This window comes from Dipteris shenzhenensis, chromosome 17 (genome assembly GCF_047967505.1).
Source record: "Dipteris shenzhenensis isolate YYH24624 ecotype China chromosome 17, Dip_SZ_1.0, whole genome shotgun sequence".
In the NCBI taxonomy this organism is placed as follows: domain Eukaryota; kingdom Viridiplantae; phylum Streptophyta; class Polypodiopsida; order Gleicheniales; family Dipteridaceae; genus Dipteris; species Dipteris shenzhenensis.
In genome coordinates, this window is record NC_141612.1 from 9,238,423 (window position 1) to 9,299,370 (window position 60,948).

The window sequence follows — 60,948 nt, forward strand, 5'->3', positions numbered from 1 at the left end:
GGGTATACGGGTAATTATCGTAGATTTATCTATAATTATGCTGAGATTTCCAACCCTTTGTATAAGTTGTTGATCATTTTCCACTGGACGGAGGAGTGCCAAACCTCTTATGAGAGTCAAACTCGTTCTGGCTTCAGCCACGATCTTGCAAGTACCAAACTAGGATTTGATATTCCATGTCGATATTGATGCCTCTAAGTTTGCAATAGGGTGCATGTGGCCCAGCCAGGCGAGTATAATATGGTATAAAATTACCAACTTAATGATGCAAAATTGAATTATACAACGACAGAGAGGCAAGGACTTGCAATGGTTAACACTGTGAAGAGGCTTAGGCACTACTTGTTGCCAAACAAGTTTGTCTTCTTTATAGGCCAACGGCCCTTCTTTATTTTGTTAATAAACCATGCATGACAGGACACGTGATGTGGTGGATGCTTATTCTTCTATATTTTGATTTCACCGTAGCTATACGAAAGGGTCACACCCACTTTATGGATGTCTTGTATTTGCAATAGGAGAAAAAGATGATCTTCTAGATGCCCCACTATTCCTAGACCAGGAGATCAGACACTTATTGGTCAATAGGTTCCCTCAAGACAATGCCCTCAACAAGGATTAAGCTAGAAAACTCATCAAGGACATGGCACCATATCAACTGATAGCTGCCAACTCTATCGATTGAGGACGGATGGTATAATGCACCACTGCATCTGTGATAATGAGTTTGTAGAGTTGTTGGATGAAGCCCATTTGAGCATCACTGGCGGTCATTTTGGGTGCGAGCTTACGGCACGTAAGGTATTGCAAAAGCATGACTATGGTGGGCCTACTCTCTTGGTAGATGCGACCAAATTCATTAAATGCTACGACCCCTGCCAATGATCCTCCATTTCTCTCAAACAAGATTACATGCTCGTGACAAGAGTCCTTATAGGATCAACCATTTGAAAAATGGGGTATTGCTTTTGTGGGACCAATTAGTCCTAGCTAAAGGAACTCAGGTCTAATAAATGTCTAAGATCTTCAAGATGTGATGAGGCATAGCATACACATCTTGTGCAATGTCGAAAGGTGGGAGATTGGTTCACAAGCACTTTGGAGCAACATGGCAAAATATTGCAATGGAACTCAACACAGGCTATCACTAGTGAATAATGCTGGATAGTGCTTCCTAGTGCTGCACGAAGTCATCATTCCTTAATCACAAATGCCCAAATACACTTCCTCAGATGACTTCAAGAAGTGTAGCATAATGTTTTACGCATGCAAATAATTATGCAAGACATTGCGTTGGTGCATGTAATATGAATAGTGCACTTAAAATATCAAATACATGCTCACGGACCCATGGAGCTCTAGTAGGCATTTTTGCATCATCTCTGTGAAACACTAGAGATGGTCACTTGCCATCATGTCCAAGGTAGGTTAGCCATCTTTCCAAACGATTTCCATTCCAGAACGAAAATAGTATCATTGGATCATGGACTAGACCTATAGCTCAGATGATGCCCGGATGTACGACATCGCCCAAGCACATGGCTTCTTCCATGGCTTTGGCCTTCAATGCATCGGTGGGCACAGAAAGCTTCAGCACCTTACATGCATGAATCTTGTGCGGATCAAATGGAGTGACAAGAAGATTGCACATGTTGACTGTGTCACATGTGCTTGTTCCCACAGTCGCATTAGGTGTGAATCGAATGTCTTGTCGCTGAAGCAGTATGGGCTGCATGGCTCTTGCCACTGGTGCATGATCATGCAAGCCATGTGATGCTTGTGCAGGCAAGAATGAAGGAGATGGAAATCTATCAGCTTGTGCAAATATATTGTGCATTCTTGGTGTAGGCGAGTATGAAGGAGATGGAAACTGGTCTGCGTGTGCAGCAAGAGGCACAAACGGAGAAGCAAAAGATGTGGCAAAATGTGGGTGTGCATGTGGTGGGAGATGCGGACCAAGTGGGGTAACGGCTTGTGGGTATGGAAGAGGTTAGGGAAAAGGGATACGGGGGAAGACAAGCTGTGGTCAATGCATTGGTGCATATGCATGGTGTTGCAGGCTATGGTGGGTGCAATGCGGCATGTGACTAGGGGCATGGGTGCATTGGTGCTTGTGGCTATAGTTGTGCTTGGAGGCATGGGTGCATGGATGGAAGGGAGGACGATGTAGCTCCTTTGACTTTGAAGCCTTTCCATGCATTCTTGATGTACGTGACCCTGGCTTCTACAGCAAGACCCTCCCACTTCGTGTCATAGGAGTTGATGTCTTGATCTATTTGATTGAGGCATCGTTGACTCTCCAACGTGAAGTGGTGCAAATACTGGTCTATAAACTCTACTGTTAATACTTCTGGAAATCTATCATGCAAGGTCCTCCCTCCACGCTCTGCCATTGTCCTCCCCAATTTGAGTACACCGCTTTCACCATTGTTGAAAGCTATCTCAATGATGTCCTAATTGACATTCATTAAGTAGTGTATACTCTCATTTTTCAGCACCTTTCTCTGAATCTTAGTGAGATCAGGTTGCTGAAACTTCCTCTTCTCACCTGCGTGAGCATCTAATATGCAGTAAGCTACAACCCATAATTCAAAAAAGAATTCAGTGCCAGGTGCAATAAGAAACTCATTAAGCCATAACAATTAACAATGCCAGCAGTCTTAGAAATGACCTAGGTATAACCTCTGAACTCAAGCTCACATCATGTAACAGACTACAAAAAATCAAAACACAAAAAATAAGCGTGTAACCTACAGAAAAAATGACCTAGATAACCCTAACCATGTACTTCACCATCTAACACTAGGCTTCAACTACAACACACAACTATCAAGGGACAGTTGAGTGCTAAACTAAGTGTCTAAGAGCACATCGCATGATATCTAACTTATACTGCAACACACAACTATCAAGGGATAGTTGAGTGCCAGAATAAGTGTCTAAGAGCACATTGCATGATATCTAACTTAGACTACAACACACAACTATCAAAGGACAGTTGAGTGCCAGACTAAGTGTCTAAGAGCACATTGCTTGACATCTAACTTAGACTGCAACACACAAATATCAAGGGACAGTTGAGTGTCAGACTAAGTGTGCTTGAAAAGATCTCTAAACTTAGACTGCAACACACAACTCTCAAGGGAGAGATGAGTGCCAGAATAAGCATCCATGAAAACATCACTAAGCTTGGACTGCAACACACAACTCTCTTAAGAGAGATGAGTGCCAGCCCAAGAGTTCCTACAAACAAACATTTCTATACAAACTGAGATTGCAACACATAACTCTCTTAAGAGAGATGAGTGCCATCCTCAAGTAAAAAATAATTATTTATATTAAAATTGAAACTGCAACACACAACAAAAATAGACTCCAGCACACAACTCTCACAAGAGAGATGAGTTCTAGTCTATCCACACACTAAAATACAATTAAAAAATAAATAAATAATTTAAAAAGACTATAGCACACAACTCTCCTAAGAGAGATGAGCGCGAGTCGTAAACAAAACAAAACAAAATAAACATTAATTACTAATGAAAGACTGCAACACACATCTCTCACAAGAGAGATGAGTGTCAGTCGCTGCAAACAAGGGTCTTGAAGGTACCTATGAAGAGAGCTGGTAGGTACCGTAAGCAAGTAGGAGGTAGCAGGTAAGCAAGCAAGAGGTAGCAAGGCTAGCAAGCAAGTGGCTGATAGAACATACAATGGTATGGTATTGTAGGCTAGACTTGGTCTAAGTCATTCTAGTCTAGGCTTTTCACTTTATACTTGGGTTTCATATATATCCCAAGTCTTGTACTTCTATTGTTGAACTATTCAGTGGAGCTTTGTGTGTGGACTACACTCTCGTGTTTGTTATCCACTTCATGTCTCCTCACAGTTCCAACAATTGGTATCAGAGCTTGGCTCCCGCATTGCTTCCTGTGCTTCTACCACTCCCGGTTTCAGTTCTCTCGCGAAGAGTCACTTCTGTTGTGAAGAAATCAGTCCAGCTAGCTTGTATTTTCTTGTAGCAGCTTTCTGGAGGTCTACTGTAGTTGAACACCTTCACCAGGGTCACTACTAGACCTAGGTGACTACAAACTTGCTGCTTTTGGGATATTTCGTAGCTAGACATCCTCAAAATCAGCTCCACTTGTTGATTTATAGCATTTTTTTCCAGTCACCTATCTTAAGGACTCCATCTAGGTGACCTCATTCTAGGCACTTTTGCTGCTAATTTTGTCAATTTCCAGCCCCTACATCAGCTCCAACTGCTTCTTGGAGCATCCTGTGCTTGGACAACTTCAGATCTGGCATTTCCTTGCTCTCTTTCATTAGTTTCTAGCGTATTTTCAGTTCGCATTTCTCCAAGAGGACCATTTGGGTTGGGCGACCTCACTCCTAGTAGTTTTGTTGCTGATTTTGGACTGTTTCACCTCCCAAAGTCTAGTTGACTTCTTTCTGGAGTCATCTTGGAGCTATTTTGGATTGGGAGATCACTTTTCTTGTGATATTTTACGTGCAGAAGACAAAAATCAGAATTGGGGGCAAGTGATTGGATGCATATTGAGCCAAAGGTTGGCTAACAGTGAATGCTATCATTGGATGCCTTTTAAACAAACATTTGCTTTAGATTTTATACCTTTGGTTGATGCTTATCGAGCCTTTGTTAGGCTGAAAGTTGAGAATACTTACAGAGCAAATACTATTGCCCATTTTGCCTTGTGATTCTGGAAAGGAATTGTGCTTTGTGACAACACCTTTGGGGCAGATTTGCTATCTATATTTGCATTTTATTTTCAGGTTACTTGTGAAGTGCAATCATGTCTCTTTCTGAAAATTTTGGCACCCTGACTGAAGCGGATAAGTTGGATGGATCAAACTATGCCTTGTGGTCTTTTATGTGAGGAATATTTTGGTTGGAAAAGGAAGTTATATTCCAATCTGCAGCATCTTTATAAATACACTCTTGTTCACCAAAAACTGTAAGAATATTATTTAACTTAACACTTTCACATGTTAAGTCTAAAAAAGAAAGCAAAGAGCTCACTGGTGTACCTTGCTCCTTGATATTTTGATAAAGAAAGCTTCTCAAAGAGCGAGGTCCTATCAATGGTTTGTTGTACCCATGAAAAACTTGCAAAATTTATATTCTAGTTTGCAACATTCTGATAAACACACAATTTTGCACAAGCATAGATTAAATTCAAAGAGAGAGATTGACAAAGGAAAGAGCTCGCTCTTGTACCTTGCTCTTAGAGGTACTTCGAGTTACTGGTTTGCCATCGCCACCCAAAACTCATGGAAGGCAACCCAATCTATAGGTTGAAGGAATGCATATAAGGAAGCAACCCACAGAGAGAGAGAGAGAGAGAGAGAGAGAGAGAGAGAGAGAGAGAGAGAGAGAGAGGGAGAGGGAGAGAGAGAGCGGGAAGAGTAATTTGGGAGGGGAGAGTAATTTGGGAGGGAAAGCACATTTCAGTTGGTGATGTATTTTGAATGAGACATTGTCAAATAGTAGAATCGTGTCAGTAGTTCGACCAAAATTTTTAATTGTTATTGATAGTTGCACATGAATAAAACATTATTTCTTGCTCTGACAATCCAGATACAATTCAAAAATGTTAACATTTCCCCATGTTACGTTGGCTCTATGGCCATTGGTTGAGAGCTATTTTTCATTTTGGCCAAAAGGCCCCAAAATGAGCTCCCTTTTTTCCTAATGGCTCGATGGGTTCCGAGTGCAAGGTATTTTGGCCAAAGGGCCCCAAAATGAGCTCCCCTTTTTCCTAATGGCTCAATGGGTTCCGAGGCACCCTCCACCACAATCAACTTCAGCATCAACATCTACAAAGGAAACATATGCGGTGGATCCACAAGAACTTGTCGCTCATTCTACGACACTAACATCTAAGGCAGATGACAATGCTTTGGCCAAGAGACATGAAAGTCAATGGATTCCTCAAGTCTATGCCAAACTCCAAGTGGTGCTCTAGTCAATGGAAGCCAGTACCAGTGAATGTGCAATACCACTTCTATAGGCTTCATGCACCTCTTCACAAGCACCCTGGGCAAATACGTTGCTTGGAGGGATGCTAGGTACTTCCATACTTAACCCTTCTAGTTCACCATGCACAGGGTCTAGGTGAAAATAGCAAGTCTAAGTCTTAGGTGAGAATAGAGCAGGTCAAGTCAGCCTTTGACTTCCATAGTCTAATCCACCACTCCGTATCAATCAATCCATCTTGGTTAGGTAATTAGACTTCATGTGTCCACTTGCACTTCAATCATTAAGTTAGTCACATGCCAACACACGACTAGGGTCACATTGTTCACTTTTCTTTTGCCACGTTTTCTACACCACATCATATGTGCACTGCATGCACGGAGGTGCAGTCTAGCAGTTAACAAAATCATTTTCAAGAGCTCACTTTTGGTCATATTGAAACTCTGCCAAAATTGTCTCCGGATTCTCACCACTCCCAAAAGCTTCCAAAACCACCCCACTCAACATTCTCATTCATGTCCATCTCCACCCAACTCAGTATCTACTTGCGATCTCTTCTCTGTTGAAGAGATCACAAAGGTCACCTCCATTCTCCATTAGCCAGTTACAACTTCCTTCTCCCATACCATATCCATCCCACTGCCAAGACAAGTGGAACAAGAGCAATTCCAGGAACCAAAGTCCTCCACCTAGCAACAATTTACCACGTGGAACATTTGGAAGCAAAGGATTTAGGACACTGCAAAAGTACACAACCTCTCAGAATGTGGAGTACAGGTGACACAATATTCACCACTTGGACAAGAGTGCTGGGATTAGTCTTGCACTCACAATTCTAACACAATATCAAGAGTGCCTGCAATAGTCTTGCACTTACAGTTCTGGCTTAATATCAAGGATTACAAGTTGTATTACCACAATGTAGCAGCATAAACAACCCTACAAGACCTTGAAGTGGTGCCATATATTAATTCAATTGAGCTAAAGACAGTGGCAGTGAAGTTCCCCTGCCACCTTAATCTCCGATAAGCTGTGGAGTTCATGGCCAACTACAATAAAGTGACAAGCACCACGAGCTAGGTGCATGCAGATGGCTAGCTCCATTATTACCATTTCACATTGGAGATGATTTAGAGAGCATTCGACTTGCCTGTAATCTCCCAACCCTACCAGACCTTAAGAGCCATGGAGAAAAGGTTGGCATTAGTGGCCCCCTACAACAATAAAATCCATTGGGGAGGGGTACCACTCAATCTAATAAGGGATCCACAATTGGCAAAATCCACTCAAGTCATCATGCTACTTGCACAAATACAGATGACAAAGCGTCATTCAGTGGTCCTACCCAACGATTGTATGAGCTGGAGCCCACCAAATGGGTAGATTTCTTTTAATGGGAAATCATTAGCATTTGCCACCATGACAAAAAGATCGGCAACCCCATGTTCTTGATGCCCATCATCCATCAGTTTCCAATGATCCCATTCCGGAAGGTTATGGTGATGCAGATAGAGACGTTGGGTTACTATCAGTACCATCCACCCGATCAATGCCGACAAAGAAAAAAAAGGAAGAAGAAGTAGCCAAGAAGGTCCATGAAGATGAAGCAGCCAGAAAGCTATAGGAAGATGAGGCTTCTAGAAAGCTCCAAGTAGAGGAAGAAGCCAAGAGACAGAGAGAGGAGGTAGAGAGATGGGAGCAATATCTTCTAAGATAGCAAGAGGAACACAAAAGGCTCTAGGTAAAGGAAGAGCAAAAAAAGGCAGTAGAAGTACAAGCTAGCCAAGAGTGGGAGCACCGGCCCAAGTGATCAATCTGCCCCAACGAGCAAATAACGAACCTCACCCATGATTCTCAGGAGCCCTTAAAGCCCCGCCACCTACTCAATAGGCAGGAGCAGCTCAAGAGCAGAGATGCCTCTCCAACCCCCCTTCGTTCGAAATTTGTACCGATAGGCCATGGAGTTTTGTACATCGACTTTGTACAACTCCACTAAAGGGTACATGGATTTGATCCATCGTGATTGTAACCTTGATATAAAGGGGCTAGCCTTCATGTAGTCAATCAATGCTTTCATTGTGGCTGCATAGAATGTTCTATATCAGCGACAACTGGAGGCTTTCAGGTTGTAACACTAAGAGATCCTCCAAACCTCACACCAACTCTGACAGACAATAGCCATGCTACAAAAAGAGCATACAGATCGCCAGGTAGTGGAATCATCTAGACTATAGGTAGTTGAAATTGGCAAGAAGCTTGAGAAGGAGCTAATATAGACACGAGGCCCTAGCAATAGAAAAATCATGAACGGACAGCCTCTAAGCCAACTTCGAGGCATTATAGCAACAAACCACTCTCAATTAACAACAACATGCCCGAGTCGTAGAAGAAAAGTAGGCATTGGAGCTAAAGGTCCAACAAAAGGCCACCCTAATAGAACAACTCTATGCAACTTCCCAACAAAGAGAGTAGCAAATTCAAAGACTATAGGCAGACCTTTAGATAGCATTGGCTTCTTCCCTTGTGACATGAGACCCTAATTAAATCCATGATAGGCTACAGGAAGCATCGTCCCATTCTTCAACCCTTTGCTTCACATCACGCATGGTCCTCGACATGTACATTTACTTCCTGCACACATTCATAGCCGCACTACTCCCCCACAACATCAATTTTGATAATACACTCACACTGCACAACCTCAATGAGGCCTTCCGCCACTACACTATATACAAGCACATCCGATACTAGTTACTGCCTACTTCCATGAGGATTTGGTTTTGGATGTTGATATGGATATCTTCACCCTCTGCTATCACCCCATCATCAACAATTTTATGGCATGGTGCAGAGTGCTCTGTGACATGGCCAACTATCTTATGGCAATGCCATTACTAGAGCTACTAAAACTTGAAGCCTTGGAAGACCAACCCTACAATCTTGAAATAATCCAACAAAGTCTATAGTGGATGCATGCATACGGTCGCACTGAAGCCGAGTATAGGACCAGGAGGCACTCCAATAGCAACAACAGGCGGAACTCAAGTGGCAACAAGAGGAAGAGAACTGCAAAAAGGAGGTTGAAGCCGCAGAATAGCTTAGACTGGAGCAGGGGCCTCAAGAAGCTTGTACTGCAAGAATAACCATTTATTGACATTACTCAGGAGCAATTGCAAACCCCTTTGCAGAGCCCTATGGGTGGTAGGCAGAGAGTTTGATGCAAGAACAAGTTCGAGAGGCTATCGATGGAATGAGAGCAGAGGGATAGGCCAGACACAAACACAATAGCCTCGCCTCCCAACCTCCTTGGAAATACTACAACTCTCCACCCCAGATATCTATAACTTTGCGCAAGGCTAAGCCGAGCTAATGCACAGGGACAGAAGTGGCAACAATAGATCGTACGCCTCCAAGAAGAGCTCCAAACCACCCAAGCAGGAACTAGACGACCTCCATGAGTGACTACTGAGTGCTTCCACACGTGCCTCTTCACTAGCATTCTCTATCCACACAGTTGAAGACACCTTCAACTATTATCTCCACACCATCTCTGCCGCCGCCATAGAACGTGATATCAATTTTGAGCACCCACTCTCCGCCAATGACCTAGACACACTCCTTCGCTGCAATAACCTAATGGTCCATCCTATAATAGCTATGGCATATTTTCATGAGGACATTGTCCTCCAGGATGATGCTGATATTCTAACACTTGCACCTATTGTATACAATTTTTGGCATGGATGCAAGTTATCCAAGACTCCTCTAATGAAATCCCTATGCTCGAACTCTTAAAGCCTACTGACCTAGAGGACCTACCTTGCAACCCACAATCATTGGCTAGAAGCCTAGAGTGGCTGCAAGTGTATGGCTGAGGGGATGCCACATTGAATCTCCTTTTTGCACAAAACAACGAGCGCTATCCCCCTATCGGCATAATAGTCATGTACAACAATATCCTAGAAGCTATTGAGAACACGATTCAAACTGGCATTAGCCAATTTGATGATTCACATGTAGCATACCCTATGGCTCTACGTGAAGTAGATACCGATACTGCATGGGTTTTATTTAACTCTTTCACCCACAACCTCCACCAACTAATGCCGACACTGCACCTAATCTAGACCCCACTTCTACTGTCATTGCTGCCACTAAGCCCTCACAACCTTCCACTTCACAGCATGTTAGATATCAATGCTCCACTCTCGTGTAACTACATGGGAACCAGCTAACTCTACTTGTAAGCCCCTCATATGAGGAGAAGGCATTTGAGTAGCTCGGTTATCCGGTAGGTCCTAGTTTGGACACCAGATGGGGGCCATGTGTGGCCTGATGGCTGGACGGCTTTTGATAGAGTTGGCACACTGCCAACTAGGCGACATGCAAGTGCAGGAAGGCATCCCATGACTGACTGCACTGAGGGTAGACGGAGCATTTCCCGAGGCAGCCCACTCTTAGGTTGCGGGGCCCATTTGGAGCGCCAGATGATGATCTCGGATGGGGCTCTGGGCCGAATAGAGACCATAGGTTAGTTGCTCTATTCTGCACCACGGTTCTAATGTGTGGTCAGTGGCCTATTTTAGGACTGACCTCCAGTCAACCGTTTTGGGTCGGTCTCCCAATTGGGTCTAACCGACTACGACTGGTGGCTATATAAGAGCAAGCCCGTGAAGCCCATATTTATCACTGGCTACAGCAACCCTGATTCCTTAGCATCCAGCCTCTGTCCTCTATTATTTCCAGCATGCCATCGAAGCTTCTCACACAAGAGTGCACAGCTGGGAGGCAGCGCCATCTATTGTATCAGTTTTATAGTAATCAAATTTTTGATTCTCCATATTATCTGCTTTTCTCTCTTGAATACGAGATCCTATTATCTATTGAGCACAAACGTTGTATTGTTTTCTTACGTGGTATCAGAGCTTGGGCTCTAGCAAGAAGATTTGGTAGTGTGTTTCTGTTTGTGAGCAGATTGTGAGAGATGGCCCAGCCCGCAAGACTGCGAATCCCACCGTTTGGCAAAAGCGAAACGTTGGATGACACTAACTATCCACTTTGGAAGTTCAAGATGAAGACCATCCTAAGCGCATACGAGCTTTGGGATACTACTACTGGGGCGGACGTGAAGCCAGTTGTGAGACCGAATCCAACCAATGTAGGACAACAAATAGTACCAACTACGGATCAGATTCTCATGTAGACAAGTAGAAATGCAGATGTGCTGTGTTCTATTGTCTGCAGTGTAAGTGATTCTGTCATGGTGTTAATTCAACATGTCACCACAGCGGAGGAGGCATGGACGGCCTTGAAAAATCAATACAAGACCACGAATCAGACGCGGATTTAAAATCTGGAGACTCAACTTGCGAACGAGAAACTGTCTGAGTCTGAAACGGAAGAGAAGTTCATCACCACGGTGAAGAATCTATGCGATCAGATGACTGCGATTGGCATCACCATCACCAGCGAGAATCTAGCATGAAGGTGCATACGGATTCTCCCACCAAAGTACGACGGTCTTGTTATGACGCTAAATACGCAGAACAGAAATCCACCCCTCAACTTTCAGGATTTCAGCGCGATGCTTTTGGAGGAGGAGATGCGTCAAAAGATGAGGACTGGAGAAGATTCGGCTTTCTCGGCTAGATCAAAGAAAGGTAAGGGTAAGGACTCTGGTAATCCATCTTCTTTTGATGATAAAAAGAGAAAGAAGAAGATCAAGTGCTTCTATTGCAACAAGGCAGGGCACAAGCAGAATGAGTGCCGGAAGAAGATTGCAGATGAGAAGAACGGAGTAAAGAAAGAGTCCAGTAACAGCATGCAGGCAGTACCAGTAGAGCTGTTCGTAGCAATTGAGGAGATTTGCACGGAGGCAGTTCATGTATCTGTGGATGAACCTTGGATTATTGATAGTGGTGCATCACGCCACATGACCAGTCAGAAGGATTGGTATACCTCTCTACATCCGGTAGGGAATAACATCTTGGTAGCAGTCAATAATGATGCAAAATGTCTAGCAAAAGGAAAAGGTACGATTGCTCTCAAGTCAGATGGAGTTGTAAAATAGTTGTCCGATGTTCTTTATGTGCCAGATATCAAGAGGAACTTGTTGTCTGTTTCTACGATCACAGATCGGGACCTCAAAGTTCACTTCGATAAGAATGGCGCACATATTTTCGATCTTCAAGGGAAGGTCATTAGTAAAGGTACATGGCGCAACAACATCTACGAACTCTCAGCTTTCAGTGCTCAAGCCGATGTGAGCAACACTAAGCTGTGGCATGAGAGGTTTGGTCATCTAAACCTTAGTTCTTTAAAGGAGATGCATAAAAGTGGAATGATTGCAGACCTACCAGAAATTACAGATCTGCCTGATCTATGTGAAGCTTGCATGATGGGCAAGCAACATCGGCAACCCTTTCCTAAAGAGGCCAGCAGGGCAAAGGCTCCTCTAGAACTCGTTCACACAGACCTCTGCAGAAAGATGGAGACGGAAGCTTTGGGTGGTTCCTACTACTTCATGGTGCTGATCGATGACTACAGTAGAAGGATATGGATATACTTCCTGAAGACTAAAGATGAGGCTTTTAGTAAGTTCAAAGAATGGCATGTAATGGTCGAGAAAGAAATGGGGAGAAAGTTGAAGAAGTTGAGATCAGGCAGAGGTGGAGAGTTCACATCAAGTGAATTCGAAAGTTACTGCAAAAGTCACGAGATCAAGAGGCAGAAACACCCGCCACATACATCACAACAAAATGGAGTAGCAGAGCGCAAGATGCGTATCATCTGTGAAATGGGCAGGAGTATGATGAAAGGGAAAAATTTGCCAAAGACTTTCTGGGTTGAAGCATGTAACACGGCAGTTTACATTCTGAATCGTAGCTACACAAAGGCTGTGAACGGGATGACTTCACTACAGGCCTTTTCTGGTAAGAAACCTTCAGCTGCACATTTCAGAGTTTTTGGATGTGACTGTTTTGTGCATGTCCCTGATGCTCGTAGGACCAAATGGGAACCGAAGAGCCGGAAGCGTATTTTCTTGGGCTACAGTGAAGAGGTGAAGGGTTATCATCTCTATAATCCTATTACCAAGAAGGTAATAGTAAGTCGCGATGTGGTCTTCTCAGAATGCCGCATCAATTGGAGGAGGATGCTTCCTTCCCAGACAACTAGGACTAGGATATCCATCCAGCACAACCACCAACAGCAGACCGAACTCCCCCAACAGCGCTTGGGAGGATTCAAGATAAAGAAGAGGAAGAAGAGCTTGCAGAACCACAACGGCAACGGCCATTCCCGAAGTGGGTAAAGCAGCTTTTGGACGGCAGAGAACCTCCAGCCATTGAGGAGGAATCATCCGAACACCGCCGGTCCAAGAGATTAGAGGAGCAAAGAAGGGCGCAGGAACACTTGGTGAACTACGCTTTGATGACAGAGGTGATCCGTGCTGAAGAACCCAAGTGTCTTGAAGAAGCACAAGGTGATGATAGGTGGATGGAGGCTATGCAGTCAGAGTATGGCTCCATAATGAAGAACAACACTTGGGACCTTGTGGATCGACCACCAAAATGCAAGGTAATCAACACCAAGTGGGTGTACAAGACCAAGTACAAGTCCGACAGCACGTTGGATAAGTACAAGGCTCGGCTCGTGGCAAAAGGATTCGCACATGTACATGGTTTTAATTATCAGGATACTTTTGCTCCCACAGCTCGACTAACCACAATTTGCAGTGTTTTGGCTTTAGCAGCATAGGAAAGTTGGCCCATGTTTCAGATGGATATAAAATCTGCCTTTCTGAAAGGAGATTTCAAGGAGGAGGTATACGTGGAACAACCACCAGGTTTTATGATCCCCGGTTCAGAAGGTAAAGTCTGTAAACTGAAGAAGGCACTTTACGAGCTGAAACAGGCCCCATGAGCATGGTACCAGCGGATTGATGCCTACTTTTTGCAAAACAAGTTCAGGAGGAGCCCATCTAATGCAAATTTGTATATCTACAGAGAAGGAGACAGGTGTATGATCGTGGTCCTTTATGTGGACGACCTTGTCATAACAGGGAACCATGAGGAAAAGATCTCGCAGACAAAGCATTTGCTAGGAAGAGAGTTTGAAATGATAGACCTTGGACTGATGTATTTCTGTTTGGGGATTGAAGTTTGGCAAGAGCCTAAACAGATCTTCATTTCATAGCTGAAGTATGGTGGAGAGATACTGAAGGCATTTGGCATGGTTGAGTGTAAGACAGTTGGCACTCCTATGGAGGTTGACGTGAAGCTCTCAAACGAGGATTCATCACCACTGGTGGACGAAGCGAAGTACAGAAGGCTTGTGGGCAGTTTGATTTACTTGTGCAACACACGGCAGGACATCAATTTTGCAACTGGTGTACTAAGCAGGTTTTCCAATAAGCCCGGGGAGAACCATTGGAGGGCAGGGATGCGGGTGCTGAAATACATCAAAGGCACACTTGATTATGGCATCACCTATACCAAGGGCAACACCTTGACCGGATTCTGTGACTCGGATTGGGCGGGAGACGTGGACAGCAGGAGATCAGTGACAGGTTACTGTTTCTCACTTGGATCTGGAGTTGTGTCATGGGTCAGCAAGAAGCAACCCACAGTTGCTCTTTCTTCTACCGAGGCTGAGTACAAATCAACATGTTTTGCTTCTTGTGAGGCAGTGTGGTTAAGGAGGATTTTAGGGGACATGGGTGCAGTGCAGAACAAGCCTACGCAGTTATCATGTGACAATCAGAGTTGCATGGCAATTGCCAAGAACCCGGTGTATCACGCTCGCACAAAACACATTGAGATTCAATATCACTTTGTATGCAAGCTCATCATGGATGGAGAGGTCGATTTGGTGTACTGTCCGACTACAGAGAATGCTGCGCACATCTTCACACACACGAAGGCTCTTGGAAGAGACTTGCTGGAGAGGCATCTTCATCGACTTGGCATTGGGTCGAAAAAGTAAGTTCACTTGCAGGTGGACATTGAGGGGGGTGTTAGATATCAATGCTCCACTCTCGTGTAACTACTCGGGAACCATCTAACTCTACTTGTAAGCCCCTCATATGAGGAGAAGGCATTTGAGTAGCTCGGTTATCTGGTAGGCCCTGGTTTGGACACCAGATGGGGGCCATGTGTGGCCTGATGGCTGGACGGCTTCAGATAGAGTTGGCACACTGCCAACTAGGCTACATACAAGTGCGAGAAGGCATCCCATGGCTGACCGCACTGAGGGTAGATGGAGGATTTCCCGAGGCAGCCTACTCTCGGGTTGCGGGGCCTGTTTGGAGCCCTAGATAATCCCGGATGGCTCTAGGCCGAACGAAAACTGTAGGTAAGTTGCTCTATTCTACGCCGCGGTTCTAACGTGTGGTCGATGGCCTATTTCGGGGTCTAACCAACTACGACTGGTGGCTATATAAGAGCAAGCCCGTGAAGCCCATATTTATCACTGGCTATAGCAACCCTGATTCCTTAGCATCCAGCCTCCGTCCTCTATTGTTTCCAGCACGCCATCGAAGCTTCTCACACAGGAGCGCACGACTGGGAGGCAGCGCCATCTATTGTATCAGTTTTACAGTAATCAAAATTTTGATTCTCCATACTATCTGCTTTTCTTTCTTGCATATGAGATCCTGTTATCTGTTGAGCACAGACGTTGTATTGTTTTCTTACACAGCACACCACCACACCACCCACCACCAACACTCAGGAGCAATCGCTCGAGTCAGAGGAAATAGAAGACATGGATAACAACACTTGGTATAAAATTCTTAAGCCCATGCTCTTCTCGGATATCGAAGGTCCTTATGAGGAGGAGGATCACGAAGAAGTCAATGAGCACCCCCACACAGAAGAGGAGCAACCTCAAGAGCGCACACCCGACCACGACACTTGGTACGAGGCCATCACCTCATTCAAGGCTGTCGATGATGTGGCAGACATAAACCATTGGAAGGGTAAGGTCCATAGCTTCCACCTCAATCGAAAAGACATTATGGAAGTCTGTGCCCTGCTGACCAAGCTGATCGGGAGGAGCTTCCAAAATTGGAGGGGGGAAAATCTTAGAAGCACAAGAGGAGATACCGACAACTAGACCCCACCCAGGTGCCTATTACATGCATAACAGTAGGATTTCAGCCTCAATGGAGAGTTTCGTTTTTGAAGCACGAGGCAATTTGGCATACCTACTACCCAGTCAATGTCGACTGCTGTGTCCATCCAGTTGTGTCAAATATGGTCTTGGCTAGATTTTGAGAAGATGCAAGCATCAAATTCGAATATTGCAGACAAAGCTCAATTTTCCTGAATTGGGATCCTCTTATGCCTTGGTAGCTCAGATGGAAGAATTCAACACTACTTTTGCCTTGGTCCCGGATCCAACAGTCGTGGTCACCATGATGCACTTTTTTCGACTACTCATCATTTTGCTCATGGACATTCCCACTCACGAGCCTACGACAAACCAATGGCTTGTGATGCCACTCCTTGTAGGACACATGCCATGTCAGCCAACCATCTAGCCGTGCCGACCATCCACGATATTGACCAATCGTTGAGAAGACCAATTGCGCCATGCGACATCGCCAAAATCGTGTGCCACATCAAAGCCACACGCCATCGACGGCCGCTTGTCGGCCGCGAACACCGGTTGGGAAACAGATGAAACCGGCTCATGGGACTGGGGGGTTGAGGGGGTTTGCGGTATTCGATCTCTCGGTGGGGATTTCCTAACTCCTGAAATTCGGAAAGGAGGAGCTGGTGTAAATGTTCCGCATTTCCTCAGAGGATCTATCTTGTATACCACGTTTGTCTTTCTGATTGTGTTTGTGAGCTTCGGAAGCTTTGGCTATGGCGGACCACGATGATCTCGATGACATCCTTGACAGTGGGTTGCTCCCTCCTTTGCCCATCGCCCCGTCCCTTTCATCTTTCCGCCTTCCCTTCAATCATCCCTGACGCTCGGAACTTAATTTGGACTTCGTTTTGCCTTTTCGATCGATTTCCACTTCCTGTGAATGCCCTGTCGATTTCTGCCTTGCTACCGCCTTTGATTTGCTTCGTTTTCTGAATCGTGCGGGCTGTAATATCGTCACAATGGCCTTTCAGGTGCTTTAGACGACTTCCGCAACGTTGACGGGCTTCATCCCAATCAAAGGTGCGCTCCTATCCGCCAGATTATACGTTCTCCTTTGCGTCGACATTTTTGATCAACTTTTGCTATCTTTTTCCAGGGTAGCAGAGACAGCTCCTTCCCAGGAATTTCTGGCGAACTCGAATGCTACGTCTACTTCTTCTGGGAAGGCCACTGTGGGACAGGGTCTAGGCCTTGGCCTCCCTGCGTTAGCGCCGGGCAGAAGAAAAACAAATTCCACTAAAGGAAAGGCGGTGAATGCCGGGAACACTCCCTCTACCGACGGCACGCATTTGTCAGATACACTGGACGAGCTCGCGCAGCAAACGAGGCAGACCTTGGAAGGATTGGACACACCTCAGGACGATGAGGCTATGGCTGAAAAGCTCGTTGAAAGCCTAGTTAAGCAATTTGAGGATCTCGGGGGCTCTCAGGTATCTCTCCTTCCGATAAATAATGCCTGTGGATCCTTTTTTCAGTGCTACAAGCGATAGTTGTCCTTAATTTCGCTTTGGGAGTTGGAGGCAGCAGGATGTTTCTTCGTAGGCCAGCACGCTAACTAGTAAAATAATGTCTCGGAGGCTTTAATCCTTCATAAGTTTTCTTTCTTCTCCGTGGCTCTTCTTTTCGCGTTGTTGGTTATGTGTGAAGGATATAGGCGATTCGCTGCAATTGAACACGTAATCCTTTTGATCTACTTGTGCGAAGGGCTTGGTCTTTTGGGAACATCCTCCGAGGGTAAAAGCTTATATTGAGGGTTCTCGACTCTCGAGAAGCATGAGCCAAGGATGCCATATACATGAGATGCTTCGTGGGTGTAAGTGCCTCACACGACAAAGCCTGCTCTCAGAACCAAAAAAAACTTGAAGAAGGAACAGAGTTTGGTTTATGTTCCCAAAAGACATACCCTTATTTATACTAGGCTACAAAATATAAATTCTAGACTGGAATAGAGTTTGGTTTATGTTCCCAAAAGACATACCCTTATTTATACTAGGCTACAAAATATAAATTCTAGACTGGTAAATAATCAAAGCTGTGCCTTGTGCTTCAGCAGCAATACATGTGAGAAGTTATATCAACAGAGGAATGAGTAAGGTGACCTCAGCACCTTATGAGCTAGCTATTGGTCGAGTTAGCAACTGAGCTGTCTTTGAGGTAACAACATAAGTGTTGTTTCACGTGCAATAACGTTATGGGGAGGATGGAGTGACAAAGGGAGTGGAAGCAAGGAGGGGAGAGTGAGAAGCAGAAAGAGCTTGAACTATATTACGGAATAGGACTCCCATCAGATTGGGTTGTCTTGCAGAGCTCCTTTTCAGTTCTCTCACATTCCAACATCCCCTAGCAAGCTAATCCTAAGTTGGCTAACTTCTCCTGTTTGCCATAGACCTCCAAAGTTTTGGCCTCAAATTTGCAATCGGTGGCTCTTTGAAACGATCAACACATCTTAGGATTGAGCGACAGAGGGAGTGGAGGGAAAGGAGAAGAAGGTATAGAGATGTGAGGCGGAAGCAGAAGAGAGCTTGAATCTCATTAAATTGGGTAGAGTTATAGGGCTCCTTTTTAGCTCTCTCACATTCCAGCACCCCCTAGAAAGCTAAAGTGGGCTTACTTTTCCTATTCCCCACAGATATCCAAAGCATTTTTGTTGAGGAACTAAAGGGAAAGCATGAAGTGAACACAAAATGAGAATGCTTGATTATGGAATGAAGAAAGGTGAGGTCCATATGTAGGCACCTCTTACATGATCACTGACATCACTGATGACGTCTGAGCTCCACAATCATCTCCTCAATCAGCTCCTAGAATCTCTCAATCATCCTATGTGGCATCTACCACCTAACAGTGCTTATGGGCACCTAATTGTGCCTCTAGCACACACACACACACATAGAAACCAAGGTGTGCCTGGGGCATACACCTTGAGATATCCCAACAACCCCCCCCTCAAGGGAATGCCTCAGGCTATGTCAAGGATTCATCTAGTCTCATAGTTTCTCATGCCATCTCATGGTGGTCAAGGATTAATCTATGGCTAGGATCTCATGCTAGCAAGGGTTCCCAAGGGTGTGAGGTAAACAAAAGGGATACATAAGACCTTCCAATGGTTATCTCCCCTGCATGTACATGCACACAATGTCTGCAGGAGGTACCATGGAGCATACACATGGCCTACATCATATGGTGAGCATACACATGGCCTACATCATATGGTGACCAGAGGTGTTTACAAAGAACACAATAGTTTATTTCATTCATTTTGGAGGACTATCCAGGCTGAGTACGTTGACTCAACATAAAAAGAGAGATCTGGAGCATATATGGAGATGGTTCAAAAAGCATAATCTTCATCATGTGGAGACTAGATTGGCAGTTTCTGACTTTGTAGTTGCTTCCTTTTTTGCTTTACAATACTTTTCATGGTGATTGTTTTTGCCACAGTGTTTGCATGGATTGATCTTGAAGCAGTCTTTTGAGAGGTGATTAGTCTTCCCACAATGTTTGCAAGGTGAAAACTTGTCCTTTTGAAATTTTATGGCATAGGCTGTGTCATTGCCTCTCTGGTATGCTGTGTCATTGCCTCTCTGGTGTTCCATGTGCCTTTCTTCTTCTTAAAGAGCAGAAATAAGACCTTCAAAATTAGGATTAGGAAGATTTTTCAAAGTGGTAACAACATGATCATAATCTTCAGGCATACTTTTGAGCAATACTGCCATTGCATCATCTGTAGTAATTGGAGAGTTGATAGAAGCAAGTTGAGTCATGAGACTCCGCATAAGATTGACATGGGCAGCCAGAGGAGTGGCACTAACCATCTTCAATTCAAAGAAAGCAATCTTAAGTGACAATATTGAGATGTGAGAGCTAGCACCAAAAATAATCTGCCATGTGTGAAAGCCTTTCCATATTCAAGATGGTAGCCATGAGAGGGTCTAACCCAGAATGGGCAGTGTCTACTCTCTTACAAGGCTAGAAAGAATTGAAGAGCTTCAAAATACAAGCATTTAGAATAGCAAAGGCTTGCAACCAAATTCCATACTACAAAACATAATGAAAATGATGTTTTCACTTGCATGCTTCATAGAGGTGGCTAAATGAAAGCATTCCAAGCAAATCCAGGTATAGCAACTTAAAGCAAAGCTGTAGCCATAGTTGTACTGAAGCTATTCATCACTTTAAAACATCAGAAATGCTAAAGTAGCACCTAACATAGCATTAAACTCACAACCTTGTCAAAACTGTCCAAAACAAAGGCCTGAACTTGGAGGGCTTGTATCTCCTTCTTTAGAGCAAAGAAAACAGGGCTTTCTAGGTAGAAACAAAGTTCATATACCAGAGGAGCCACTGAGGAGGAAGGGCGAAATGCCGCGTCACGTCGCCATAGCTAGCAGCTTGAAGATCGACTGGTTTTTCCACGTTTTCTCCTCGAATATGCAACCATTGCTGCTCAAATTTCAACACAAGATAGTCCAAGGTATGGAGAAGCTTTCTCTAAAAGGAATTGGAGAAAGGTGGAGCAGAAACAGAGAATACGCAGAAGGGAGTTTCGACGATCTTCGGGGAATGGCGACCAACAACAACGATGTTTCTTCAATTCCTTGCTGGTGAAAGTTTGCCCATACGAGGGGTATCTCCAGCTCAGAGAATTTGGAGAATGGCGGAAAGACGAGGGAGAACAAGCTCTAGCAAGTTTTGGGAAGAAATGGTGAAGAAGAAGAAGAAGATGATGTGGCACAAATGGGCTCAAGGAGGATCATAGTGCTCTGATACCATGTTGAGGAACTAAAGGGAAAGCATGAAGTGAACACAAAATGAGAATGCTTGATTATGGAATGAAGAAAGGTGAGGTCCATATGTAGGCACCTCTTACATGATCACTGACATCACTGATGACCCCTAAGCTCCATAATCATCTCCTCAATCAGCTCCTAGAATCTCACAATCATCTTATGTGGCATCTACCACCTAACAGTGCTTATGGGCACCTAACTGTGCCTCTAGCACACACACACACATAGAAACCAAGGTGTGCCTGGGGCATACACCAAGGTGTGCCTGGGGCATACACCTTGAGATATCCCAACAATTTTGGCTCAAAATTGCAATTGGTGGCTCTTTGAAACGAGCACTACCTATGAGAAGATGCTGTCCATCATCCTGCCAAAGAGTTGTGCGTCTGTGTGATGCTCTTTGGTTGTCATTAGTTCTTGGTATCATGCAGGCGCTTTCTGTGTGGACTTTATTTGCAAAGACATTTTTTTACAGAGGGTGTGACCCTTGATGATAACGTTGAGAAAAGCTGCAAGTTCTTACCCACAAGTGGTTTCGCCATTGAACTTTGAAGATGAAATATATTGTGGATTTTGGCAGCTCCAACTGGAAAGCTCTCTTTCTAATCTTGTGGCTTATCTCTTGTGCTTGGCATGGGCATCTGGCTTATTGTTTTTGGCAGCTTGCAAAAGAGCTTCCATTTTTTCCAAACCATCTCTTGGTTGCTAATTTGTTACAACCTTGTCTGCAGAGCTGAAGGCATTCATTTCAACAGACAGGAACCTTATGCCAAATGTTGCAAGTCCAAGCCATATATCTCAAGAGTTTTAGATTTACCACAATTTTCGAAGAGTTGATTAGTTTTCTGAGACTGTCCATATCTTGGAGAAGAGTTTACAACATCTTTGATGATAGACTATCTTGAGTTTATGACATCTTTGATGATAGACTATCTTTGAAATATGCCATAAGACTCAACTCTTGAAATACATGATAGCGTCTCATTTTGCTCGGCAGTTCATCGATCAGGTGATGCATTCAGGGATGCTAAGTTTATGCCTGCCATGTGTGATGGAGTCTATGGTTCTCCACCTTGTCACGAGATTGAAACTGCAGTATGTGTTATGTTTTCAGAGGATGGGTTTGGGCTTGTTCTGGATTCATCTAGATATATATAGTCTATCATCAGTTTATTAATTTCTTCTGGCTGTCCCTTTGTCCGAGAAGAATTTGGTGTGCTGACAGAGTTTTGTGCTCAGAGCTGTGAAGAAAAGTTGTTAAAATAGTCTCATAAACTTATCACCTAGGTCCCCAGGGAGATCATTCTCCGGTTCTGGTGACGCCTCTGGTCCAGCTTCCGACCACAGAAGATTTCCTATTTCTTCGTTTGGTAGCACACGGGGGCTTACCCTTTGACCCCTAGTCGGAGCAGACGAGGGTGGATGGCAGATGCCATTGTTGTATAGTCGGCGTGATAGAGATGATTCGTCACTGCCTTTGGGGATGCCCGGCGGTTTGGTCAGCAGTTCTGAGGATAGTGGCGAGTACGCAGCGGGAACTACTTCGCTTGGGGGATGGCGTCTTGGCTCACGGAGGGGGTGCATGCATACTCGATTGACCCCATCTTGCTATCTTTTCAGATTCAGATCATTCTCTAGGAGTGATCATAGTTGTAAATCCTTCATAGCTCCTTGGAAGCTTACTAATCATAAGCAAGGCCAATTGGCTACCGTCCACCTTACGACCAATCGGTACGAGTTGATTCACGAGAACCTTCACTTTGACAACGTAGTCATGTGCTGACTGCCCTCCCTCCATCATGATGGTGACCAATCGATTCTAGAGTGCAATGATCCTCCAGATATTCTTGGTTACATAGAGATACTTTGAAATCGTCCCTGCATCGTGTGTTGTATCTGCTAATGAATATAGGAAATTGCCGGACCATTCCTGTAAACATGGAGAGTGCAACTGCATCTTTGAGTTTTCACTCCTTCACCTAACAGATCTTGTCAGTACCCTAACCTTGTCGAATGCTAACTTTCTGTGTCAAATCTCCCTTTCATCATGTTGCTGTATCTGCTAATGAATATGAGAAATTACCGAATCATTCCTATAATCATGGAGAGCGCAATTGCATCCTTGAGGTTTCACTCCATCTTAACATACCTTGTCAGTACCCTAACCTCCCTGACATCTACAGGCATGTGCTCTATTCCTTCTGTCACTTCCCATACCTCCTTGGCCTCTAGATGGCCCCGAATGTTGTCTTTCGAAATCGGATAGTTAACCTCGTCCTCGTGTCCAGCCTCACCAAAATTTGGTATAGTCGAGTTGGAAGCCATGGCAGAGTATAAATGATGCAGAAGACTCCATCCTTCTTGCCCTTGATAAGCATGTGCACCCTCCTACACAAGGTTGCAAGATTTGAATGAAACGTTCTGTATGACACGATTACAGAAACAAATTTTGAAATTTGCCCTCAAATTTGCAAGGGTGAATGAATCAAGGGATTACAACCATGGAATGAAAAGGAAATGCATATCTGGTCATAACAGGTGGAAACAGTGAATCCAGCAGCCAATTGACACCAACACAGAATGAACTGCAGCAGATATGTGGAATAGGAAGAATTCACTGCAACTCCATACACCAGAAATTTGATCATAACTGAACAAGGCATCAGCTGAGTAAGTATGTCTACTGATCTATTATAGACGCTGGCTGCCAAGAGGATTCTTCATCTAGTAATCCTTACCACTTGATGAAGTACTCAGTAAAGGACTTGTTCCTCAGAATAATGTCCCTAAATCCAATGATTTTCTCGGGTATATACTGTTAGAAAATACCCAACAGAGGGTACACGCAGCGGAAATAATGCCCAGGAGCTCACTTAGTGTGCGGTGTGGGTGTGGAATCACAAACTTCTTTACTTATGTGCATTCAATAGGTGTGCAGACTTATCAATAGACAATGAACCAAACCAGATAGAGAAACCACCAAATAATATATTTCCGTCCACAACTATGGACACAATACAAAAGAGACAGATCCAGAGTCCCACCAATGGTGTGGTCCTCTGATCTTACCACAAAAGTCCTTCTCCTATCTGCTGGCTATCTCTAGACTAGAGTCCGCGTGCTCCACCTTGAGCGTGAGTAGACTTTCCGTCTAGAATGATCTTCTCCACCTTGCTGTCTGGAAACCAGTCTAGGTGGGCAGCTTCCTGCAAGCTAAGTCTGCAGCACAAGGCACTTCTTTCTCCTCCTGACTGTAGGCCCAAAGGTAGCCCTGCTGCTGCTCCTTCTGCTGGTGAAATTGCTGCTCCAGATGATGCTGAAATGAGGCCTGAATGGCCTCCTTATATAGGCCCCAAGGGGGGCTGATAAAAACCGACCAGCCTGTTACAGACTGGCCGACCAGTCTGTAGCTGGTCCAGCCCTATAAGGCACACAAGCCAGGGTTTTCTGGCCCAAACTTCCAGGGCCTTTGGCCCTCCTTTCAAGGCAAATATGCAGCCTATAAAAGGCCTGCCACCTGCCCACTGATAGTCACATTCCTTGCTGCAGATCTGGGCCTGCACTCCGTGCCATGTCTGTGCCTCTGCCAGGCCCTCTTCCCAGCCACGTGTACTGCGCCGTACGGGTTCCTTGTGCTGGCTACTGCTTCGCCTGTTGCTACTGCAGATCCATCCTAGCTCCAGGTACCCACCATCTCTATGATTCTTGCCCACATGGCATCCAATCAGATGCCCATGTGACAGACACTCAAACCCTAGGTTCACCCCCCCCATGCTCTCCTCATATGGGGGCTTACAGATGGGGAGGTGACCTTTCCAACATATACTGCATTTGACCCTCCTCATCAATGGGTGGAAGCTCCTCCATAGCCTGGTCTATGGGACCCAAATATTTCTTCAAGAGGGAAACATGAAAAGCATCGTGAAATCTTGCTGAAGGAGGTAGTTCCAACTTGTAGGCTAAATTACCAACTTTCTGAAGCACCTTATAAGGACCATAATAATGATGAGCCAATTTAATATTGGTGTTCCCCTTCAAGGAAGTATGTCCGGCCTTTTGAAGCCTTAGGAAGACATAGTCTCCTTCTTCAAATGACAGCTCCCTACAATGCTCATCTGCATTTTCCTTCATGCATGCTTGTGCCTTGACCATGTTGTCCTTGCACTGCTGGAGAATAATAGACACATGAGCTAAGTCATCAATGGCTTGTTGACTAGTCATAGCTGCATCAAAAACAGTTGAGGGAATATGCACCTTGTAACCATACAAAGCCTCAAATGGGCTCATCCCAATTGAAGATGTTTGGTGCTGTTGTAACAAAATTCAGCCAAATGTAACCATTTGTCCCATGGACTGAGTATTAAAACAATAATGCCTGAGATGCTCTTCTAGCCACCTGTTAACCCTCTCTGTTTGTCCATCAGTTTGGGGGTGGTGTGCTGTACTAGGAGTGATTTGAGTGCCCATTGCTGTGAATAGTTGCTGCCAAAACTATCCCATGAATTTTGCAGCACGGTCACTATCTCCTGTGGCAGTCGATGCAATTTAACACTTGCTCCAGAAACTGGGTAGCCACCATGGGTGCTGAATACTGTGTCTTGGTAGGAATGAAATGAGCTGATTTAGAAGTCTGTTGACCACAACAAATATGATGTTCCATTCCTTAGATGTGACAGGTAGGCAGTTATGAAATCGATGGATATATGAGTCGACTTACCATCTGGTATAGGGAGAGGTTGAAGCAACCATGCAGGCCTAAGATTCAACTCTCTGTTTTGTTGACAAGGCTTGCAAACTTGAATATATCTTTCCATATCCCTTTCCAAATAAAGCTTTGCGTTATCCTTTCACAGGTTTTAAACAGACCATGATGTCCAGCTAAGGGAGAAGAATGCATTTCCTGCATAACCAGCTGCTTATAAGTGGAGTTTTCCACAAGGTAGATTCTTCCTTTGTACCATAACAGGCCATTATATAGTTTGTACCCTGCAGGTGTTTCAAAGTACTCCTCTTGAATGCCATGAATCCATTCTTTGTAAACTTCAGTAATAGAGCTGAGAGTACAAGCCCACATCCTTGATAAAGAATCAGCCACTATGTTCTCTTTCCCTGCCTTACATTCAATGTCAAAATCATAGTTTTGGATGATAGATAACCAACCTCCTTTGCTTGGGAGAGAGATTAGTTTGGGAGAGGAAATATATGAGTGGTCTATGGTCAGTCCTCACTTTAAAATGGCTGCCATAAGCATAGTGGTGCCATTTTTGTATAGCATGAGGTATAGCCAACATTTCCGTGTTGGAAAGGTCACCTCCCCATCTGTAAGCCCCCATATGAGGAGAGATTGGGGGAGGTAGACCAGGGGATATTGGGGCTGCCACATGGGCAGCACATGAGCTTCCATGTGGGCAGCACACAGCAAAAGGTTGAGGCTGCCACATGGGCAGCACATAGGATAACCACATCCTTTGCTTGGGAGAGAGATTAGTTTGGGAGAGGAAATATTTGAGTGTTCTATGGTCAGTCCTCACTTTAAAATGACTGCCATAAGCGTAGTGGTGCCATTTTTGTATAGCATGAGGTATAGCCAACATTTCCGTGTTGGAAAGGTCACCTCCCCATTTGTAAGCCCCCATATGAGGAGAGCATGGGGGAGGTAGACCAGGGGATATTGGGGCTGCCACATGGGCAGCGTATGAGCTGCCATGTGGGAAGGACACAACAAAAGGTAGAGGCTGCCACATGCGCAGCACACAGGCTGCCATGTGGGCAGCTATCCAGATAGGGCCAATGGGCTAACAAGAAGGGTACCTGGCAAGTCGTGGAGCTCCTGATGTATGGGGCAGATAGTGGACATCAGGGACCTGCAGCAGCCTGATTGCGCAGTGTTTTCCAGCAAGAACAGATGGCGCAGGAGTATGGAAGGGTACGGTATGCATACGTGGCTGTATGGGGCTAGTAAAGGCCTGGTAGGAGGCAAGGATGCTGCAGCAGGAAGGCGCCTGCATGAAGAAAGATGCGGGGCAGATGGCGATCTAGGAAGAGTAAGTCTTCCAGAAAGACGAAGGAATTCAAAGAGGGAGGTAAATCTGTCAAGTTTATGACCTATAATGGACAATATGGTCATACAGACAAAGCATTGCACTTCATCAGGGAGTTTGGTGCTGTGTTCGGTACAGAAAAGTTTTCAGAATCCTCCAAGTTAAGAATGGTCAGTTTGCACTTGACAGCGACAGCTAGTGCATGGTGGGGTGCACAAACCATAGATGGGTCAGCCCCAAAGAAGTGGAGGGACTTCAAGAAAGCCTTCTATCAGCAATTTATGCCTAAACAGTTTAGAGATCATGTTCTTCAAGATTGGGACAGTTTGCATATGGATGCAGGAGATACAGTGGATGTGTACAACCAGAAGTTTTGGGATGCTTATTTGCAGGTTGCACCTTTCAAAAAGATCTCCAAAGGAACCCAAATGAGAAAGTATAGAGCTGGTCTCAGTCTAAGAATCCAGGCAGTAGTAAATGCTTTGGGGGCAAAGAACATTCAAGACCTTATGCATTCAGCTTCAGTAGCTAGTCTGGTGCCGTTACAAGATCCATCCACAGTACTATCCTTGCATGCAGGATGTGAAAGCTGATTTTTCAAAATTAGAAAAGAAAGAGTATCCCAAGGTTGAAAAGAAAGGGTTTCAGCCTCGGAAGCCGAGGGGTACTCAGTTTTCAAAGTCATACAAAGGCAAATTCCCTTTCACTCCTGAACAGATAGCTGAATTCCGCAGAGATGGGAAATGCTTCAAGTGTGGGAAAGAGGGACATATAGCTGCCCAGTGCCTTGAGAAGCCTTCGGGCTCTAAGGAGCAGAAAAAGCTAGAAGTACCACCGAGGCCAATGGTGGAAGTAGTCCCAGATGTTTTGGGGAGTACCTCAGACCCAAAAGAAAAAGAGCTTTTGCTATCATGGGGAAAGATAAGAGATCAGCAAGCATTAATCCTATTTGATCCAGGGTCTACATACAATTTCATATCTGAAGATTTAGCCTTGAGATTAGGGATAAAAGTTGAAGAGCTAGGCAGAGCTCTTGACGCTGATCAAATGTTTCAAGGGAATCCAGTGCAAGTTACTCTTTTGATTGGAAAGCTTCGTGTCCATGTGCAGAACTATGTAGATCAAGAGGACTTTTTAATCTCTCCTCTCAAGCAGCATGATGTTGTACTTGGTACACCGTGGTTCCATCGAAAGGAAGTGACGATAGAATACCCTGAGAGGGTGCTGAGTTTTATCCATAGGGGGAAAAACCAGCGTTTAGTTGCCAGGAATAAAGGGGAGACTATCCCCATTTTATCTGATGTTACATGTGGTAAAGCAATAAAGTCTGCAATTTCTGCGCACATGGTTTTTGTAAAAGAAAAAGAAAATGATATCCATGCTGAAATGAATGATGTAGACAAAGATAAATTTCAGTTTCTTGTAAGCTTTAAAGATTGCTTTTCCGATGCTTTGCCAAGGGAGTTACCCCAGAGAGACCAGAAGATCATCAGATAGAGTTAATGCTTGGTAGTGAGCCACCAAACAAACCACCTTATAGAGTCAGTGCGACTCAGAGAGAGGAGATTATGACTCAGGTACAGGACTTGCTGTCCAAAGGGTTGATTCAGCCCAGCTTGTCTTCTTTTTGTTCACCAATACTTCTAGTATAGAAGAAAGATGGTTCTTTTTAAATGTGGATTGATTATCGTGCATTGAATAAGATGACTATCAAAAATAGATTTCCGATACCACGCATAGATGATGTGCTTGACCAACTCAAAGGAGCAAATGTTTTCAGCAGGATAGACTTGAAGAGTGGCTATCATCAAGTCAGGATACAACCACAAGATGTGCATAAGACAGCTTTTCGCACTACATTCGGGTTGTATGAATACTTAGTGATGCCTTTTGGGTTGACAAATGCTCCAGCCACATCAATAGAATGATGGATCGCATCTTCTGAAAGTACAGGCATTTCACGGGTACTTTCTTTGATGATATCCTAGTCTTTTCAAAGACGGAAGAAGAGCACAGGGAACATCTTGCTTTGGTATTTCAAGAACTTTGTGTTAGAAAATATCTAACAGAGGGTACACACAGCGGAAGACTCATGGTAATGCCCAGGAGCTCACACAGTGTGGGTGTGGGGTGTGGAATCACAAACTTCTTTACTTATGTGCATTCAATAGATGTGCAGACTCATCAATAGACAATGAATCGGCCAGATAGAGAAACCACCAAAATATATATTTTTGTCTAAAACTATGGACACAATACAAGAGAGAGAGATCCAGAGTCCCACCAATGGTGTGGTCCTCTGATCTTACCACAAGGTCCTTCTCCTATCAGCTGGCTATCTCTAGACTCGAGCCCGCGTGCTCCACCTCGAGCGTCTGTAGACTTTCCGTCCAGTGTGTTCTTCTCCACCTTACTGCCTGTGAATCAGCCTAGGTGGGCAGCCCCTGCCAAGCTTTGTCTGCAGCACATAGGTCCCTGTTCCACTGCTCCAACCTGCTTGTGAATGGCTGCTCCAGAAGATGACGATCTCAGCACCTTGCTGCCCTAGAAGACAGCCAAGGTCCAGCCTCTTCCTGGCTAAGTCTGCAGCCCTTCAAGCACTCTCTCACCTCCTGGATATAGGTCCAGAGGGTGGCTTCCTGTTGCTCCTTTCTGCCTCCTGGAATGCTGGCTGTTGGATACTGAAGTGAGGCCACAAGCCTCTCCTTTTATAGGCCCCTGAACTAACCGACCAGCCAGCCCTAAATGGGCCAACTGGCTGGTCTGTTTGGGCCGACCAGTCTGCCCCAAAACAGCCCTTTACCCCACAATAGCCCTTTAAGGGCTCACAAAACGAGGGCCCTTTGGCCACACTTCTAGGGCTTTTGGCCCTCCAATCAAGGCAGGGGCCCAGCCTATATAAGGCATGCCACTGCCCACTGGCAGCCCCATTTGCTGCTCTACCAGGCCCCATGCAGCCCTGTACACCTGCGCTCCTGACCTGCCATGTTAGCGCCTGTTTGTCCTGCTGCTTCTGCCCTCTGCCAGGCTTTTCTCTAGCGCCGTACAATTCCGTACACTGCTGATGTCAGCGCCATGCAGATCCATCCTAGCTCCGGGTACCTTCCATGTTCTTTGATGTGAGGTGCTGCCCATGTGGCAGCCCCCTCTCTTTTTTTCCTCTTGGGCACATCCTGCCCTAGGTCTTCCTCCCCCACGCTCTCCTCATTTGGGGGCTTACAGATGGGGAGGTGACCTTTCCAACACTTCGAAATCATCAACTTTTTGCCAATAGCAAGAAAAGTGAATTCTTCTTGGAAGAGATCCATTATCTAGGGCATATAATATCCAAGAATGGGATACAGATGGATCTTGCAAAGATCTGAGCCATCCAAGAATGGCCTGAGTTGAAAACTGTGCATGAAGTCCGTAGTTTCTTGGGACTTTGCTCCTATTATAGGAGATTTATCAGGCATTTTGCTGATATCGTAGCTCCATTACATGACCTTACTAAGAAAACTGCAGCCTTCACATGGGGAATATCACAGAAGAAAGCATTCAATACACTCAAGGAGAAGTTGACTACAGAGCCTATTCTTGTAGTCCCGGATCTTTATCAACCTTTTGATGTTGATTGCGATGCTTGTGGAGAGTGTGTTGGGGCTGCATTACATCAGAATGGACATGTAGTAGCCTATGAGAGCCAAAGATTGCGTGATGTTGAAAGATATTTGGGAATCTATGAGAGAGTTATTGGCTGTAATTCATGCCATCCATACATGGAAGCACTATCTTTTGGGTGCAGATTTTACTGTTAAAACAGATCACCAAAGTCTGAGATACTTTTTGACTCAGACCAAGCTTTCTGAGAAGCATATGAAATGGGCAAACATGCTGTCAATGTATCATTTTCAGATTGTCCATACCCCAGGAATTCGGAACAGAGTGGCAGATGCCTTGTCTCGAAGACCCCAGGTCAATAATGTGACTATTGCCTATCATCAGGACCTGGAAGCCCGAGAAGCTTATGAAATGGGCAAACATTCTGTCAATGTATCATTTTCAGATTGTCCATACCCTAGGAATTCGGAACAGAGTGGCAGATGCCTTGTCTCGAAGACCCCAGGTCAATAATGTGACTATTGCCTATCATCAGGACCTGGAAGACATGAGGGAACAATATGCTAATGATGCAGATTTTGGCGAGATTTTATTAGCAAATGCAAGAGGGGCAGTCCACTAGTCACTATTCCCTGAGAGATGGGTATCTAATGAAAGATGACTGCCTATGCATCACCCAGGAGATGAGGAAAAAGATTTTGGAGGAATGCCATGCACCTCCCTATGCTGGACATAGAGGAATTACAGCAACAACTCTAGCACTAGAGAGGTATTTCTTTTGGCCAGGGATGCGGAAAGATATACATCAGTTTCTTATTGAATGCCTTATGTGTCAGAAAGTGAAGTATGATAGACGGAAGGCACCTAGCCTACTTATGCCTCTTCCCGTGCCTCAGGCACCATGGGAAAGTATTACAATGGACTTTATTTTTGATTTGCCAAGATCAAAGTCAGGGAATGATGGGATTTGGACTATCATTGATAGATTCAGCAAGCAAGCTCATTTCATTCCGATTCGCAAAACCATAAAGGCAGATCATATGGCTAAGCTTTTCATGGCACAACTCTTTAAGCATCATGGTATGCCTAAGCCCATTGTCAGTGATCGAGATCCCAGAATGACCAGTCTATTTTGGAGAGCTTTATTTGATAACATGGGGACAAATTTGAATTTTTCTTCTTCTTTCCATCCCCAGACAGATGGTCAAAGTGAAGTAGAAAATTCTACAGCATTGGATATGCTGAAATGCTACGTGGGTGACCAAGGTTCAGATTGGGAAAAGTACCTACCATTGGTAGAGTTTGCTTACAATAATACAGTACACAGCTCTACAGGGAAAGCCCCCTTTGAGGTCATTTATGGGAAGGTGATTTTGCCACCTATCCTGAGGACCAAGGATGAAATATTTGCAGCTGATTAGTTTGTGAGAGACCTCCAAACAGCTTACAGCCAAGTCCGGACAGCAATCGAAAGGTCTCAAGAGAAACATAAAAGAGTTGCAGATAAGCATAGGAGACAGTTAGATCTCAAGGAAGGGGATTGGGTACTTTTGAAGTTTGAAAAAGCTAGGCTCCGCAAGTTTAAAGGCAAACAAAAAGTGTATGCAAAGTTATCTCGGAGATACTATGGCCCTTTCAGGGTTACAGAAAGAATAAATGAGGTTGCATACATGTTATCATTGCTAGAGCATTGGAGGATTCACAATGCATTCCATGTGAGTCTTATAAAGAAATTCCAAGGGCCAGAGCCTACAGAGCCAGTATCAAAGGATCCACCAGAAGTGGATGAGCTGGAGGAGGTCCTTCAGCCAGAGCAAATTGTGTACCATACTGTATGCAAAGGCCCTCAGGGCAAGGAGTTTTACTGGTATCTTGTAAAATTCAAGAATTATACGGCATTAGATGCCAAGTGGATGGACGAAGACATGTTATTCGATTATCCACAGCTTTTGGATGTTTACAAGGAAGCTTTTCAGTTGAGGTCAACTGAATAGAAGTCCAGGGGATGTCACTAGAATGTAAATATCCTAAGTCAAAGTACAGTTGACCATTTATTTGATCATAATTAAAGAGTTTTATATTTGTTAATTATGGTCAAAGAGTTCTTTTAATGGTCAAAGAATTGACTACGATCAAAGATACTTGACTCTGGTCAAGTAAACTTGACTTCGGTCGGGGAGACTTGGTTTATTACCAAGAGGGTTAACTACGGTTAACCAAAGAACTACAGAGCTGACTACGGTCAGAGAGTATTGACTTCGGTCAACGAGACTTGGCATGCGTCAAGAGAGTTAACCACAGTTAACCAAGATGTGCCAACTTCGGTTGGAGAGACTTGGCTATAATTAAGGCGCCTCGACCCTTGGTCAAAGCCCCTTAATTATGATCAAGAGCGTTGACTTCGGTCAACGAGAGAATAAATAAATATATATTTTTTATATTTGTTATGTGTGCACATGTATTCAGTGGGGACGCCACCGTGACTAGAACTAGTCCACAATGTGTTGTTTGCATGCAAAGCGCTAACAATTAATGGGTGCCATGGTGGTGCGCTTTAATTAATTGTTGTAGGAAGAGTTATTTTCCTTAGCGCTACGAGAGCCTAATCAGAGTCTAGGAGGCGGTTCGAGTGACTAAGTGCTTCAAAGACTCCAGAGTTGCCCTTAGTGGCATGTAATTAGGAAAGTAGTGTAGAAATTGAAAAGTGGCTTGTTGCCAAGAAGGGGAGCCTGAGAGCTCATGTAATGATTCATTCATTCACGTTTTGGATTATCTATGTACAGCTCCTACACTGAACTGATGTACTCAATTACTCTCTGATGAATAAAAAAACCTTCGGGGGGGTCCAACCCGACGATTGTCCTGGGCCGTAGTGTCTCTGTTGAGAGAGAGAGAGAGAGAGAGAGGGAGAGAAAATGAGAGTGTTGTTGGTTGTTTTTCTACGGGTAGTATTTCACGCATGCCCAAAGAGCAACAGTTCGACACCAACCAACAAAAGGTTAGCAAAAGCGCCATTACAAGTGGGTATCAAAGCGGCTATTGGAACCTCAAGGATTCTAGCAAGGCAATAGCTTCATATGGGTGCCCAAGGTACTCACGTTGGATGGATAAAAAGAGTAGAGCCTAACCCGCCTTCACAGCCACCCTCATCCACGTTTAAAACACCCGAACAACACAATCACAAGGCAAAAGGCATTCATACAACATCATTGCTCTACACATACCTTCTGATACAACTCACACTCTGGCCACACTTCCTCCAGAAGCCAGTCTACTTCAGAAAAAAACCCAGTGGACTACACAGTTCAAGACAAGTGGACTTCTTGCTTCAATAACTTAGAAAACATTCAGCTTCAAATGCATCCAACCCACGATGTACATGAAGACTATCTTCTTGACTCTTCAAGACATCAACCCACAAAATGGCCACAATCAGAAGTCAGACATCTTATCATGTCTTCCCGAGATCAGCATCAAGTACCAGAAATGATGCAGCCCGCCATTTTACTAAGCAATAGCTCATAGTCAACCATGTACAAGCCCACACAAAAGACACCTCAAGCAAAGACTTCAGCCTCTTTAATCTCATGCAAGCTCAACCACATTCTTGTTGCAGCAGCTCATGCTTTCTCAAACCAAGGTACTCCAGCTTCTATACACGATTGTCCACCCCATTCTCTCAGCCCACTCCTTCAATCGGTACACTAACTGCTAGCAGCTTCTCAAAGCTTTCTCTCTGAACACAAACATCCTCTGTCGTTTGAGTTCTCCAAGCCTCTGCACTCGATATCCCACTCCCATCACGTGAACAGAGTCATCACTGCCGCCTTCCTTGCATACAAATCTGTCTTCTTCCCATGCGACCACCTCTTCTATCAGAAGGCTTCTAGCCCAATCAGTCTTCTCTCTTGGACCCGATGTATACACCCTCCCACAGTCGTTTTGGCCTCCCAAATAGCTCTCTTTCCTTAGTCCTCCTGCCCACCGAACATGCTTCTTCCCAAGACCTTTAGTCGCTCACAGTTCTCTCACCACCCCTACGAGCCTTTATCGTCTAAGGTCTTCCTTTCTAGTTATCGAAGGAACTCCTACTACTGTGAGCTCCCACAACAGCTGCTTGCCATCCCGTCGGATACTGCCTCCTGGCAATTCCTCACCACTCCGTGCTCAGGTTCTCAGCCAGCCAAGAAGCTTAAAACTCCCGTGCCCACCATCGTCTTCTTCCTTCCAGCGGCTCTCTCTATCGCTCAAGATACTCCAGCGCGCAGAACAAGAGACCTCCATCGCTCCCTATGAGCTCCCAAAGTCCTCCTCATCTGTGGTCCTCCCTTCGCCCACAGAGCTCACAAAGCTCTCTCAACAGCCTTCACCATCCATCAGTCCGCGTGCTGCGTTCTCGTTACACCACCCGTATTATCCAAGGATCTCCCTGGCTTGCATAGCAACGACGCTCCAAATCCCAAAGCTCCTTGTAGCCAAGGTCTCTCCTTTTACGTATCTTTTCCGCTCATCTCCAGAACCATGCAGCGTGTAATCGCGTCGCCACAGCTCCCCTCTTCCTTGCTCCCTTACTCACGTAACTCCTGTCGCCTTCTGTGCTGTGAGCCCATGATTCCTTAATCTCCAGCTCACTATTGCAACCACTATCAACAAGCTCTCCCTTCGTCGCCTAAGTTACTCCCGTGAGCTCTCCTGGCCTGCAGTTGACGCCACCATCAACCCAGAATCCCCAAGCGAGCTCCTCACCAACTCACGGCCCCTGCTCTCCTCCCGTTCGGTGCTTTTCAATTCACCACGCCTCCCTCCTCCTTTTTTCATCGAGAAGAGCCTCCCCTATATATGAAGCTCCTTCTTGCCTTCGATCCTTCCACAAGCTCGTTCTACTTCCCGTTCATGCCAGCTTGTCGTCGAGAGCTTTCTCTTCCTCATCACGTAGCCACGTGCATGCATGCTCCTTTCCAAATCAATTTGGCCACCTTAGCTTTATTTGCCACCTCATCAGTGACATTTTACCACTCTCAAGACATTTCCCCCAAATCACACACCAAGGCACTTAAGCACATATTCATTGACTATGTGCACACAATTGCATGCCACCAGTCATTTAGCATTTGATTGCCCACTGACCATCCACATATGATGAACACCATCCCGTCCCTGGATACCATGAAGTGCTCGAAAGTTGCTCACACAAAATCTGATTGAACGCCAGCAAGCACACACACAGGTTGAACATCACACATGTACATATGTTCAGACGAGTTTGGGGTTTTCAAAAATCTTCACACAACGTCTTCATATGATACCACGCGACGTTCTACATCATCTACAGCACAGACCACATCAGTAACCTAAGCCTCTAAAAATGAGGTAGCAACACAAAAACATACTGTTGGGACCTCACAGATCAACACAACAAAAGTGAGACCACGGGAAACATGGTTTTAACCTCGAGTGATTATGTTACAGAAATCAGTAGCAGGAGTCGCGGTAGTTGAACAAGAACCTGTCCCTAAGAAGAGGGCAGCAACACAAGAACCTGCTGCACTTAAGGTGAACGGCGAGGCGCGATGAGTTGCGGTAGCTACACAAGGACCTGTCTGTAAGAAGGGGGCAGCAACACAAGAACCTGGTGCACTTAAGGTGAAGGGCGAGGCGTGATGGGTTCCAAAGTACACAAACTAAAATCATTGCTAATTGGTTACTGTCCATATTGTGACCAACTATTCCGAGCAGGTTCCCGAGAATCTTCACCTTCACTAGGAAGTCGTGGGCTGACTCTCTTTCATCTATCTTGAAGTTGAATAATTGACTTTGAAGCATGAGGATCGGCCCTTGGGCTAGCATATGTGCTAGAGCCTAGCACTGCCGCTACTCCGTTGACGTGCAGGCTGCTTGCAATGCTCAAGCTAGCTGCTGCTAGCCACCACTAACACAAGGCCTAGAGGCTAGAAGGGAGACCTGCACTAACTGACGCCATCAACGACCTGCTGCTTGCACAAGCATCGACGCTATCAACGACTTGGACAAACAGGCTGCAATCGACTCCCACGCCTAGGGCCTGCTGCCATCGACAGTCCTGCCCACCATCCCCTTTGTTGCTGCTGTTTTTTGGTTCTGCTCAAGGAGCAGCACCTGGATCAAGGAGCAGCAGTCCAATTTGCCCCAATTCTCTGTTTCTTCCCAAATTTCAAGGCCTTCTCCATCATGCCTCCTCGCAAGTCTCCCACTCAGCGTGATGTTTGGCAAGATTCAGGTCTCATTAGCAAATATGGTACTTCTGGCACAAAATGTGTGGTTTGCAAGTATTGTGGGGAAACAATTCGAGGAGCAAAAAACCGGGTGAAGGCACATTACATTTGGGAGAGAGCACAAGGAACACATGGCTGCACTCATGTTCCAGAAGGTATTTTTTTGGCCCATGGTGGATTGCCATCAAAGTTTGAAGAGGTCCGGTCATTGCTCCTTCTACCTTTGCCTTCTGAGATAATCGATGGGAAGGTGCAAGAAGCCAAGGAAAGTGAAGCGCTGAAAAGAGGGGCCTCTTCTTCAACAAGAACCTCAGTTCAAGTGTCTTCTCAAAGTAATACTGGGGCTTCTTCCCAAGTTCATATCACCCCGGAGTCTTCTAACATTGGTGAGTCTTTACCCAATGTCAATGCAAATGAAGCTCCCTTGCATGTTGTGGCTTCTCCACATTCATCAAGCTTTGTTAGTGTTGCTGTGGGTCATGAGAGGATCCTAACATCCTCCCATATTCATCTCAAGGCTGCAACAACAAGAAAGAGGGGAAGAGAGCTGCCAAGGCGCCAAATCACCCTTGATGCTAGCTTTGCTCCAAAGTTGAAGCAAGAGGCTCAAATAGCTGAGCATCATTTCTTCTATCAATGCAACCTTGCTTTCAACATAGCTCGATGTCCAGCATACCAAAAGTTCCATCGTGCACTTGTGGCAGCAGCCGCAGTAGGAGCTACAGGTCTACAACCAGCAAATTCTGAGTCCTTGAGAACTACCCACTTGACAAACCAAGTGAGGTAGATTCAAGAGGAGCTTGTGGGTTTGAGAGCTTGTTGGGAGCGATATGATTGTAGCATCGTGTCAGATGGATGGAGTGACACTGTAAGTTATAAGTACAATCCTTCACTCTTGACTCTTGAGTCTTTGGTAAGATTTGTGGTGGCTGATTTTAGTATTAACAACAAATGTATGATTTACTTATGGATCTTGATTCTTGTGACTTGCCATATGTGGCCAGCGGCGGCGCCACATGATAAATATTTTGGTCTCATCTTGTGCTGGCACTACATTACTTCGTGTAGTTGATTCCTCCACCCCTGGCTTGAGTATCACTGGGGAATGGATTTATGGACACATTAAAAATGCCATTGAGGAGGTTGGGCCACAAAATGTGGTCCAAATTATTACTGACAATGGCTCCAATTGTGCCAAGATGGGAGAATTGGTTGAGAGAGATTATAAAAGCATTGTTTGGACTCCATGTGCTTCTCACTCGATGAACTTGATGATGGAGGACATTGCCAAGTTGGATTGGGTGCAATCTACTCTTAATAAAGCAAGCCAAATCATCAAGTTCATAACAAGAAAGAGCATTGCATTAGCTCTTTTCAGAGCAGTATGCAAGTATGATCTTGTGAAGCCATCTAAGACAAGATTTGGCTATCTCTTTCTTGTTCTTCAAAGGTAAGTCAACATCGTTTTTTAGCTAGCCAATGGAGAGTTCATTTCAATTCTTAATACTTATGTATTCAAATTTTGATTCTTAACTTATCCTAAACTTGTAGGATGACACAAACGAAAGATGCGCTTAGGCGTCTCGTTTGTAGTGAAGAGTGGGAAGCTTGGAGAGGAAGCTGCAAAGCGGAGGCATGTACAATCACTTCATACATCTTGGACAGTAAGAAGCTGCTGTTAGCATTATATGCATCTCGTGTCTACAGTGTACTTGTGTGCACAGTGCTCTGAGTGAGGGCTTCTTTGTGGGTGTGCCCGCCCCTCGTGAGGTTCTTTCATTACCGGTTCCACACTTGTATCTGACACTACTTTCCATCGGTCGGAGGCTATTCCTACACTCAGAGGGGGCACCCACGAGACAGGGCCGAGGCTGGCCGACCAGCTCCCAGCAGCAGGGGGGGCTAGAGGGGGTAGGCTGGCCGACCAGCCCCTGGCCGACCAGGCTCTGGCCGACCAGCTGGTCGGCCCAGTTGGCTGACCGACCAGGCTGGTCGGTCTAGGCCATCTGGCCGACCCTCCTGGCCTTCCCTATAAAAGGGTCTTCCCCCTTCCTCATCTCTGTAGTTCTTCCAGCAGCTCCTCAAGGCTCGTCTTCAGCCTGCTCCTGGCCATCTTCACCGGATCCTCCCTTCAACTGTTCTGTTGGCTGCCCACGCTCCCTCTGCAGATCTTCTGGTGCAGCTCCTCCAGCCTCCTCGCTCCAGGCTCCTCCTGCCTCCTCGCTGCAGGCCCCCTCTCTAGCCTTCTCGCTCCAGGCTCCTCTTGCCTCCTTGCTGCAGGATCATCCAGCCTCCGTGCTCCAGGCTCCTTCAGCCTCCTCGCTCCAGGCTCCTTCAGCCTCCTCATTCCTAGGCTCCAGCCTCCTCGCCTCAGGCTTCTGCCTCCTCGCTCCAGGCTCCTCCAGCCTCTGTGCTCTCAGGCTTCAGCCTCCTTGTGCCCCTATCCTCTGCTCCAGTTCAGCCCCTTCTGCAGCTCCTGTTCAGGACTCCTTGTATTACAGTTGCTGCCCTGGTTTATGGGCTAAGTTACTGCAGATCTGTTTGTGGCACATCTTGTTGTCTCTAGTATTCTCTGTGTGATTCTGTAGCTTCAGTTTGCTTACATCTTCCGCTGCCACTCTTGACATGGTATCAGAGCACTAGGTGCTCCCCATCCTCTTGGTTACTGAAGCATCCACCAACACCTGGGTGAGTTCTTCTCTGCATCTCTCTTGCTGGTCGGCAGCCAATGTTCCTCCTGCCTTTGTGATCAGCTCTTTGCCTTCTCCTTCTTGCTGGTCAGCAGCCTTTGTTCATCCTGCCCCTGAATCCAGGTACATCTGTGACCTCGACAGCTTCTCTAGCATCTCCTACCCCGAAGCCAGGCACCAGTCGGCATCTTGAAAATCGGTTTTGTGAATTTTGTTGTGAATTTTGCCCCCGTACCCCGGACTATCAATAGCAGCCTACTGCTTCATCAAGAGCCTCTCCCCCCCTTCCTTCATCGCGCATCGGGTCGGCTCCCGTCTTCACCCGTACGACTTTATTCAGGGGTTTCTGGCAGAACTTATTGGCTCTTGATCTTTGGGTTCGATTGTTCTCTGTTTGGTATTGAAACTCATGGGGGGCTTCAGCCACTCAAGAAATCATGAGTCCTATCTAAAAAGTACGGATCTCCAGACACAGATCCCAATCCTTCCTCACTTCTCCGAAACTCAGAAGTTTGATGGTACTAACTATGACACCTGGAAGGATACCATCATCGCAGTTTCAGAGGGGGACAGACATCCTCTTCTCCATTTACTCTCTCGTACAGGTTCCCATCTACCGGATTCTCTTCACCGACAAACCTTCCTCATTTGCACTACACTCCGAGTCTTGGATTGTTTCTTTACATGGCCCCAACCGGAAACATACTCTCGAGGGGGACTCTCCCGTTCACCATCCTTCAACAGTCCGGCTCGTCATCGACAGTACCAGCTTCTTGCGGACTCACCCAGCTCCCTGCTTCTTCGACAGGAGCTGAGAGGGGGTGTTAGCATTATATGCATCTCCTGTCTACAGTGTACTTGTGTGCACAGTGCTCTGAGTGAGGGCTTCTTTGTGGGTGTGCCCGCCCCTCGTGAGGTTCTTTCATTCCCGGTTCCACACTTGTATCTGACACTACTTTCCATCGGTCGGAGGCTATTCCTACACTCAGAGGGGGCACCCACGAGACAGGGCCGAGGCTGGCCGACCAGCTCCCACGCAGCAGGGGGGGCCAGAGGGGGTAGGCTGGCCGACCAGCCCCTGGCCGACCAGGCTCTGGCCGACCAGCTGGTCGGCCCAGTTGGCTGACCGACTAGGCTGGTCGGTCTAGGCCATCTGGCCGACCCTCCTGGCCTTCCCTATAAAAGGGTCTTCCCCCTTCCTCATCTCTGTAGTTCTTCCAGCAGCTCCTCAAGGCTCGTCTTCAGCCTGCTCCTGGCCATCTTCACCGGAGCCTCCCTTCAACTGTTCTGTTGGCTGCCCACGCTCCCTCTGCAGATCTTCTGGTGCAGCTCCTCCAGCCTCCTCGCTCCAGGCTCCTCCTGCCTCCTCGCTGCAGGCCCCCTCTCTAGCCTTCTCGCTCCAGGCTCCTCCTGCCTCCTTGCTGCAGGATCATCCAGCCTCCGTGCTCCAGGCTCCTTCAGCCTCCTCGCTCCAGGCTCCTTCAGCCTCCTCATTCCTAGGCTCCAGCCTCCTCGCCTCAGGCTTCTGCCTCCTCGCTCCAGGCTCCTCCAGCCTCTGTGCTCTCAGGCTCCAGCCTCCTTGTGCCCCTATCCTCTGCTCCAGTTCAGCCCCTTCTGCAGCTCCTGTTCAGGACTCCTTGTATTACAGTTGCTGCCCTGGTTTATGGGCTAAGTTACTGCAGATCTGTTTGTGGCACATCTTGTTGTCTCTAGTATTCTCTGTGTGATTCTGTAGCTTCAGTTTGCTTACATCTTCCGCTGCCACTCTTGACAGCTGCAGCCATAAAGGCTGCCATTGCACCTTTGTACTTCATTTTAAGATTATCTGACCATGAGGGAAGTACAATGAGTCATCTTTATCACTACATGCAAAAGCTTAAAGAGAGTATGCTCAATTGTAGATCTCTCTCAAGTCATAGGAATGCAAACTCTTTAGTGATTCTATCATGACTCATGAGCTGCTACATAGAATGTAGAGAATGTTTATTTATACATAGTATTGAAATTTAATATATTGCAATTTACAGGGTGGATGATCTTCGTGCCATATCGACAAAAAGATGGATCTGGTTTCATAAACCAATCCATATTGTTTCCTACATGGTGCATCCATTGTACAAGCAGGAAAGTCATTGGTCCGATATTGTTCTTATGAATGGATGGACATCCTATGTGGATACAGTTATCCCCTCTGAAGAGCAAGGAATGTGAGTACTAACTTCTAAGTATCTTGATTCTTGATTCTAGACTTTAGTATATTGTACGATCAATTAGCTTTTACCTGCAACCTCTTTTGACTTTGGCATGCATGCCTTTAAAGTCTACTTCATGAATCATTATCCTAATTCCTATCTAACACTAAAGCAATGTCCATGACTCATCTTATAGGATTGAAAGAGAGTCTGTCCTCTATGTTCATGACCGTAGCCAATTCAGGCGAGATGTGGCTATGAGTCTAGAGCAAAGGAAATTTGCTGTATCATGGTGGGAGATAAATGGGCGACTTACTCCCACTTTGCAAAGATTAGCTTTATCACAGGATTGTACTAGTGGATCAACTGAGCACATATGGAGCATATGTGCGGACATCCATACTAAGAAAAGAAATAGGTAATCCAACTTATAAGTTATGAATGGTTGGATGCATTTCTTGAGTCTTGAATCTTCTTCAATTTTACGAATCATGACTAATTAGAATCTAGATGCATTTTCAATCTTGTTTTAGTTCAAAATATTACGTTTTATGTGATGTATCATGTTACAGATTGAGCACATCACAGCTTGATAGGTTGGACTATGTAAATGCCAACCTTCGTCTCTTGGAGAGGTTCAAAGACAAAGAAAGTACCAGTGGGGCTGAAGGGGCTGAAGTGTTACATTGGAAGGTGCAAGAGGTTGATCCTGAAGTTCTAAGAAAGCTTGAGCGAGGCTTGGCTCGAGGGGAGAATATTGATATATCATTCATCCAAAGGCGCAGCGATGAGGATATAGCATATGATTTCCTTCAAGAGGATGAGGCACGCTTTCGACGCGTCACACGTTCGCAATCAAGGGTTATTGCACAAGCATCTACTAGTGCACCACCCTTGATTGCAAGCATTGGCACTTCATCTTCACCACGCTGTTATAGACGCCGACGAGATCGTGGTCGTACCCTTGCTACTAGTGGTCATAGTAGTGATTTCTTTGAGGAGATGGTAGCAAGGGTAGAGGAGGAAGAGAGTTCCGATGGCACCAGAATCCACAAATGAAGATGCAAATAGTAATAGTGAACTTGGTAGAGAGAGTAGTGAGCACTGAGTAGTTTCAAATTATGATTTGTTATCACTCATGCTACTCATTTTTGGAACTTTGAAGTTTGAGCCTACAACTCGTCACTTTGGGAACTTATTATTTCATATGTCTATTTTGGGAACTTATATTTACTTGACATTTTGGAAAGTAATGACTCATATATCTAGATTCAAATTTCAATGAATCAATAATGTTCATATCTCTAGATGCTAGAATCCAATGTCCAATGTCAATATGCTTTTAAGTTTTGACTCCATAAATATTAATTGGTCTAAATTTGAAACTTGAGAAAGGAGACTTGAATTCTGAATGTCTTTGTGTTTTGGATTACCTAGAGGCTAGACAGTGGGTGTCTTGACTAAGGACTTGTCACTTGACACTTGTATTTCTCTTTGTTCACTCTAAACTTGAATATAACATGTCTTATCTGCCCCTATCCTTGTATTTATCAAGTATCATTTCGAAACCTATCCGTTTCGTCCGAAGATTCGAAACGAAACGAAACAAAACCTGTCGAAACCTCGAAACAACGAAACGTTTCTTGTGACTATGGATGCTGCAAGGACCAGATGATGATCCTATCAAAGCCTTTATGGTAGAGACAAGGGATCGTAAGGATCAAAGAAAGATGACAATACTAGTAGGACCAACCACAAGGATCTCACTATTCAGAGAATCATGGACTAGGATGCCAATGGCACGAGTTGTGTGCGGGTTGAAACAGACCTAGGATCTTTGGTACCTTGTTGGCCTTATTTTCTTAGGAGGACTCCTCGATGGTTCAGTTGGTGCCTTGGCATACTGAAGACATCAGAGTGTTTGTGACTTGAGCCACAAGTTGTACCAATGTTCCTAAATCCGGTTCTTTGTGAGCGATGCAAGAAGTTCTTGGGTATACTAGAGGTGCGGAATACAAGACGAAATAAAGAAGACATCCTTAACGTGTTCTTGAGAGCTTCTACAAAGGAGTGGATGGAGCAGTTCTTTGACAGAGTTGGTGTTGGGTCACAATGTGTCATTGAGAGGGGGTATTGGAGATACAAGGTCAATGCCTCATCTTTGAACCCCCAAATGAGGAGAGCTCAAGGGTTTGACACATTAGCACAGTTGAATCTATGAGGGGGGGGAAATATGCATTGGTATGCTTCAAGAATATGTATATGTGTCCGATGGGAATGATACTTTGCAAATTCCGTTATGCTAGTAATATCCATGTGCTCACAAATTTTGATGTGGCTTGAATATCATTTGCATGGTTGGGCATGCGCATTTCCTTGTTTTTTATCACACATCATGCTCATGCATGTGTTTTAAAACATGCATCGATGTGCTTCTACCATATGTGTATGTGTCTTATGTGTATGATACTTTGAAGAGGCCTTAATGTGAGTAATATAAGATTAGCAACAAAGACTGATGGCCCTTTGGGCTACCCCAGATAAACCCTAACAAGGAATATGATATGCTGCCCACATGACAGCCTGAACCCTTCCCCCTACAGGATCATCTACCCACATGTATGCTGAGGTGTCAACCCCCCTGAGCTCTTCTGGGGCTCATTGTTGGGGCATTGACCATATATCTCCAACACCCTCTTTCAATGACACACTGTGGCCCAACACCAACTCTGGCGGAGATTCCTTGAGCGTAGGTGTCCATCACCCCTCATCGACACGAGAGTCTGACACACGTATGCACACCATCTTTATGATGTCCCACACCAGCCCACTCCAAATCTCACACACCTCGCTCCACCACTTGCACGTTGTTCACCAGAGGGGGAGTTAAGGACGCGACATGAAAACTGCACAATGGCCGAGCTAAGGATCACGAGGGGCTATGCACTGAGTTTATCGCATATGGGATCGACACGTTAGCCCCGATCCTAGCAAAGCTATTCAATGACGCTGTTTGCCTTGGCTTCCCCCGCACTTAGACACTTAATACCATCACCCCCATCCACAAGGCGGGGGATCCCATGGACCCGAGTAACTACAGGACTATCATGATTGGACATGTGATGTCCAAGATCTATGCAGTTGTATTGGATGCGTCGGTCAGCTTGTTCGCAGAGATGAGAGGGCTCAAAGCAGAGGGTCAGGCCGGTTTCAGGCGTGACCATGGGACTATGGATCTTATACTCACACTCAGGAGTGTCATTGAGGAGGCCAGATCACGGAAGGAGTGGGTATATTGCTGCTTTGTGGATTTCTGCAAAGCCTTTGACATAGTACCTCGAGCTCATCTCATCACACGCCTACAGACACTGGGATTTGATCAAGAGATCATCTGGGCAGTCATGGCACTGTATGAGAGAGTCTCAGGCCGAGTTCGGACAGGCGCAGGTTGTACAGATGAGATCTTGAGTACCATAGGGGTCTAACAGGGTTGTCTCTTATCACCGACCCTGTTTGGCCTCTACATCGATGAGCTTGAGACTTTCATGGGGGCGTTCGGAGGGAGCGGTTGCTTACTTGTCGGGATCATCATCATGATTCTTCTTTATGCATATGACGTGGCACTCTTGTCGTCCACACCCGAGGGGCTTCAGCGACATTTGGATGCACTGCAAGCTTTTTGTTTATCCCATGATTTGGAGGTCAACCTTGGCAAGACCAAGGTCATGATCTTTAACACCTCTCGAGCAAACATGCAACGGAAGCAGTTTACTTTTACTTTCGGTGGGTCACCAGTTGAGATCGTATCCTCATACACTTACTTAGGGGCCATCTTCTCCAGCCTGATCTTCAAAATGAGACCAGTAATGCAAGCTAGACTGAGCAGGGGATACGCCTCACTGGCTCGGCTAGAGAGACAATGCTTCCACTCCCACTTCCAGGATTCTCGGAGTGAGGCTCTTCTCTTCGACTCCTTGGTCCGACCAACCAGTATGTATGGCGACCCTTGTTGGGGGCCTGACATGTCAGAGATAGAGTCGACATGGGTGGAGCGCCTGCAGATCCTCATGCTCTCACGGATGATCCGGGGGAAACCGTCTGTACCACATCACATTATTCAGGCCGAGTTTGGTGGTGCTTCTCCACTCCAGCTAGATGCAGCCTTTCAGACCATCACATATCTACACCGGGTTAGATCATATGGGGATTGCACATTAGGGAGACAAAGGTTGCCATGGTTGGCTCTCGATTTTTTCCAAGAGGTTGGTAGTAGAGGGAGATGAGCGATGCTGGTATGCACGGACTCACATATGGTTTGTGAGACTAGGGTCCCACATCGATAGGATACCTCCTTTTCAGTATAGTTTAGATGCCCCTCCGATACTCCCACCCACCATCCGAATCGGGCCACACACCAACCAGGTCATTCAAGAGGATCTCCTGCAGCTACACATCTTAGGACCTGGTTGGAGCCAAGGGAGCTTCCAGTGAAGCTAAGTTTCTACAGAGATTACTGTCTTCGTATTTCGGAGGAGGGCTTCATCACACCACCGAGGTACACTGAGCTTCATATGCCTCACTCACTACAGATCTCCATCGGACAGTTTCAGGTATCATCACACTGCCTCTGCATAGAGAGCGACATAGCATATTGTGCAATTGTCAGGAGGTTGAGTCGGAGGAGCATTTTATTTTCAAGTGCCCAGTGTACTCGAGATCCGAGGTCACTACCACTGCCTCTTCAGAGACAACTCCGAGCTCCTTTCTAGATTCCTCGCCTACCCAGATCAGAGATGCCTCGCGGCCTTCATTCACGAGGGGATCCGACACAGAGAGTACTTACTCACGCGACGGGGCTTGGCCACATCATCAGACACCTCTCAGAGGAGGATCATAGAGTTCTTCCCATCGAGTGACATTGATCGTCGAGTCTCTAGCTGCAGACGTGACAGAGATCCCAACCCGACGATCGTAGCATGACACACGAGACATCGAGGGGACACACAAATCACTCTGGGAGACCTCTCATCATTATTTAGACCCAGGATACTGTTGAGATATCGAGCTCCACTCGCGATATGCCAGGGTGACCGTTGTGCATTTATGTCACCGACTTATTAGCTACAGATGCGGTTGGTACACCGCCCCACGAATAATAGCTGGATGACAGCTATCCTTATCTACACTAGTTCGTGGCTCAGTTAGTATGCCACCTTAGTTAGTTGAGTTTGGTTTGAGACCCACATATAGGGTTCTTCTATTTCTTTGTACTAGAGTTCTTTTGGCTTTCACAACTAAGAAGAGGAAAACTGTTTTCAGCGTCCACCTTTGTGTGTATTCCCCCATTGTGATTGTGAGAAAGCCTCAAGTGAGACTCCTTCCCTCTCTCCCACTATCTTCACATGGTATCAGAGCCTTGTTCGTGGTAAGGAGCTCAAGAAAGCAAACCAAGTTCGCAGTGTCCTGGTAAGAGGACCAGTGTTGCTTTCCTTTTTCGAGTTTGGGAGCAAATCTCTGCAGGTAGCACAGCCGGAAGTGCAAGAGTGCACTGTCTCAGATTGAGATGCCCTTCACGGTGTGGCGAGAGAGCATTATATGCTGCGGGACATGGCGAAGCCCTTGGTGACTATTTTTTCTGATTCGAGGTCATTTCGGGGCCCGTTTTGGAGGCGGAAGTTCTCCGCAGGCACTCAGAAAAACGTCCTGTTTTTGCTGTGCGACCACTGTTCTGCAGGTCGGTGAAAAGTTATCGCGGAAATTGCATCGTATGCCTGTGCGCAGACATTGGGAGTTACAGACTCATGCTTGTTGCCTGTTGATGCAAAATCGTTACTAGGAAGTGACTGTGGTGAAATATCACTTTCGTCAGTTTTGCAGATCTGTCCGTGTGAGGCAAAAGCTATGTTTTTTGCAGTGACAGAATATTTTGCAGTGTTCTGTAATGGCATCTGATTCTCTTTCACAGATTGTCACTGAAAAGCTTGACAAGAACAACTTCCAGGCATGGAAGTTTAGAATGACGAATTTCTTGATGGGAAAAGGCTATTGGGAGTTCATAACAGGAAATGAAGAACCTGTTCTTCCTAATGTTCTCAATCAACAGGAAATGCAGGCATTCAAAGGATGGCATGAGAGAGCCAGGAAAGTTATGTACTGGCTGTCTATCAGTATTTCGGACTCCATGATTGTGCATATTCAGGATGCAAGTACGTCAAAGGAGGCATGGGATAATTTGGCAAAAATGTATAGAGACGTGGTAACTCTAGAGGTAGGGGGAGCCAAAGAGGTCGTGGTGGATGGCAGAGAGGTCAAAATGCAAACAGCAATGTTGAATGCTACTACTGTGGTAAAATGGGGCATATGGCTAAAGACTGCTACAAAAAGCAGAATGACATTATGAATGAAAAATTGCAGCAAGGCAATTATGCATCCTCTAGTAGACAGGGTGATGACAGGAATGAGCATTTGTTATGGTGCAGCATATGACAAATTCTGTGACAAGTGCACAAGAAAGCAATGATGTGTGGTATGTTGACTCAGGTGCGTCAAACCACATGACAGGTCATGCTGAATGGATGCAGGATGCAAGGAAAATGAAAAAATCAAGATTTGTGGAGACTGGTGATGATACTGCACATCCTATTGTGCAGATTGGCAAAATTCCTTTATCTATGCAGGATGGGAAAAAGAAATACTTGTCTGATGTATTTCATGTCCCGAACATCACCAAGAACCTGGTTTTTGTTGATCAGATGGTTGAGCAGGGCTTGCAGATCAGATTTAATCCTCATGGATGCTTTGTTGAGGATATGAAAAATAATGGTCGCTTGATAGCAAAAGGAAAGAAGAAGGACAGGATGTTTACGTTGGATGCGGACATGCCTGAATTGAGTGCAGCAAGTTTGCACATGGGACCGGTGTAGTTGCAGATATTGATATCTGGTACAAACGCAGTGGTCATGTTAATATACAGCGACTTAAATCAATGCAAGCCCAAAATATTGTTGCAGGATTGCCTAAATTCAAGGTTGTAAAAATGCATAAGGTTTGTGAAGCCTGTCAATTTGGGAAACAGGCAATGAAATCTTTTCCTAGGCATGTTCAAGAGAGTAAAAAGCCATTGGAATTAATTCACTCTGATGTGTGGACTACTAAAGCTGCATCTATTGGTGGCTGTCACTATTTTGTCACATTTATTGATGACTTCAGCAGAAAACTTTGGGTGTATTTTATGAAAAAGAAAAGTGAAGTGTTTGGGCACTTCAAAGCTTTCAAAGCTATGGTTGAAAAAGAAACAGGCGTGCAAATAAAATGCCTAAGGTCAGATGGAGGGGGAGAGTACCTCTCAAATGAGTTTGCAAGGTTCTTGCAGGAGCATGGTATAAAGCAGCAATATTCATGCAGTCATACCCCACAGCAAAATGAAATTGCAGAAAGGAAAAACAGGCATATTGGAGAGGTATCTCGGGTCATGCTAAATGAAAAAGATCTACCAGATTATTATTGGGTTGAAGCAGTTGCAACAGCAGTTTATATAATGAACAGGACTCCCACTGCAGCAATACCATGGCATGACACCAGAGGAGATGTATACTGGTAGGAAACCAGACATTTCTCATTTGAAAATTCTTTGTTGCATTGCCTATGTTCATGTGCCAGATGAGTTGAGGTCCAAGTTGGATCCAAAGGCTGAGAAGTGCGTCTTTATTGGTTATTCTCTGCAGCAGAAAGGGTATGCTATAACCCTTCTACACGTAAGTTCACAGTGAGCAGAGATGTTGTTTTTGATGAGATGAGCAGCTGGTATAAACCAATAAATGTGATGATTGATGTAGATGCATAAAATGGTAATGCTGCACAAAATTCACAGCAGCAATCACAAAATATCAGTGGACCTACAGTGTCCTCTAGCAGTGGTTCACATACTTCGTCATGGACAGGTAGATTGAGATCAGGAGGATTTCCTCAAAGCAATGCAGATAGTGGTACGCAGGTATCACGAAAAGGAAAAGAGAAGGTAGATCAGCCCATGTCTGATGTGAATGCAGGTCACTCTTATGTGGATGGTGAATCCAGTGGCTCAGAACAGAGCATTAATGATGAGTTGGGTATTCCTTCTGTTGTTACACCTGGAGTAAGGAAGACCAGGGATGTTTTGAGAGCACCTAGAAGTGAGTCTATTTTGCGCAGGACTACCAGGGTTAGGTATCCTGTGGATTAGCTGAAATATGATGGATTTACAGCCATTCACTATGCCTATATGGTCAAAGTGATACAGGAACCAGAACCCACTTCTTTTGAGCAAGCCATGGGAAATGAAAAATGGGAGAAAGCCATGGATGAAAGAATGGATGCCTTGGATGCAAATGCTACATGGGAATTGGTGCCTTTGCCTAAAGACAAGAATGCAATTGGCTGTAAGTGGGTTTATAAGATTAAGCAGAATGCAGATGGTTCTGTGAATAGATACAAGGCAAGATTAGTTGTCAAGGGGTATGCACAGACATATGGCATTGATTATGAAGAAACTTTCAGCCCGGTTGCAAGGATGGCAACCGTAAGAGCAGCCATTGCTATGGCTGCATCAAAGGGATGGTCTTTACATCAGATGGATGTAAAGAATGCCTTCTTGCATGGTGATTTGCAAGAAGAGGTCTTTATGGAGCAGCCAGCAGGTTATGTTCATTCTATTCATCCTGAGTTTGTTTGCAGGTTGAAGAAAGCCTTGTATGGCTTGAAGCAAGCACCTAGAGCATGGTCTGATAAGATAGGACAATATCTTGTTACTATTGGCTTTCAGATTTCCAAGGCAGATTTCTCACTCTATGTGAGAAAAACAGAGAAAGGGATTATGCTACTTGTCATTTATGTTGATGATTTGATCATCACAGGTGATAGTGATGAAGATATCATTCATGTGAAAATGCTATTGAGGCAGAAGTTTGAGATGAAGGATTTGGGAGAGCTGCGTTATTTCTTGGGCATTGAGGTGATTAGATCACCAAGTGGGATACAGCTCTTGCAGAGGCAGTATGGACTGGATATGCTGTCCAAATATGGGATGACAGGCTGTAAGCCTATTTCAGTTCCTTTGGAGCAGAATGTGAAGCTGAGCGCAGATGCAGGTGAGCTTCTGAAAGACCCTACTACGTACAGACGCATAGTAGGAAGTTTGATTTACATGACTATCACCAGGCCAGATTTGAGCTATGTTGGGTTGGTAAGTCAGTTTATGCAGGCTCTAAGGAAACCGCATTTGGATGCGGGTAGACGCATACTCAAGTATGTGAAGTCCACATTGCAGTATGGACTATTTTATGAGGCTGGGGTTCATATACAGTTGCATGGATACACTGATGCTGATTGGGTTGGTAGTATTTCTGATAGACGATTTACCAGTGGATATGTGTTCTCTTTTGGGAGTGCTGCAGTCACTTGGAGCAGTACAGTTGCCTTGTCGAGCACAGAGGCTGAGTACAGGGGTGCAGCAATGGCTGCATGTGAGGTAGCTTGGTTGCATAAGCTACTCTATGATATGCATCAGTCTACAGATGGGCCAGTTGTCATTTATTGTGACAACATGAGCAGTATACACTTGGCAAAGAACCCAGTCTTTCATGCTAGAACAAAGCACATTGAGGTGCATTATCACTATGTGCGGGAGAAAGTGTTACTAGGTCTTATTGATCTAGTTTATGTCAGCACAGAGAATCAAGTAGCTGACATCTTCACAAAAGCATTGGGCGCAGAGAAGCTGCGCAAGTTCAGAGACCTGCTTGGTGTGCAGGAATTGGGATTGAGCTCGAGGGAGAGTGTTAAGATATCGAGCTCCACTCGCGATATGCCAGGGTGATCGTTGTGCATTTATGTCACCGACTTGTTAGCTACAGATGCGGTTGGTATACCGCCCACGAATAATAGCTGGATGACAGCTATCCTTATCTACACTAGTTCGTGGCTCAATTAGTATGCTACCTTAGTTAGTTGAGTTTGGTTTGAGACCCACATATAGGGTTCTTCTATTTCTTTGTACTAGAGTTCTTTTGACTTTCACAACTAAGAAGAGGAAAACTGTTTTCAGCCTCCACCTTCGTGTGTATTCCCCCATTGTGATTGTGAGAAAGCCTCAAGTGAGACTCCTTCCCTCTCTCCCACTATCTTCACAGATACGTCCCACGGGAGTCACGGTGGCTTTAGTCTTGCGTTGAGCCTCGTCCAGGAGATTGAGACGCACGGCACCCCTTGACGGGTGCCAGCGTCCCATTACCGGCTATGCACCAGCTAGGGCGACATGACATACGAAGGATTACGCTCCACTCCAGTCCTTTTCTTTTCATTGTTACATCCAGATGTATTTGATTATGTATGATCAGACTTAGGATTCAGCACAAGTGATGATGCTCGTTTCAGTAGCTCCACCCTTACTGTGATTTGAATCAGCTTTTCTTTCAGTGTCAGAGACCCATCGGTCTTCCGAAGACTCTAATAAAATCTCTTTCTTTCTTCTTTCTTTCTTTTTTGTCAAAGATCTGCTCCATCAGCTCCTTTGCAGAAGCTCTCAGGAACAAGCTAAGGATGTCTTCTTTATCTAGTCTTGTATCCTGCACCTCTAGTATCTCTAGGAACTTCTCCGCATCGCTCAGAAACAAACGCATCCAGTCTGGAACACTGCTACAAGTTCTGGTCCAAGTCACAAACACTCCGATCTCTTCAGTATCCGAAGGCACAAACAAAACCATCCAGTCGTCCCCCTGCGAAGATAAGGACCAACCAGATCCTGCAAGGTACAGCATCATGTAGCTGGGCCTAGGCTGGAGAAGCCTCTTGCTCACTTCCATCGATCGGCAACTTGAACTTGTCGAAGCCTTTGTCGCTAATTTTAAGGACAATCTTGCAATAGGTGTGGAAAGCCTCAGCAATGAGAGATCTCCCTCTGTCTGTACGGAAGGCTTTCACCCTCCACTCTCCATCCCATTGAGGGCACCTGTACAAACATTGGTCCCAAGAAATCTATTGAAATCTTCAGAACAACATCATGAAGACACGTACCCTGGAATTACAGTCTAGTGATGCTTGCCACTGAGCTGCCCCAAATAAACCCTAATAAGGACTGTGATCTGCTGCCCATGTAGCACCCATGTTGCTGCCCACATGGCAGCCTGAACCCTTCCCAATACAAGCTCATCTATGCTGAGATGTCGACCCCCTGAGCTCTCCTGACTTGGGGGCTCACAGGTGGGGCATTGACCCTATATCTCCAATACCCCCTCTCAATGACACAGTGTGGCCCAACACCAACTCTTTCAAAGAACTGCTACATCAGTTCTGTTGCATAAACTCTCATGAACAAGTTAAGGATGTCTTCTTTATCTAGTCTTGTATCCCGCATCTCTAATATCTCCAAGAATTGCTCACAAACAACTGGATTTTATTTGGAACATTGGTACAACTTCTGGCCCTCGTCATGAACACTCTGATGTCTTCTTCAATATCTCAAGGCACCAACAAAACCATCCAATCGTCCCCTGAGAAATACGGACCAACCAAACCTGCAAGGTACTGACCTATTTCAACCCAGTATACAACCGGTGAAAATTTGTGTTCTAGTCCTTGATTCCTCGCACAATGAGATCTAGTGGTTGGTCCATGTTGATCATAGTACCAGTAAAAGATCAATCGGTGATAGACTCACTCGAGAGTTTGCTGGAGGGATACCTATCATCTTTCTTGATCTTTAACATCCCTTGTCTCCAGCATGAAGGATTTGACAGGATCATTATCCACTCCTTCTAGCATCATGTAATTGGCCTAGTCTGGAGAACCCTCTTGATCACCTCCATTGATCAACAACTTGAACTTGTAAGCCCAAGCAGAGGGCAGAAGGTCTGCAACAGTGCACAGCAGGAAAGAAGGGCTACGAGAGCAGCTGGTCAGCAGCAACAGCTGGGCAAGCTGTACAGTAGGTACGACAGGTGTGGTACAGAAGCAGCAAGAGAAATCTGGTACTGGCAGATGACCTGCAAAATAGACGCCTGTTTGGCAGGGCCTTATATAGGAAGGAGGGGCCACTCTGGCTCAGCAGTCTGCTACTGACTGGTTGGCAGACCCACAGGGCCAGTTAGCTGATCTGTGTGCACATGGTTGGCTGGTCTGTAGGAGCCAGTCAACCAGTTTGGTGGGGATTTCCCCTTATAAATAGGACCCCATATCCAGGGATCCATGCATTCTCGGAGACTCATGTGCAGGTCACTATTTTTTGTGAGGATCAGAGGGAGAACCAGGGATCTACATCTCCATTACTGTAGGGCGGAAGTCCAGCACACCTAGGTGCATACCTTCCTCTTAACTTCTAAGTAAGCACATGTGAAGTTGTATTGTCGGTCTCCCATTTTTCTTTGTATGTCAGAGTTTATGAAAATAGGTGCAAACTGAGTTCAGCATTTTTTCAGCTTTCTTTGGATTGGATTGAGCCTTATCACACGAGTATATTCCTTTCCATGTTTGGGATAGAGCTGAACAAATGTTGAGTTCAGAGAGTTATGTGGACACATGGAAAATACGAAAAGTGGGTTTATGTGTTGCAATATGAGGTGATGAGGATATTCTGTATACACATTACTAATGGGTTAATACTTGGGCACTTTTTTTACTGACAGGTATCTCATTTTTTATTCACTTATTTCAGGATATGCATTCGATCATGGATACAATGATGCGGCAGCTTCTGTCCAAAGATATTCTTCAGGAACCTATGAAAGAAATTGGCCAGAGATATCCACACTGGCTGGAGGCCAATAAGGCAAAACTTAGTACTGAGGACTACAGTCGATATTCAAGGCAGTATGAACTGATAAAGCAGCTTTGCAGCATATATGAGACAAACCCTGAGGATTTTCCGAGAATTGTCGAGATCATGCAAAATATGCAAGAGTGTGGTCAACCTCCAAGTGAGATTGTTCAAGAACTTGCTCCTGGGTTGGAGCTTGGAGCAGATGGGCTGCCCATGTACGTGTTATAATTGTAATCCAGTGTCTTTGAAAAGAAAGTGGCATTCTAGTGAAATTCTTGATTTCTCGTTTCAGTTTTGTGCCTTGAGAGGAAGGAACTGATACATTCTGACCCTTTTAAGACTGGTGTTCAAATTCAGTATGGGCTCCTGGCCTAGTTGGATGGTTATAATCAGGATCTCTGACTTCAAATTTTGGTTTTGCATGGCAGGCTTTCTGAGCTTTTGCAAGAGGGCGATCCAGGGGCAGCACAGAACCCGAATTGCAGTGTAATGTGATGATATATAATTGATGCTAATGTTTCAAGGTGACGTAAGACGTCATTGTTTGCTGTCGTGCTTGTGACTGCGGGTGACTTCAGAAGCAGCCCATTGTCTTGCTTTGCATTTAGCTGCCATATTGGTTATAGTTCTCAAGCATTTTTTGCTCTGAAAAATGCCTGGATACTCGTAGCACAGTGCTTTTTATGGAGTAGACACTGCTACATTGCTACAGTATGAAAACATGTTTGTTCCATTTCTGGGGCTACGCCTTGCAATCAAAGCTTGGCAGGCAAGTGGGATGCATTATTCTTGTATTGTCCTCCTTTGGGAACTTCTTACCGAACTTATGGTCTTGTGCCAGCCAGTTTTTGGAATAGTTTTGTTTGGGAAGTTTCTCCCCGTCACTTAACTGAATTTCAGGCGTATTGATAATTGATCATCCCAGTGGGGCTTGAATACTTATAACCAGTAATGCGTGCATTGCACTTCGGCTTCTACCAAATCAGTATTGAGATGGAATGTCAAACCCCCCAAAAAAAAACAAATAAAACAAATAAAACAAAACAAAAAACAACAATAATTAATACATAAATTGCTCTATTTAGATGGAATTCTGATCAAAGTTACTTTTTGTCAAAAAGCTAGAGAAAGGGATTGTTAAACTTGGACAAAACAAGGATTGATAACAAGCTATGACCCAGCAAGAAAGAATATGGGGTTTTTCTAGGGGAATTCTGATCAAAGTTACTTTTGTCAAAAAGCTAGATAAAGGGACTATTAAACTTGGACAAAACATGGATTGATAACAAGCTATGACCCAGCAAGAAAGAATGTGGGGTTTTTCTAGGGGAAGGTGACAAAATACCAGACTACAAGACACATTTGATACATGTATTATAATATTATATTATTGAAAAGAAGAATCCAAAAGAATTGAAAACTCTGGCCTGCCTATCTGACTTTCAGCTGACTCTAGTGGAGGGAAAATTCGAATTTTGAATTACAAGGAAAGTGAGATGGCGCTTCAGAGTGTAGCCACATAGAATAATATTTAAAGTTTGTGTCAGCATTTGAAATTAAGCACTTTTTGAATGAGCAAAGGGGAATAGGTTGCTAGCTTGAAGCACAAAAACCCACAAATGGACTTAACAAGCCCATTTAATATTTCTTCACATGAGCTTTTTGGCATAAATGAAATTGGATGTTCTATAGTTTTTACAACAAAGATTTAGGTGATTTATAGGGTTTGTGCAATTCTTGGGGATGAAACTGTGAAGTTTTAGCCTTGTGGGATTAGTGTTGCCATGTAAAGTTATTGTTGTGTGTGTGTGTTCTTTCACTAAAAAGAAAGTGTGTGTGTATGTGTTCCTCCATGGATTGCTCATCATGCAAATTCTCTTTGGCATTTGAATAAGTCTTTATCTTAGTGGAAAGCGACTTTGAAGTTAATATGGAAGCTGAAAATGCCATTAAAGCAGAGGTTTTTTTTTTGGAGATGCATTGTTAGTATTTTTTCGGTGGGAGTAAAATTGGCTCAAAGAAGGATCACCTCTCCTCTTTGTTCAAGATGTCATCATGCTCCTGAGAGTATTCAGCACTTACTGTGGTTTTGTCCATATTAAGGGACCTTTTGGACGGGATTTCTTATTTTTTCTCTCAAATTTTCGGCACATAGGTTCTTGAGGTTTTTCTGGATATTTGACAAATTACCAGCTACTTTGTCCTAGTACTCTCTTTTCTTTCATTGGATTAGATACTGGGCGGTGGATCCTATGGCTACATCGTAATCATGCATTTCTAGCTTCTCCTTTTCAGCACCCCTATGAGTTCTTTCGAGCCTCATTGCGGTATAAGGAGGATTTGGATGTCTCTTGAATTGAGATTTTCTTTTACTGTTTCTAATGGATAGGGCATTGGCTCTTTTCTGGAGTCTTGCCCTTTTGTAAAATGATTGTTTCATAATATGATGTTCATAGTTTCACCCAAAAAAAATGTGTGTGTGTGTGTGTGTGTCCATGCGTGCACGTGGGGGGCGATGTGCAGGCACATTTGACTATGTTGGTGTGGGGAAGATGTGTGTTGTGCGCACGTGCGTGTAAAACCTATGAAACTACTGCCTTGTCTACTTTTTCCATTCCTTTCTTGTGCTATCCATAAGGATTAATGCATCCATCCACAACTTTTAACCTTATTTCCTACCTCATTTTTGTAACAACGGAGAATGGATATCCACTGTTATTAGGAATCAAGTTGTGCTTCTTTCATGGTGAGGGGATGTTACTTGGGAAGTATGCCGTATTTCCTTATACGACAAACAATACTTACAAAATTCTTTTAACCCCTTGATTTTTGAGTTGTTTGCTCTTTTTAACAATAGATGGAAAAGAGTTGGTAGCCCTTATATTTGACAAGTAGGTCTAATCTTATCCAAGCCAAAGAGATTGTGATATGGTTGATAATGCATAAATCAAGTTGAATTTCTTTATGCATTAGTCATATGGTTGATAATGCATAAAGAGATTTGGACTAACGTAAGTGACTCAATATAAGTAAAACTAATGGTCCTTATTAAAGACTCCTATTTTGGAGGATGTATTCCACTTGTTTTTGTATGACCTCTAGCAAGAAGGGTCTAGCAAGGGTGTGAGGACTACGAGGATGCACTTGGGGAACCATCAATTGGGTCCTTATTCTTATTTCATGAGTCTAACAAAATTAAAAGGAGCTCATGGGTTATCAACAAGGTCTTAGAGACTGTGGGTTATTTAATAATGGATCTACTAATCCAAGAATGCCTTAACTATCTTTATTTTCTAGGAAAGGAACTCTCGGATGGAGAGGCCTAGAATCTTGCAAATCAAGAACCATCAACTTCATCTCATGCTACACAAGTCACATCAAGTCTTATCTATTCAAAAACTTTCTAGTGACTATTTTGATGGTCAACACTTGGCTTTTAAATTTGGTGGCTATGGGTATTTTCTTGTTTGCATGCTTTTTTGCTAGAATGAGTGCTTGTACTTTTTCTAATCAAACTTTTTCTTTCCTTCTTTTTGAGTAGAAAAAAGGTTGTATATACTATATTAAAAAAAAGCATATTACATTTTGTTCCATAAATATCATCTTTTACAAAAAGAAAATAGTAGAAAATGTCCAGATGCATGAAAATGGTGCTAATAGGCTAAGCAATTGAGAGACAACAGTGATAAAACTCCAAGAGGTAGGTTGAACTATTTCAAGAAATTTCTTCCTTAACCCTGAGGGACCTTTAGCATGAAGTTCTTTCTAAATAGTGTTGCAACTGCAAAAGACTTTATAATGGGCCTCCATTTCTTTGTATGGTTGAATGTTGAAGATCTCCTAGTCCAATTTTTTGTGAGCCTATAGGTAGATCAACTAGAAGAGGTTTTAATTAGAAAAATATAGTAAACAGTCATCATGAATTAAGAGAAATCATGTTTCTACTGAATCAGTCCGAGAATTCATCCTATCAATTGCTAAGGACACCATTGAGTTGCATATTATTTATGAACAACCAAATACACCATAGGGCATGATTTTCATTGAGACCACATTCCAAACTTGACTTTAGGTGCATCCCCTAAAAGAATAGCCTTCCAATTTATTGGCTCTCCTATCTGAAATTGAATTGCCTTCCAAACCTTCCTTGCAAGGACTTAGCTGACCCAATTAGGGATTCATATAAATTGTATAAGAACCAATCTTTGCTATGAGAGCTAGAGTGGAATAAGTAGAAAAGGTGCATGCATCATGATCCCTTTGAGAGCTCAAGAAGATGGTTAGGCCATATTGAGTGAGCCTAGTTCTCAAAAAAGGACCCCCTCCTTAAGAGCTACTAGAGTCCTTATTCTAAATTTGAGAAAACACAACAAATACAAGCATTAAGAAGGGTTTGAGAGCCTTTTTTTGGGCTTTCTCATCCGCATAATGTTTTCATAATCAATGATGCTTCTTTAACAAAAATCCCGTTGAATATGATGTCCATGATATGTGGATTTAGTAGTTGGTTTGTTTCGGTTCCTATAGGTGGACCTTATACAGCATTTTCATGGATTAAATAATATTCCTCATATAATAATTTCCTATAGTCTTCTAAACTTAACAATAAAATATTTCCAACATACCTATCATTAGCCTAAGAAACCTTTGAATTTCCTACCATGCTTGTTGTAGATCATTTATAACTTTTTTTTCCCTAGATATCTTCCCTTATTAAATGTTATAAAGCTTTATTTTTTAATGATGTACAATATTTCTTATTTTACTAAAACACAAGGATAAGTGAAGCCTTTAATATTGGCTTAGTGATTGTCAATTGCAAATAATGAATTGACCTAGTAGCAATCATACTCATTGCTTCTTCATATTCATCTTGAGAATCTCTTCCAATTCTTAATGTATCATGCATGTCCTTTGGTTCTTGATCCTTGATCACTTTTCTAAAGATCCATTAATAGGCTTCTTCTTGTGATATTCATCAACCCTATGCACTCAATATATAGGGATTTCCATAGTGGTTTTGGTCTCAAATACGAGAGAATTTTAATCTAGGTCTTGTGATACACACGAGATTTAAGGTTAATTTGTGAAGAGAAGTGTGCTCTACATGGAATCTCTAAACTCAATAGGGATCAAAAGTTTGGAACATACAAATCCTTGGAAGCAATTGGCAAGATACAAAAAGGATGGATATTATACAACTTGAGTAGCTATTTCATGCCCTCTTCCAAGGAGCAACATGTCAATTTCATTCAATCTTCCCTCGGGGTTTCATTGTGCAAAATCTCTCATCGGTTTAAAGGGACTAATAATATTCTTTCTTCACATGGGTGTTTTACACTAATATTTCATAAGCCTTTTTTTTTTAAAAACAATTCAGCCTTAGAAGCCCTTTTGTATCTACAATTCTATGAAAGTCGTTTGACTTCTTTAATTAATAACCCCCACACATATTAATGCACATGCTATCTTACATATTCTTTAGTGAACTTCCCAAAACGTTTTCCCTTGTATGTATAGGAAGTCTTGGTCATGTACTGGCTATATGCACGTCATCTTAGCTAAGTTGGATTTTATCAAAGAAAATTGAGTTGTTGATTAACATGGAAGAACTCAAATTTTTACTTTAGTGCAATTAAAAGCATCTTTTTCATGCATTTTTGGTATAATCATCTTGAAGCATGCAATGTCTCATGTCATTGCATGATCGATACTTCCTTTCCCTATATAAGATAAAATTTCATTATATTGATATTCTTCTTCATTAGATCATTCACATTCAGCCAACTTCCTAAGGGGGTGATATTGTAGGCCATCTTGTGGTGGTTCTAGTGATGCCCTATAGGCCATGGTATGTGCCTTGTAGGCATAAGTGTAGGCACTTATAGTGTTAGTGCCTTCTAGGCCACCTAGGACACTTAGTCCTATGTGACACCTAGGACACTTACTCCTAGGACTAGGTACAAGTACTTTGTACTTGTGTGTTTTCAAGTTATCTAAGTTTTTTGACATGACTACCTATCCGTCTTGTACCTGCACTCTCTCTCTCTCTCTCTTCATTTCGGACCTTTAGTTGTATCAGAGCAGGTATTGCTCTTGTCTTCTAGCTCAAGTCAGCCCCCGAGTCTCCCATTGCTCATTGGGAGTCTGCTGCACTGCTAGTCGTCGTCACATTTCCAGCCTGTTCGAGGCTCTTCAGCTGTTGTCCAAGATCCAGGCGTCCAGCTTCCCAAACCAAAGGTGTAACTGCATTCTCTTCCGTACAGTCGTACGGAAGGTCTGGTACCTGTAGCCGTACTGCACATCGTCATACTTGCGCGCCACATCGTAGTACTGTATGTTCGTGTATGTCTGTACTGCATGTCACCATACATACGCATCGCATCACCGTACTGCATGTCCGTACGTGCATCACCGTACCTTCAGTGGTATCTGCAT

At 44.5% G+C, this 60,948-nt stretch overlaps 1 protein-coding gene across 1 annotated transcript; it reads left to right on the forward strand.

Moving 5' to 3' along the window:
- Positions 1-16,750: 16,750 nt before the first annotated feature.
- Positions 16,751-55,453, forward strand: LOC147891644 (peroxisome biogenesis protein 19-1-like). The gene is made up of 5 exons (XM_087388171.1): positions 16,751-16,906; positions 17,128-17,176; positions 17,253-17,586; positions 54,406-54,725; positions 54,939-55,453. Exons 1-5 carry the CDS (start codon positions 16,870-16,872, stop codon positions 55,003-55,005), a joined length of 807 nt encoding a protein of 268 aa, XP_087244297.1. The 5' UTR covers positions 16,751-16,869; the 3' UTR covers positions 55,006-55,453.
- The last annotated feature ends 5,495 nt before the right edge of the window (positions 55,454-60,948 follow it).

What these genes read in the sequence shown, in the direction of transcription:
- LOC147891644 (XM_087388171.1), top strand. Translation starts at nt 16,870, where the DNA reads ATGGCGGACCACGATGATCTCGATGACATCCTTGACA. An exon ending in GGGCTTCATCCCAATCAAAG is followed by an intron (nt 17,177 to 17,252) that starts GTGCGCTCCTAT and finishes ATCTTTTTCCAG; the next exon opens with GGTAGCAGAGACAGCTCCTT. An exon ending in GGAGCAGATGGGCTGCCCAT is followed by an intron (nt 54,726 to 54,938) that starts GTACGTGTTATA and finishes TTTGCATGGCAG; the next exon opens with GCTTTCTGAGCTTTTGCAAG.